General features: G+C 38.5%; 1 protein-coding gene across 2 annotated transcripts; it reads left to right on the forward strand.

Moving 5' to 3' along the window:
- Window positions 1–1,333: 1,333 nt before the first annotated feature.
- On the forward strand, window positions 1,334–22,089 carry LOC145978385 (mitochondrial glycine transporter A-like). 2 transcript variants are annotated; one of them, XM_083110997.1, is made up of 9 exons: window positions 1,334–1,443; window positions 8,693–8,980; window positions 9,641–9,765; window positions 10,550–10,634; window positions 13,974–14,150; window positions 14,779–14,947; window positions 15,300–15,466; window positions 15,612–15,704; window positions 20,732–22,089. In XM_083110997.1, exons 2-9 carry the CDS (start codon window positions 8,963–8,965, stop codon window positions 20,756–20,758), a joined length of 861 nt encoding a protein of 286 aa, XP_082967123.1. In that variant the 5' UTR covers window positions 1,334–1,443; window positions 8,693–8,962; the 3' UTR covers window positions 20,759–22,089. The 2 variants fall into 2 exon arrangements, with proteins under 2 accessions (XP_082967123.1, XP_082967122.1); XM_083110996.1 differs by lacking the exon at window positions 1,334–1,443 and having other exon boundaries at window positions 8,349–8,980.
- Window positions 22,090–70,353: the final 48,264 nt, after the last annotated feature.

Consider the following 70,353-nt stretch of genomic DNA (forward strand, 5'->3'; position numbering starts at 1 on the left):
TCATCTTCTGCTGCTAAATTTGGCCGTAAAAGTTTCTCCCCAGATAAAAATTGCGCAAAGAATCTTGACTTTCATTTCTTCAAACTGCGGATGACGTCATTGCGTTAGGAATTGACGACACTGGCGATAAAACGAGTCGTGTGGGCAATTTCCACACAGCATTTTTGGCCTTTGCTCCAAAATCCTAAAAACAGAGAAAAAAGAGCAAGGAAGATTGGTGACAAGGCAGACAAAAAGGAGACGTTTTCTGATGTAATGTTCCGTTCTGTCTGTGCGACCTTCGGGGTGCATGCGCTAGGAACGGGTTGCTACATGCATTTATACGTATATATATATATATATATATATATATATATATATATATATATATATATATTGAGGTCACAGTGTAAAGTCCATCACCATATCGAAACGAAGCGAGCTATATAAGGAAATATGTAGTTAAGAATGCGGAAGTTTTGACTAAACAGAACTTGCCAAAACAACCTAGTGTGTCAGCTTAAGCTATTAGAATTACAATAATTGAAACTGTTAGAAAGTTTATACTCGTCGTTTATAGGTCGAAGGCTAGGCTATATAGATGACAATAGCCATGTGGTATCGAATTCAAAATCAGACAGATGCAGTGCCGTGCCGAGGAATGCAGGAAAATATATCAAAATTTAGGAGTGACTCGCAAACAAGACAAATCCCCTTTGCGGTCATATCCATAAGGAAACTCCTAGTAGGTGCAACACTGCTTAGATGAGATTTGGGTTTGATTTGAGATTATAAGATCGCACAATAACTCTTTCCGTTATGATTGTACAACTATTTTATGAAGAGTCTCTACAAATGAAGCCAGCTGAGTGGTCAAGAAGAGGTAAGCGCAACTCAGCATTCACCTATATAGTCCTTGTTAGCCTAAATGAATAAATTAGGTTAACTGTCAGGAGTAGGCAAGGGGAGCAGCAAACAAGGAGAAATGTCCTTCGTTCAAGGTACTATCCCACCATTCACCTTGAGCGACTAAGTAAACCGATGAAATATCTTGAAAGCTAATATCCAGTGACCCGGAAAAATTGAGAAGTCAATGCACAACGAAGCAGATCGAGGGGATAGCAACAACTACGTTTCATCAAGAAAGTTAGTTACACTGCTCCCCTCCCTAGCCCTCCAATCACATGTATTACGCCACCTTCAAATTCTTAAACTAACTCGTGTACGTACGTCTCCCAGTGACTCGATATTCTCTGTGAGCAAGCGAGTTAATGGCTTACGTAATACCCTTCCATGGCGTCACAGGGCACATCATATAAAGGAGACTTCAGACAGTTCATTTCCAAACAGTTGTGTCCGATGCCAGGGATTGAAAGGATTACACATTACGCATCTAGTACTACATACACGTTCCTTGCTCTGATAATAGAAGGATGATAGAAATTACATTACAATATGCTCTAGGTAACGTATTAAATGAACCTTTTAATTCATACACGATTTACAACTTAAGTGAAATGATGCATTTTCTCTCACTCGTAGATTACTTGCAACAAACTGGAATATATTGTAGCTTCACTGAATTTCACAGGTATTATTGAAGACAGACTTGATTTAGGCTCATGAAACTGTATCTGGAAACTGAAAACATTGCGAATATTGTCTTCAATCAGTCATTAACAACACTTCTTCTGCCCCATACAGATAAAGTGTTTGTCTCGAATTTTTCCTTTGGAGGGTCGATTTTTGGGGGTGGGGGTATAGTCATACATAGCGCCTTATCGTCCATAAATTGATGAAAAAAATTAGGAGGGGTGTTCGGAAAATGTATAGTCTGTGTGTGTAAATCACTGATACAGGTGAATAGTTGTGAATGCTTATATACCGTATGTGTACACGAACGTAGGTTCATGTATAGATATGGCTCAGTATTTTTTTTTTTTTTTGTATATTATGGTTACCTTGAAATGAATATCGCGTATGTCGCAATAACAAGCGGCTATAAAGGGTACCGGGACATTCTTTTTAGTAGATATAAAATCATTGAACATGTGCGGGACAATTTGCGTACTGTTATCTAGAAATAAAATATTTTGGACAAGTAATTGTAATTTTTTTACAAGTAATTTCTGTTTCAAAGCAATCATGTAAATAGGTTAACATCGAAATCTCATTTTGTGTGCGTGTGTTAGCAGAGCCATCTAGCTGTGAGACTGAAGTCTTGGTGAGGAAAATCCCAGCAGAAATTCGCTTACATAGTCAGATTCAGCTTTCCCTCTGAAATTAGTGAGTTCGAGGCTAATTATTAAACACAACCATGCTTGTTGCTATGGAGTCGTTTCAAGCTCTAGTATCCCTCTCTCGCAATAACTCGGAATTCCACAGAGAATTAAATATTGAACTTTAGAGATACGAGAATCAGAGTGCGGTCTTACACATCAGCAAATGTCAAAGTTCAGAAGTTTTTATCAGACCCCCAGCAGCTTTAATAGATAATAGAATGGAAGTGACACGAAACGACCTTCAAGATTCTTGCTCCATCCCTGTAAAAAAGAAAACAAAAAAACTTGTCGTGCAGCCAAGTCGTCAAGTGTTCTCTTGTTAACACCCCCTACCCCTTTCATCTTCTAGCATGGCTAGAATTCTCGCGTTTGTGTAAGACTTCTCTTCTCCTGTACAGTGGGATGCACAAATATTTCACGGCAAATTCTCCATGACTATTTTAATTAATTCTTCTCTTTGCACCTTATATGTGTTTTTAAGGCATTTTGTTAATCTCCTGGTATCTGAGGAGTACAGAAAGAAAGAGTAATTTCTATAATTTTATGCTTTCTGGGAGAGCAGAAACGTTTAGTATACACCTAAATACCATCCAAAAATGAGCATTTGTGCGACAAAAGCATTTATGTATATCTAGTTTTACTTGTTTGCGGGGGGCAGTGAATGGGGGCGGACTGGTTGACGGGAGGAGCATTGCCCCTTCTGCCCTTCTCTGAACCGTCGCTGGTAACATGCAAGAATATAAAAATCGTCGAGGAAAACTCAGCTACGCTAAGAACCTTGTACGTTTTTCCACTTGAAGTGTCTCCTCCCCTAGCAGAAAACCAACCTTATCTGCAAGTATAGCATTCTCTAGTCACGAGCGATGAAGGTCCATAACTGGGGATGCAGTCACATTTCTTTCACGTGGCGAGCACAGTTGGCTTCGATAAAATGCTGAACTCCGGATGTTTGATGTTTCTTTCTCTACTTTTTCTTGTGGTCACCAGCAAAGTAAGTTATCAACTTAGGGCAGCACAAAAAATCAGCAACTGTTACGGGTCATTTTAATGAGTTTATAGGTCATGGAAATGCAATTAAACACACACACATCCATACATACACACACACACACACACACACACACACACACACACACACACACACAATTCATGAATGCACCAGTTCGGGGCCTCCCCAAAGGCGTAGTGAGAACGTTGTAGTATTTTTATCAAGGGGTCCCGGGTTCGACTTGAAACAAACTTAGTTTTTTTTTGTTTCTATGTAAAAGGAAACTGCTTTGTAGGTATTTTTGTTTCACAACTTGTAGCTACGTACATCGAATTCCGTAAAAAAAAAAAACATAGTACATTATTGTAGTGATAATCATTATCGTAGTACAGGGTGATTCACATAAAACTAACACATTTCTTTCCTAATTTATTTCAACAAGAATGTTGCAAAATACAATTTGTTATGTCACAAATATAGAGTAAGTTTGGGAGATTATTAACCTCTACAGCAACTGCTGAAAATATCCTTCCTGCTGCTCCAAGCACAACGCAACACGTCGTTCCATGTTACTGGCCGCTCGTTGGAGAACGCTGATGTCAATACCATTGATCTCGTGTACAATGTTCTGCTTCAAATCGTCCAAAGTCTGGAGGCGTGTGGCTAAAACTCTGTCTTTTAAGTAACCTCATAGGAAGATGTCCGGTGTTGTCAAATCCGAAGATCTCGGTGGTCACAGGTTCTTGGAAATTATCCTGTCGTCAAAAAACTTCCAATGAGCTCCATGGATTTGTTCGATGTATGGCATGTGGCGCCGTCTTGTTGAAAATATCCTTGACTCAGCTCTAGCCTTTATGCAGCTCGTGTCATTCAGTTGCTCAACAAACACCATGAAAATATGATACAACGTACTGTATCCTTGCAATGACTGAGCCAGTTTCAGCCACGAAAGCTCCCAAATTCTGCACAGCTGCGTACTCTCTTGAGCAGGGCCGGATTAAGGTGGGTGCTATTGATGATGCAGCAGGCCCATTCCTGAAATACGCCCAGATGAAAACAGACGAGAATTTTCCGAAAGCTGAACATTTTTCTTTTGCTATATTAACCTGAAAATAAATCTTAGAATGAAATTTGGAGCCCCAATTTCGGAGGCCTAGACACAGCATTACTTATTATACAGTTACTATTATTCTTTGCGCTGTGACATAACTATAACGCCGTTGTGTTTATTGTTCACCGAAGATTTCAAGCATCAGGCCCAATTTCGTCTTAATCCGGCCCTGCTCTTGAGGATGTATGAATCTCCCAGATGTCATGTGAAACTAACTCGGAGAATTTCGAGGTATTCTTGTTTCAATAAAACGGCAAAGAAATGTGTTAGTTTTATATTAATCACCCTCAGTGGCGGCGAGGGGGGCAGTTGCCCCCCAATTTTCGCCACTTTTGCCCCCGCACTATGCTAAATCTTATCTACAAAGAGAAATATACTGTCTTTGCCCCCCTAGTTTTGGCACCTTGCCCCCCTCCCAAGTTTTGGGACCCAATCGCCGCCACTGATCACCCTTTATTATTGACTGTGGGAGTTCATAGAGAACTATCTAAAAAGAGAAGAAAACAGTTGACAGTTTTCACGCCTTTCTCGTCGTTGAGGTCAACCCGAAGTGTGAATAAACTAACCAAGCGTATCATATTCAGTTTCCAAGTGCTTGGGGGTCGAATGCTGTTTCTTCTATCGTTGTTCTACAAATCAACAACGCATATCAACGTTAGCAGTGAAAGAAGTTTACACTTGCCACACTTTTCTACGATAAACCATGACCTTTCCCTTGTACGATCCCCACACATAGTGGAGTTTTGTTTGAGTTTGTTTCTTAAGTCCAAGTGGGATCCGAACCACTATATGCCTCCACCGGGCAGAGCCGTAGCTGGGGGGGGGGGGGTCGCCCCGGGCGCTGATAGAAGGGTGCGCCGAACGGAAAACGTTGAAAATTACTTGTAATAAAGGATGCATGCGAACCCCTCGAAAGTATTGGCGCCCTATTGAAACAACATCATTGCCAGTTTGCAAAGATATTGATTTTTTTTGCTCTCTGCGCTCGAATTACAAGCTTTTCTTTTAAACAAGTAAAAGAAAATAAATAAATATCAATTTTATATATATATATATATATATATATATATATATATATATATATATATATACCTAGGTATATATTATTTGTTTGTTAGTTAATTTGATACAGGAAAGTTTACTGATGAAAGAATTAAGAAAGATTACCAAATTAAACTGTCATTAGATTTGATGTTTTGCAGGATTTAAATGATGATGAAAATATAACTGAGACAGACGTAAATACGAATTGGGAGCACATACGTAATGCAATAGAATCAGCAGCTAAAGAAAGTATAGGATACCATAAACCAAGAAAAAGTAAGCCATGGTTTGATATTGAATGTCATAATCTAATAGAAATAAGAGATCAGGCTAGACTTAGGTGGTTAAATAACTCTGATGATACAAATCTAAACAATTATAATAGGTAGAATAAAGCGAGAAGTTAACCGCACATTTAGAAGTAAAAAAAGAGATTACTTGAAAAGCAAAATTAACGAAATTGAAACAAACAGCAAAAATAAAAATATCAGAGATTTATATAAAGGTGTAAATGAATTTAGAAAGGGGTGGCAACCTAAAGTAAACTTGATAAAAGATAAAGACGGTGATTTTCTAGCTGACCCAAGCGATATTCTAAATAGATGGAAGAACTACTTTAATGACCTTTTAAATGTCCATGTAGGAGATAAATCAGAAGTAAATGAAGTCCACACAGCAGAACCTTTAGTTTCAGAACCCAACTTGACTGAAGTTCAAGATGCAATTAAAAGGCTAAAGAATAACAAAGCACCGGGCATTGATTTAATACCAGCTGAGTTAATTAAATATGGTGGAAATTCATTAATATGTCAAATTCATAAATTAATTTGTTTAATATGGATTAAAGAAGAAATCCCTCAACAGTGGAAAGAATCCATAATTGTTCCTGTGTTTAAAAAAGGTGATAAAATGAACTGCAATAATTACCGTGGAATTTCTCTACTCTCAACAACATACAAAATATTGTCTAACATTCTTTTAACAAGACTAACACCATATGCTAATGAAATTATAGGTGATTATCAATGTGAATTTAAACGTAACAGATCAACTACAGATCAAATTTTTCACATCAGACAGACACTTGAAAAAAAGTGGGAATATAATCAAAATGTCCATCAGCTATTCATTGATTTCAAAAAAGCATATGATTCGGTCAAAAGAGATAAATTATATAATATATTAGTAGAGTTTGGAATACCTAAGAAGCTTGTTAGTATGATAAAAATATGCACCAGTGAAACAGAAAGTAAAATTCGTGCGGGTATTAATATGTCTGACAAATTTACAATTCATGATGGGTTAAAACAAGGAGATGCATTGTCTCCAAATTCAAATACTTAGGAGTAATATTAACAAATGAAAATTATATTAAAGAGGAAATAAAAAGTAGGCTTAATTCAGGAAATGCATGTTACTTCTCTCTTTATAAACTTTTGTCTTCTCGTTTAATATCTAAGAAACTAAAAGTTAAAATATACAAAACAGTAATTTTGCCTGTAGTATTATATGGATGTGAAACTTGGTCCCTTACATTGAAAGAGGAACATAAATTGAGAGTATTTGAAAATAAGATCCTTAGGAAAATCTTTGGACCTAAAAGGGATGAGGAGACAGGTGAGTGAGGAAGGTTACATAATTTAGAACTACATAATTTGTATTCATGTCCAGATATTATTAGAATAATTAAATCAAGAAGACTTAGGTGGGCAGGTCATGTGGCACGAATGGGAGAGGAAAGAGGAGTTTACAGGATTCTTGTTGGGAAACCTGATGGTAAGAGACCTGTAGGAAGGTCAAGACGAAGATGGAGGGACAACGTTGAGATGGACCTAAGGGAAATCGGTAGGGATGGAAAAGAGTATATAGATCTTGCTCAAGATAGGGAAAGATGGAAGGCCTGTGTTGCTGCAGCCATGAACCTTCGGGTTTAAGAAGGCTAGAGAGTTAGTTAGTTTGTTAGTGAGGATGTGTTTTACAACTTCTTAGTGAATTGTTCCAGTAGTATACGCAGCTGTAAAAATACTATTGGTGTAAACTGCAGTCTGCATGTGGTGACAACTCTATTAAATTTTCCTTTAAAACAAAAGCATTTTTGCGAAATTTGACGGAAAACAATATCTCCTCAGAAAAGCTATTAATCGGGACTGGACCTACAGTTTAAAGTGGGATCCGAACCACTATATGCCTCCACCGGCAACGGGTATCGTACCCAGTACCTCTTGATTATTGGTGGATTGGCTACTGTAGTAGCCACGCTCACGTTGCGATCAATCAATCAATCTCTTTATGTTTTAAGAGCTCAGCTTTGTTGTGACTAAGCTAAATGGGCAATCTGTGATTCAGAGCTGCTGAAAGAAAATGAAAATATCAGTAAAGAAATATGCATGGATGTTCTGGGCGTGTGTTCTAATTTATTTCAAGAATTCATTAGTATCCTTTCTTATCGTCGTAAATTAGAAATCTAAGGACAAACTGACGAAAAATAACCATAAATTACAAATAAGTAAAGTTCAAACAAACATATGAAATAAATCAGGTTTGTAGATCGGAGATTTCGAATCAGCACAGATGAAAAACAGAATCCATAAAAACAAGAGGAACTGCGTGTTTAAATTACTGTTTATCATCGAGTTCTAATGAGATTGCGTATTACTCCCCTGACGTGCTGTTTTCGATTTTCTGAGAAATAAAGAAATATGTGGAAAACAATAATCCATCCAGTCATGTTAGTCAGCAAACAGTCAGTAGACCAATTGCAACGTGATATTTTTAGCTGTCTCAAATCGAAAGTGATTTTGGTGCATGGCAATAGCTATGGACCGCTGCCTCAGCTTCACGATGATGTCATGCAGCCAGACTGCTCATTTTTCAGCTCTTATCAGTAGTTGCAGCACTTTGACCTTGATAACGTGTCCATGACACGGATCTGTGGGTATTTCTAGTCGACGGAAGAAAGAACACAGCATTCGGGCTGGTATTTTCTTCGCAGGTGGTGGACAGTAATTTGCAGTAGAGATTGTGTACTTCACTGCCCTCTGGTGCTGACAATTGGCATATTTTGCTAGTGACTTCTGTTTTAAGGTTCGCAGTTTCTCTTTCCATATGGAGCTCGTCTTCGTTGAAACGACAACTGGCTAAGAAAAGGACTTAACCGTGTGTGTTTTAAAACCCATTAACATTGTGTTTTCATTTAAATAGCTTGCCAAAATAGGAGTGTGTGCGAGAAAATCAATCATCCTTGTTGTGTATTTAGTTGAAATTCAAAAACTGACTTCGTTGTTGCAGCCTACGCTAGTCTTCATGTTATCAAGAGGAGGAGATTGGAAGATGTGCTTGCTGCTCTGCAGAGAGAATCCCATATACTATTCTGACTACTCTGATACGTAAGAAGAACATTTGAGAGAAGATTTATCTTCTGCCGTTTTTGAGCTGTTTACTTACTATTGCTGGAGTGCGTTTTCGCAAACTGCCCGACGCATTCAACTACTCACTTGGAGATTTTTGCATCTAGCCACATTGCCAGTTTGCACGTGGAAGGAAAAACAAAACGTCAAGATGGATATTGTTGCTAACGTGAGTAAATAATTTGATATATTTGTACGTCATATAAGTGCTTGGTTGGTAGAATTGCATAAATGGAAAATGCAATGTTTTCTTTCAAAACAAATTCCTTGAAATTTCGAATCTATGGCTTTTCTAGGTATATATTCATTAATGGGGCATAGGGTACTTCTTTGTAATCTAGTTTGGTGGAATAAAACTGAGGCTGTTAATATGGTGTGTTTCAGACAGACAGGGCACAAATTTCCCAGGCCCACAGGTGGCAAAAATGTTGGCGCCAGATAAGAAGGGGGTTGAGGCGGGAATATTTTCTAGGGGGTAATCACATTTAGTATACACCTAAATACCATACATAAATGCATATTTGGACTTGAAAAAATTATTTATCTAGTTTTTATTATTGCTGGAGGTGAATATTTCGACCAGTGGGAGAGGAAGGCTTCGCCAAAGCAACAGTAGTAAAATGTATCTTGTGACATTGCTCCGAAAGATTTTGTTTGGTTTATGCCCTTGGTCTGTAATTGCCTAGGAATGCATATCTAGGCATATCTGGTTTCTTTCATCAATTACATAATTATATTGATTCATTCTTATTACAGTAGCACAGTAGTTTGTTAGCTTTGATGCGAGTCCCATACAATATATTGATAGATGAATTTCTTTTTTTTCCAGTATCCAATTGTGAAGTCATTCCTTGCTGGTTCCTTCTCTGGAACATGTTCAACCATTCTGTTCCAACCTTTGGACTTGGTCAAAACAAGACTTCAAACACCACCAGCCGCAGCAGCAACATTAGGGTATGTCTATGTCTTTGAAATCTATCTAATGAAATGGCATTGCCCAATCTGTATTAAAATATAAACTTTTTAATATTTTTTTAGTTTTTTTTTTTGTTATATACAACAAAGTAGGAGAGACAACAAAATAAAATATCAAATGTAAATAAACTCAATTGCGATTAATCTTTTGTAAGTGCGCAATTTCCAATTACTTACACTAAAAGTTTTAGAAATCACAAATTTGGTTTGGCCTACAAGAAAAAAATATAGGTTTTTCTTATTTGTCCTGTGCATATTAATACACACACAATATAATGGCGATATTTGGTATGACTTGATGACACACTGATTTTCTTCATATTTGACATAGTCACTAATTGAGAGGCCTCCTAATCACGAATCTGAAGTTAAAATTTGTCGGAAACTTCTAGAAATTGCGAACCATTGACGCTAGCCTCACGAACCATTGGCACCAGCCCCACGAACCTTTGGCACGTGGTTAGGTTAGGCAAACATAGTTAAAATTTGGTGTCGTGGTAGTATCAAGAATATATATATTTGCTTGTGAAACAAAAAAAAAATGCGAAAATCTACGGTTTCCATTCCGAAAACTAACACCTTATTTTCACTCATTTTGCAATTTCTAGAAGTTTCCGACAAATTTTAACTTCAGATTCGTGATTAGGAGGCCTCAATTAGTGAGTATGCCAAATATGAAGATAATCGGAGAGGGGTTCGGTCATCTCAAGTCGTTCCCGATATTTTTTCTGTGTGATAATTGTGTATTTTTTTCCCCTTTCAGACCAAGAGCATGTGGAATGACCACAATCGTATCCCACATCCTTCGCCATGAACACATTTTTGCCTTGTGGAAGGGCATGACCCCTGTAAGTATTCTTTGGTCATATTGGGATAAAACATATTTAACTTCACCTTGGTACAGCTTGCTTCAGGGAATATTAACACCTTGATGTTTGTTGGAAGCAGAAAACGACTCGGTTGCAAGGATGTGATATTTTAAGAGAGATTCAAGTGTAAAGAATGATTTCCCCCCCCCCCCCCTTATAGTTTCGTGCATTGATCAATCCTTTGTTCATCAGGGTCTATACACTGGCCAAGTTCAGATTAAATCAATATTGGCTCTTAATTTGATTGTTCTATTCAGTCAGTATGTTGATTGATTGTTCTAGTTTGGAACATGACTTTTCTTTTTTGGTATTTTTATTTCTGTGTATTTATTTGTCCTTGCTGACCTAGGGTTGTATAGTTGGTTTGATTTGGACATTGTTGTTTTTGAAATTTCCAATATATTGTACATTCAAGTATGAAAATAGTCCATTCATATTGAAGAGAATTATAACATTGACTTGTCAGAAACTACAAAAATGGTTTAGTTTGGTCATATTCTTATTGCAGTTCAACATTTAGCCAGAAAAAGAAATCTTGTGCTTTGACACACCATACTGAATAGCTTGATGTGTTTTACTTGTCTCCAATAATTTGGTTAGTATTGAATTGTTACCTTTCAACAGAGAAATAGGATTTAAATCTTTTTTTTTTTTTTTTAGTCTCAATTATTTTATTTCCCTTTTTTACCTCTGCTTAATCATGATAGTGAGAATCAGTGACGAAATGGATCCATGCTTCAACCTGGGGTCGAACCTAGGGCTTCTGGCTTCGTAGCATGTTGCACCGACTATTCTCCCATGTAGACCAACAAGTTTGTAAAAGAGTTCGTGAACTGCACACAATTTACGCTCGAAGGGAAAACATATTATTGTCGGGAACATAAAATATGCCTCTGCTGCTTTGCCAAGGTGACGTTCATTTTTATTATTAAGAATTTGGAATTTGATATAATTTCTTCCTTATCTGACTGAGTTTTCCACTTATTTGATTAGGGTAAGTCCACACTGTTCTTGTTCTACTTCTGGAGCTCCGAAAGCCATACCTGATGGCCACGAGGCTGCCACTACGACAAATGTGAATGAAAGGTATATAAGCAAGAACAAAGTGCCAACTCTGTGCTTAAAAATTCCTTGTTGGGTCTAAAGCTTGAAATGGCATGTTAGCTTCTTTGCATGCTTATGACTTTGCACTATGCTTAGCATTGTTCGCTATGTATTTTCTAATTGTAATGTTCACGTTGGAGAGGTCAAGGGCTGGACTGTTGTACCAAGGATTAAGTAATGTTTGCCTTATTTTGTTTTAATAACAAGTTTAACTAGTGCTTTTTACTTATACTTATTCTAACAATACATTTATTTGGAGTATCTCTTCCTTCATCTTCCGGAAACAAATTTCTTTTTACCGGTGGTGGAGATTGAGCCTAAGGCACTCCGAAATGTGTGCTCACCAAGTACTCCTCCCCCCTCCCCCTATAGTGCCGCGAAATGTTCCAATATTTTCACTGAAATGACACTTTCTTGTTAGCCTGCTCATAGTTTTAGTACTTTTTACGTGTAAATTGTTTCTGAATTTGAAATAGGTGTTTATATTTTAACTTAAGGCAAGCAACCTAACCGCACTTAAGTGAACATTGAAGCATTAGATAGGCCTACATGTGTCGTGGAAAAATATTGAAACACTAAGGGTGCCACGGTGGCTCAGTCGGTAATGCGTCTGACTACCATGCTAGAGGTCCCGGGTTCGATCCCCGGCCGGTTCAAATCCGGGAACTTTTCTAACGGTGAAAGCAGCCCCGGCGCCCACCGAGCGTCGAATAACATGGGTACCTGGGGGAAACCCTGGGGGGTAAAGGCGGTCAGGGGCGTGATGCTGATCACATCACCCCCACTCACGACCGGATCAAGAAAGTGAGGGGCGTTACCCCCACACCCCCTATACGCCTTCATGGCGTAGTGCTAAGCACAGGGGAACACTTTACCTTTTTTTGACCTTTACCTAAGGGTGCCGTGAAATGAAAAAGTTTGGAAATTCCTGCCATATCTGGAACATGGACTTGTCTAGCTTCTGTTTTGCTACCTTGCATGCGAGATGATTGTTGTATTTTGTGTGGGTTGTTTAATCCCCCCCCCCCTTCTCACAGGATTGATGAACATGGGAGATGACCTACAAAATGATACAGTATATGTTACTATTAAAGTGGTGTTTATTTGTGGGAACATTTCATCCAGGTTTTCCAGAACCTTTCAAGCTTACACTACAAAGATACGCACAAGAATAGAGAAACCTGCTTTAATAGTAACATTTACTGTATTTTTTAATAATATCCAACTGTGATTACGCTAACTTTTAAGAAGAGCATTGATAAACAAAGCAGATTGGAGAACAAACACCTAGTACTAATGAGAGAGCAAACTTGTTCTTTTTACTTGTCAAATAAAAACTATTGTTCCAAATTTTAATTTAATTTTGATGTGCATTAAATATTGCATGTTGGATTTACCCTGCTTACAACCTGTTTGCCTGCGCTTTATGCTTATCCATTACGATTTCTGACATGTATTTAATTCATTCTTCATAGATTTATGGTGCCTTAATCGAAGAATTAACAATTAGATTGTAGCATGAATATTCTCTATTTCATATGTTGGAGATGGAGTTCATTCTTTTATGTGTTAAGCGAAATTAATACAGCATGTCTTTTGTCAGGATAAAACAATTTTTTAGTTTTCCATGTGTCTAGCTGCATGACCACTTAAGTCATCATTTAGTTTAAATTAATAGTCAAAGGCAGTTCTTTTGTTTAAAATTGCAGTGTTGCATGTATGTTTCTCTTTACATAGAAGAGCACTATAGTGAACTTTATCTTGTGACACAATTCAGTAAATGAGAGTAAGTTATTGTGTTTGAAAGGACTAAAAGTGAAAACATATTCAGGTACTTTTTTGGTTTTGATTATTTTTTTTTAGAATTAGGAGTTAATGAAATGAACTTTATTGAAATGTATTTTGAAAATAGATCAATTGGTTAATGTACACTCCTGTTCACATAAAGTGGCACACTTTACAGGATTAGACTGTTGAATGATGTGCCACTTTATCTAAACAAGAGTGTACAAATTTGCAACATAGAGAGCAGCAGTAATTAAAAGCTTTATTCTATAGCAAAAGGTGTTCAGAAAATGTAGAACATAAAACTGATAAGGAACCATATCTATTGGTCTACAGACAATGACAAAATCATTATTTTGTCAGTTCGATGCATAATAATTGAAAGTGTACAAAGATGAATTCCAACAGTTGCATTTTCTCTCCTCTTAGTCGCTCACGAGGTGTGTTCCCGGAGTTGGCCTGTACTTTTCGTCTCTTCATTATCTGAAGTCCCGTTACACATCTGGAGACCCAGGACCATTTGCAGCAATTGGCTTGGGAATGCTGGCACGCTCCATGAGCGGAGTGTGCATGATTCCAATTACAGTCATCAAGACCAGATATGAGGTAAATACGTCACTTCTTAATCTGTCACTTCTAATTGTAAGATCGTTTCAACTTCAAATTTTAATGTGAATCGCTTTTATTGCTTGAAACTTAAAAAGGTTACCCTGCATATAAAGAATAGTTGCATACAAGGCATAATTTTCTATTTTGGTTTTATTTTTTGTATGTAAGCATGTGTGATAGGCACTTACATATATTTAATGCTGTGTTGAGCCAATGTCTATGACAGTGGTTAGCACAGTGTTGCCAGGGGGTCCCATGTTCAAATCCCAGTGTGGGCATGGGTGTTCTTTGCGAGTTTCATCATTTCATCACTCATCCTGAGCTTGGCGATTAGCCAAAAGTGGCAGAAAAAAACTCATTAAAATAGCAAATCAATAATTTACGTTACAGCAGGCAAACTTTAGCATGATGAATCCATAGTTAGATGGCAGAGTAGCGTAAGATTTAACCTTGCTCCATAGTAAATGAAGATTTCTATTCTATAGCTACCAACGAAGAAAATTTATAAATAGATTTACATTCCTAACCAAGAGTGCATAATTACAATGTTACTAATTATGAAATGAAAGTGATATTTGAATGATTCCTGAAGTGCTTGTGCTTAAAGGTTGAACTTTATTTGCAGAGCGGGATGTACCAGTACCATGGAGTGATGAAAGCACTACAGATCATCTACCAGACAGAAGGCGTCCGTGGCCTGTCTTGTGGCTTGGTACCCACCCTCATTCGAGATGCTCCTTTCTCTGGCCTGTACTTCATGTTCTACACCCAGACAAAGAAATATGTACCTAAAGGTTAGTATTTTTACATAAAGGGATGTTTAAAGTTTATTCTAATTTAAGTTGTGATGTGATAAATAAATCACTCATTGTGATCATTAAATCATTTGATCCAGTAAATCACCTGGGTGATATCTCGAGAAAACATCATCCTTCATCACCAGGAGAGCTTCAAGAAATAAATTATTTGATTCATTTATGTTTGGAGCACAAACTCCCGTCTAAAAGAATTACATTACATTCAAAATTTGTATTATTTCTCAGTATGTATTTCCAAAGTTCAAGGTTTTGTACAAAGGTTGTGATAACTTAATTTGATAGAAATATGTTTACTAAATACTAATGATTTTTTCTCCTTTGTCTTTAGAATGGCTGAACTCGGACTTTGCTGCACCAGTACATTTTTCATGTGGGTTGGTGGCTGGGCTCCTGGCCTCAGCAGTCACTCAACCTGCAGATGTCATCAAAACGAAAATGCAGCTCTTTCCTAACAAGTTTGCCAACCTCTGCAGCGTGGTGGTTCATGTTCGTGAGGTAAGGGCTTCATTCATGCGCACTATCATTACGAGACCTGTTTTCAGGCCTCTTATTTTGAATCTGGTCAATTTTTAACCTTGTGTGCATAATTACATTGTTACTAAAGGTGAAATTTTAAATCGTTCTTTTTTTCTTCCTTCAGGAGCATGGAGTCCAAGGCTATTTCAAGGGCCTGGTTCCCAGGATGCTTCGAAGAACCATGATGGCAGCAATGGCATGGACTGTATATGAGCAGGTAATGGTCATTTCCTACATTTCTTTCCAAGAAATGGGTGAAATAATTCATGTTCATGCAATTCAATATTAAAATATTTTTTTTACCAACTCTCACTTCTGTTTTATCTGAGCTGCTGGTATGTTTGTGCAACAGCATTTAATGGAAATCTTCTTTTCACTCAATCTCTCTCTCTCCTCTCCTTCTCCCAAACTTTTGGTATTATTAATTATAATTTGAAGTATACAAATGAACGAGTTATTTGTTCCTTAATTTAAAGCAACTAAGTTTTTATTATTCTGTTGTATAATAAATACTAGGATGAACCAATATGAAATTTTGGACAATACTGATGAAAAACTCAATATGCTGACCAAGGCAGAAATTTATTTTATTATAAAACATAAAATAAACTTAAAGTTTGAACCTTCTAGCAAGGTCGTATTCAGACTCTGCACCAAGTACAAATGTAACAAGTTACAACAACAGAAGAGGAGGAGGATAGACTGGACATAAACAGAAGGAAGAGCAGGGGCAGGGGAGAAAGAAAAAGAGAGGAGGTTTGGAATAAGGAGTATGGGGAACACCACAGAAAATATATGCAAAGTGCTTAGAAAAGCGGGCATTAAAACTTACACGAAGGGAGGGCGAAGCATCTTAAGAATAGCAAAGAATGCAAACAAGAAAAAGGAAAACAGAGAAGAGGACTGAATTATCTACGAAGTGAAATGTAAAGAATGTCAGTGTGTGTACATAGGAGAAATGAAAAAGAGGCTGAAAGACAGGTTGAAACAACATAGGGATGATGTAAGACTTAAAGAGAGAGAAATGCGATATTTAAACACACGAGAGAAACAGGACATGACATAGAGTGGGATGAGGCTAAGCAGATAGGGAGAAGAGAATACTAGTGAGAAAATGGAAGGAGGCCAAGGAAATAGAGAAGTAAGGTGAAGAAGACAATGAACTGGAATGGGGGCTGAAGTTAAACAAGGAATGTAAGAAGGTGTTAGAAAGAGTGGAAAGGACAAGAGAGAAAGAGGAGAGAAGGAAGAAAAATGAAGGAAAGAGCGTGAGATCGAGTCCAACCACATTCTCTTTCAGGTGAAAGTACAGTTGACAAGGGAAAGCCACCTGCTAGATTGTTCCAGAACTACTTTCTAATAGTCTGGAGGGGAGTATTTTTGTATATATATATCGTCATGTTCTTGTACCTTGTTACATTTGTACTTGGTACACAGTGGCGTCGCGTGCTGTTCACATACGGGTGTTCACAATACATTTTTTATACTGATTGGAGATTTACTACTCTCCCTTGTAACTTTATTTTCAATATTGAACAAGTAAGAGTAACAGTTCAACTTATTTTCAACAATTTCCCCCCAAAATCACGCTATATCTGAAGTAATACAATACTATTTTATTCAATTAACACCCTTTTAATTACGTTATTTACAATTAGTGATGGCTAGTGCAACCAAATTAGTATAACATGCAATCTCAGGTATGTATAACACAAGATTATCATACTTCGCAATCTACTTTCTATTACAGCGACCATCATATGTTAACCGACGACATTCATTCGTCATTGAAAGCATGAGCATCGTTAGCGGGACAGAGAGGAGGACGCGTCCAGTCCAGAAAAAAAATTGTATATAGTATACTAAGATATTTGGGTATTGTACAGAATGTCCCCTCGCCCCGCCCACAATAACTCGGTTGTGATGCTTGTGATTGAAGTATCAGTCAATGTGACATTGCTTGTACTCCTTCTTTCCTAGTGTTTCGTATTTTTCCTCCTAGCTATGGTTAAAGAAAGGATTCCCAAACTTGTTTGCTTCACGGCTCCCTTAGTTTTTTCAATACTTTACCGCGGCGCCCAGAATGTATCCCTCTCTAACACTTGCAACGCTCAGTTACTTGTAAGATTGCTTGTCTTAAGTTAAAAATTAAACACGTATTTCAAATTCAGAAACATTTTATATGTAAAAAAAAAGTACTAAATAAGCAGATATTTGAAACATTCATAGCATTGACTAACGATTCAGTGAAAATATCGAAACATTTCATTGCGCCCCTGTAAGCTAATCACGGTGCCCCAGGGCGCCGCGGCACACACTTTGGGAACCACCAATTTAAAGCGTACAGTAACATCTGTTTGTCGTTGTCATTAACATATTTACTCGTCGCCTTGTAAGCGAGGGGTTCCGTTTCGAAACCCGGTGGAGGCACACAGTGGTTCTGATCCCACTTGAAACTGAAGGTCCAGTCCCGATTAGCCTTACTGTGCATAAAGTGGACTTAAAGCACCAAATCAATCAATTAAACATATTTACCATCCTTGATCTTATACATTGCACGAAACGAATCGTTCCAATTCAGATGCAGTCTCTTTTTAAGCGAGTCGCATGTGCAAATGGTAACAAACGCCAAGGTTGTGTCCTGTGTTTGTCCATGAATTGCCGCCTCCAAACAATAAACAAGGAAAACAAAATTCCGCGTTCACAACGTTGCACCCACATAACCAATTGTACTTCGTGTACCAGTAATTTTTTAATGTTCTTTTAATAACGCATTTGGGAGTACTTACCTCTTGTACAATGTAGAGGTCGGCTGGTGAGGGCCCATCCTTTTTACTTGAGTTCGTTCTGCTTCGCTCAATCGCGAAAATTACTTTTCTTTCAAACTCCTAACAGTATTCATAGTGTACAAAACACAACACAACACTACACTACATACACACGGCACAACACACACGTACGTCTGAAAGCCAGTGCAAATAAATTCACCCAACCCCTTGTCAATAGATATCTTGCTCTCGACATCGACACTAATCGCCCTTTACCCGTTGCCGCCAAAGAGCATAGGCTTTTTTGTTGCCCCGAAAAACTAACGGTACTTGATCTTTCCAAAACAAACGTTCCCCCTCGAAGTTCTTTTACATCAGCAGTGTTGCCAACAATTGAAACGCAGAAGTTTCTAAATCTTCATCATGCGCTAATTAAAAATCGCTGAATCAAATTTGCTGGTGAAAAATACAAAATGTATTTTTAAAAAATGCTGTGCGGAACAACTTACACCAGGTTTATTGAATGTATGTGCGTTTATATGCACATTAAAAATGCATTTAATTTCAATTGTGATAATTTAAATGCATATATTATTTCAACTTTCAAACTTCAAAAAAGAAAATGTATGTGCAGCAAAAATACAGATCTACTTTTCTGAAAGTTATATTTTATTCTTTACAATAAGCATATTCTAATAACGTAGAGAATAGTAAAAATGATTTACTAATATCAATTGATAACTTTTTTCGGTAACAACTATTTAGGCCATACGATCCCATACTATTATGAGTATAGTTACCAGAAAAATGCGCGTTGAATTGATGTGAATGTAGTCAGCACTTTCCTTTGCAATTTAAGTTGGTAAGAGTTATTTCCTTGGCATGAAAAACGTCGATTACTAAAGGAAGTTGCACAGTCTGAATTGCCCTTAGACGCACATGCGCAAATCATACATAATATCTTTCAAAGTTTATAACTCCTGCAGACTAGTTTCTAAAGAAAAGTCGCTCGTCACTATTCCGTGAATTTTAGCGCCCACTGGAATTTAAAATCCGCCAGGTTTAGAGACTTCTCACTAAAGATTGCAACTATGTAGGGCCGATCTTTTCGAGTCCTCCTAGACGTGCCTGTATATGCTGCGCCCTGGTGCCGAATGTAAGAAGTATTGCCGCTTGGATCAGGGTTCGCACCACAATGTTCGCACAGGGCAGTGAACACTTTCGGGGTATAGTGGCCAACAGCTCCTTAGCTGCCAGTTCACAACACACAACACAGCCATTGTGTTCATCGCAACCGTGGAACACAATGGGAGTCAGTGTTACCAACTATCTAAAAAAGTTATCAGACTTGAAAGTTGTCGTATCAGACTAAATTGTGTGTGTATACTCGAACATCAAAAAAGTATTATTTCGAATAAATATATGTGTGTGCATTTAATATGTACGTAATTTAGAACATATACATGAGTGTTCACGTGCTCATGCGAACATTATCAGGCGACGCGCCTGTTGGTACAGTGTCTGGAGAACACCTTGCTAGAAGGTTGAAACGTTAAGTTTAGTTTGCTTTATAATAAAATAAATTACTGCCTTTCCAGCATTTTGAGTTTTTCATATTATGGAAACAAGGCTTAATGGTGTTATAACCAATACTGATCTAAAATTTAATGTTAATGCAAAAAAAAAGCTGCATTTTTAGAAATTTCCTAAAAAAAAAAAGTAGAGAATTAATTAAAATTAAAACAAAATTGTCTACTATTGAGCTGAATTACAAGATTTTTTTATTGATATATTGGATCAGTAAACTTATCCTTAATTTTACTGATACGGCTATATCAACCTATACCAATAAGTACAGATTAATCTGTCCCATGCTTATTGTGTCCAGAAGTCGAAATTACACTTTGCCTTTCCAACTTGGAAGGTATGATATTCTTTCTATTTATGAAAATAGGGGAACAAATTAGAGATTGTATGCTTTCATTCTTTGCTCGAAGCGGACATTGCCGGCCCCTGTGGTGGAGTGGTTAGCACATCGCACTATGATGCCAGGGGTCTCGGGTTCGAATTCCAGCCTGGGCATTTCATGTCATCACTCATCCCAATCTTCGCAACTTAGCCAAAAGTGGCACAAAAAGTAGAGTAAAATAAAGCAAATCAATCAATTGAAGCAGACATTCTTAGGTGAGGGTTAAATTTGCTCCAGCCCTAGGCAGTCAAAGGGGGTTGGGAGTGTTTTGCATAAATTTTCCTTCCGTAAGCCCCCTTCCAGTTCACACAATGCTTTGACTATTATTGTAATTGGGTTTTAAACAAAAAGCTTTACCATTCCTTGCAGCATGGATACTATTCTGGACACAGATCAAGACTTCCAGCTTTTTATTTCAATGTCTTCCTTAGCGTACTAGTATTCTTGTAAGTATTTATATTTATGTGGATGTCTCTAATTGTAGTTTTCTGTACTTATTGCTTTCAGATAATGAGGAGCTGCGGTCTGAAGTGAAAAATGCCATCAAAGATGCATCTGAAGTTTTAGCACCTCTGGAATCACATTGTGGTACTTGTACCAAGAGGAGTTTTGCATGAACTCCAGAATTACGCAATATAATCACCAAGTTTTAACATTCATGGAGATGGAAAATAATTTTTGGTAAGAGTTCAATGATTGATAATGCAGAGGAGAAAATTATAAATGTGCATCGTAAGTCAGTTTTAATTATATATTGGAATCTCATTATTCTTATCTGAATGATATTGTATTGTGAGGTGATGTGAAATTGATTGATTTATGTGGTGATGGCAAATGTATTGTGTAATCTTGTTGTACTGAAGTAATAAGTCCTTGCTTTTTATTGGATTTGATTGATGTGTTTTAAATGAATTGACTTAAGAAAATATGGAATGGTTTATGTTGTAGATGACAGCTTTGTCATCTACTATGTCTTAAGATGTTGTGATATCGTTTGGAGCAGGACTGTTAAGGTCTTTTGACCTTGTACATAAAGTCATATTCTGAACTTTACAGATTTTGGTTATACAACCATTATATGAATACCTCTTTTACTGATGGAAACATGACTTTCCCAAATAAGAATTTAAACTTCCATTGTTGTGAGAAGGGTAGTCTTTTATGTTAGTGTACTGTGTTGTGTATCTCATTTCTGTATATTTTAGTAACAATAATTCTGGCTACATAACAGCGTCAAACATGATAAATTCTGTTTGATGAAATATTTTCATAGAAAACATTCAATACCTGTGTATCTTGCAAATGTGATGGGATGCATAAAAATATATGTGGTCACAATTTGAATTACATGTATAAAGAACCTCAAATCATCTCTCTACTTTTATTGGCTACAAATTTTCTGGCTCTAGGTTTGTTCTTGTATTAAGAACATTTCTGTAGAGTGTGAACATTTTCTTGTGACCATGTTTCATTAAATTATTAATGCTCTTCCTCAGATCTGTTGTTTTTTGCATTTTTGTAGTGCATATGTGTTTACAAGTAGCAATGAATCTCTAATAAGCATTAGATTTAGTTATGTGCTGAAACAACAACATACTCGCAACAATCATATATATTTTATTTTATAAACTGTTTGCTAGGAGCCGAGAGAAAGACAAAAATGTAGTATGTTAGTGTCTGTATAGTTCGAAAAACAGTGTTTGTAAGTCAGTTTCTTGTAATAGTGTATGTTAAAAGATTTTTGGCTAGTAATTTTTCCAAATATTGAGAATGGAAAAGAAATATTATGATTACGTTGATCTGATATTGCAACATGCTATAAAAATTAAGCCAATAACTTAGTTTAATAAAAATATACTATTTAATTTTGCTTGTATTCTTGATGAATGTGTACTGGAGACATTTTTTAAAAAATGTTGCTAAAGTTGATTGCATGCATCTTTCCTCGAATATTACTAAAACTTTAAATGGGCAATGGCACTTTCTCTATCACTTGCAGTGCAAAATAGAATGAGCTTACAAGTACTTTTCATGCGAACTACTGTACTTTTATTTATTTATTGATAACAGAGCCCTAACGTTATCGCCTTATAATCAAGGGGTCCCTGATTCGATGCCAAGTGGAGGCGTATAGTTGTTCAGATCCCACTTTAACCTGTAGGTCCAGTTGCGATTAGCCTATCTGTGCATAAACTAGATTTGAAACAGGAGCTCAAATCCCAAAACAAATGAACGGATTGTTTCATATTTTTTAAAATTTTTATTGTTTTAACATCGCTTTTCTTCTGCTTTTAGCTAATCGTAACAATGAGGATGAGTGATGCTATGATGAAGATACTTGGAACCAACAGAATGCAATTTTCTACCATATGAAGGGACAAGAGAATTGTTAATTCCAAAAGGCAACTACGTTATACAGTGCCTTTCATGGCAGAGTTGCCCACAGAGCGGCAGCTAGCATGTTGGGCAACGAGAGTGCATCTGCCGGTAAACTGGACGCAACATCCGCGTAACTGGAACCACTAGCAATGTAATGAAATAAGCTCGTACAATTACATTAACAGTTACAATTAAAATGAGCATGTACCTTGTTACAAAAGGTGTTGGAAATGTTGTCCTCCTGCTTGCTTACATTTACAGCATTTTTAAAGAAAATTTTCACTAATTCATATCAGTTCCCCTTCTGATATTGTTTTAATTTCTCTCCTGATGTTTTTTTTTTAAATTCTTCTAATGTATGGCTTCTGGTTTAAAAGCTTAGTACATCCCCACACAGACGTTATAGAGACGTCTGTTTCTTGTGCAAGGCACCAGTGGGATTTTTGAGGAGTTTGTTCCAATCCAATCGTGCTCCAACATCGTCTAGTTTCTCTTCAGTGACGCCTTTTCACCCTTCGCTTCTTATCAAGAACAGGCCCTCTTTCCCTAAATTTGTTCACAAGTTTTCGAACACTGTCTCCAAACGCCTTCTAACTTCTCTACAAGAATTCATAATGACATAAGAGTTGTACATAAAAATTTGTTATTTTCACCAGTAATATGTAAAATAAAACAATTTAAGACTTAACAAACACATGGAAACTGGACACCAGCTATCTGGATACTGATGCACTGACGCTTCCGTCCAGTGCCAAGGTCAGCTTACAGCTGTGTGTCTAAATGCCGGCAGATGCTCATTTACTTCCAGGCATGCTAGTTGTTGCTCCACAGCCAACTCTACTATTTACAATTCAAACCCATTTTTTAAAGTAACACTTTTGTTATATGTAGTTACTCCAAAGAGTTTACATGAGCCTGTGGCCATTATAAATCGGATTAACCATGAAGTTAGTTTAATATATGGCACAAACTCTCAATACAATTCTAAATGAATCCATATATTAATTGAATGCAAAACTTTCCAAGGCAATTGCTAGAGATCAATAATGTTTTGTGCAAAAATAGCATTTAACAGTTTTAAACTTTCAATAAAACATTCAATATTCACCATTCTTCAGTTGGTATCCGTTGAGTACCGGTTATTAATCAAAACATGCAAAATTTTCCAATTTGCACAATCTTTACAAGTTTCCCATTCACAAACTAGGGTGCGTATATATTCTAGGCCCACCGAAGCCCAAACTAAATTACAGGAAACAATATACTATCAAATGTGACTGATGCTTCACGCTCGCATAACGTAAGAACTGCGGAAGAAAATGATAGTTTGTGGGTGTGTCTAGGTTAAACATAGAGACTTCCTCATGAAGGTTCTTCTGACGCATGGCATATTTGGTGGCAACTTTTAGCATAAGTATGCTGGACAAAGTGGTCTTCATTCTCCCACGCTAGAACCTCAGTGTTGCCAATGATTGGAATGTAAAATTTGTTAAAACACTAAAATCACACACAAACAGCACGATAAAAATCACTTCGGCGTTCTTCCAAGTAAAGTAACACAAGTTCTTCAGTCGGCCGACGAACACAGGAAGTGACGCCAGTGTAACAACTGCGTCTACTCAGTCTTTCCTCGACCAGCCCTGAAGATTACTCCGTGAAGGAGTCGAAAGCTTGGAAGAACTCCGAAGTGTTTTTTATCGTGGTATTTGTGTGTGATTTTAGTGTTTTAACAAATATGTTGCTGGCACGTGACGTAAGAAGTTTTGTACAGTCATATGGAATGTAAAACTCGCTAACCAACATGGAATTTTCCAAAGAACGGATAATTTTGGAACCAAACTATTACAGGAAAAGGTGGCCTATGGCAGGGAAATTCCACTCTCCATCAAGAACGTCACTGTTTCGATGAACACTTCCAGATGAGTAGGACAAGAGGTCATCGACCTCTTCAAGCAACAAAGTACATGCATTAGCAAAAGTATTACTAAAACCCAATGCAGTTATTATCGATCACAGAAAGTTAACCCTGCTTACAAGTAAAGAACAATTGGATAAGCTAAAGACAGACAAATATAACTAAAAATAAATGGTGACTACAAGCTTTTGTTTTGAAGTTGGGGGAGATTTGTTGGCTCACCAGGGGTGGTTGCAGCAGCTGCAGTGGTGTATTCCGTAGGGCATCTGGCTGCCACGTAGGAGACCCGGGTTCCAATTCCTGGGGGTGGGTGATCTAAGGTCGGAGACCTAAAACACAACTCAAACTTGTCTACTATAAGGCGTACGCTTTTAGAAGGAACATGAGTTCAGCCAATACGCAGCCAGTGCTGCGGCACTGTTGCCAAACCAACTGCTGGCGGAAGGGAAACACAAGATAATTCGCTGTGTCCAATATTCAGCTTTTTATGGGTATAATGCATGCACGTGATATTTGAGTACAGTGAAATATATAGTGAAGAATTCTACACAGGATTATATCACTGCAGCATATAAGAGAAACTCGTACCTGATAGAAGTTTGAAGGTACGTATTTATTGTAGGTGAACTGCATGCAAGGTCATCATCATCACTCTCGTTTCTGTTTTCTGGCACGTTTCCCAGGAGATTTGAATAGGGGTTCGCCGATCTCTGTGGTAAATACTTTACCCTGTTTTATAATGCGCAACACAGTATGCACACATGCATCACACGCTTTAGCCGTAAGTTCTAGACTCTGAGAAAACACTGTTTCAGCATGCACGTCTTGCGAACGCCAATTCCTTGAAGTAAGAATAAGCTTTAAAACTACTATTTCTGTCTTGTGAACGCAATAAGAGTATTTACCCATGGTGCCTGTACAAACGGGATCAAATGAAATGTACTTCCTTTTCCTACCAACTCGGAAGGGAGTTGGAAACTCTTCATTGCTCCTGTATAGATAAGAAAGTGGAGGAGGGCAGTAGCAGACAAGGCCATCACACAAACTTATTTCCGGCAAGTTTTCTGTTGGAGTCTTGGCAGTTTGTGGAAGGATTTTGTGTTCCTACCCCCGCCTATCGCTCTTGAAAAACAGGGTGGGACGATCATGCGATGAAATGCGGTAATATATAAAGATAAAGCTTGATTTGAAGATGGTAATAATAATAATAATAACCCATGGCGCAACAGTCCATGAGGGCCAGGTCCTACCTACCGACTGCCGGCCTCACTTCCACCTGCGGTGGAAATTATGGGGTGACGTGTGGTTAACAAGACAAGTCTTCAGTCTTTGTAGGTTTCCTTGGCTGCGTCACGCTACTAATTTGTACCTCCTCAATTTCCTAACGACGGTGGATGGCCCCTGGCCCCATACACAGGCCGAAATCTGAGGACCAGGTGTTCCGGGTTCGAATCCCAATCTGGGCATGGATGTTTGCGAGTGTCCATTCATCATATCATCACTTATCCCCATCTTCAAAAATTAGCCAAAAGTGGCACAAAAAGCGAAGTAAAATAAAAGCAAATCAATCCATCAATTCTTAAGGCAGAACCAGATATCACACAATACAGGTGAAATTGTTGTTGTTGACGTAAATTGTTAATATGCCTAAACTCTTAAAATAATCTAATATCAGGTTTTCTGTTGCAATTATTATTTCAATTTTGAGGGCCTCCATGACGAAGTGCTTTGCATACTGCTCTATGAAACCGGAGACCCCATGATCGATTGATTGATTGATTTGCTTTATTTTAATTCGCTTCTTGTGCCACTTTTGGCTAAACGCGACGATGAAGATGGTCGATGAAATTAAATTAATGAAGGGACACTCACAATAAACACAATGCCAAGGCCGATGTTTAAGGAAGCTGTGCTAACCACTCTACCACGGAGGCCGGAATCCTTTTTAATGTATAGGAGAAATCGTTCTTTGACATCGAAGTAAGAACAGTTATTATGCGTCACCTCGAAGTTATTATATTTTAAATTTCGAACAATCAATTGAGATTTATTCTTTATCATTCTTTTGCCTACATCAAAACTTCCACACAATAAGATCAATTACACTAAGGACAACAGCATTAGAGTCTATGCTTTAAGGAATGATTAAGCACACTATGATGACGGAAAATAATTCACATGATTATAGTGATGCATTACATCAGTGAAACATAAATTTTCGGTCATGAAGAAAAATTGAAAGACTCAGGGACACAATAACCGATTGATTGATTTATTTTATTTCGGTTTTCTTCCACTTTTGGGTAATCACAAAGATAAGGATCAAAGGTGTGTTACGATGAAATTTGTTAAAGAACAACTACAAACGTAAATGGATAGGACACAGACCATTATACTGACCTTATGTCTAGACGCCAGATCCTCGTTAGTGTGCAAAATGCACTCCATGGTCACAATGACGTAAGCATTCGTAGAATTGATTTGTATATCATTTTTTTTTTTTTTTTTCAGAAAAACGCGAGCTAAACTATTGCGCATTATGTGATATGCTCATTACTTCTCAGGAACACTCGCGGCCTTCAACCAGTTTTATCCTTAAACAAAACTGCGGGTTAGGATGTTAACAGACACTTCCAAGACAATATCCAAAGAATACTGTCACATACGCGAAATGTAAAACATTTTTATTTTCTCGTTTCTACTACATCCCTGGGGAGTAAAAACGGTCGGAGCGTGGTGCTGATCATTTGACCTCCAAAACGGCCGAACTCGAGAATATGTGGTGCTCTACTGCCACATCCAATAAATGTGCCTTCACGGCGAACTTTACCTTACCTTTAACTACTACTAACTACTCATGCCATGAATTTTTGTATTTTTGATCCTTCATTATGTCTTCATTGCTAACCTGGTTCATTTCCAGTCATGACAGCAATTAGTCGATGCAATAAAAATACGTCAAACTTAAAATGAAACAGGTGTCGGCGCGCGAGCACACACACATTCAAACTCAAGGAGAGAGAGAAAGGCGGGGGGGGGGGGGGGAGGAGGAACACAAAATCCTTCCACAAACTGCTAAGACTCCAACAAAAAGCTTGCCGGAAACAAGTTTGCATGATGGCCTTGTCTGCTACTGCCCTCCCCCACTTTCTTATCTATACAGGAGCAATGCAGAGTTTCCAACTCGCTTCTGAGTTGGTAGGAAAAGGGAAGTACATTTCATTTGATCCCGTCTGTACGTACTAGGTTTCGAGAGCGACATTATTAATTTCGATTTGATTTGCTTTATTTTACTTTGCTTTTCTGTCACTTTTAGCTAATTGCAAAAATTGGAATGAGTGATGATATAATGAATTGATGAAGGGACGTTCATAAACATCCATGTCCAGGCCAGGATTCGAACCCGGGACTCCTGGCGTCGTAGAGCGATATGCTAACCACTCCACAATGGCGCCGGTGCGACATTATTAAATAACACTCACGCAACAAACACACACACTATTGCACAACTATCGAGCATAAGGACTGTATTGCACATCGCGCTACGGCGCCAGGGGTCCCGGGTTCGAATCCAGACTTGGGCATGGATATTTGTGAGTGTCCATTCATCAATTTCATCATATCTTAACTCATCCCCATCTTCGTAAATTAGCCAAAAGTGGCAGAGAAAGCGAAGTAAAATAAATCAATCAATAAGGTCTGTATTGAATCCTCTCACAACTGTTCTTCATGCCGTACGAGTAAATTTATCTTACACCGCCCTTGTTATGAAAAAGCTGAACTCAAAACTGACCCAGACTCGCAACGTTCGTGAACGCCCACAACAATAAAGGGTCATTGTGTATATTCAACGGAATTTGACACTCATAGCTTTACCAAGACACAACTCAGCGGTGTCAACACCGCGGCAAGAAAAAAAAAAACAGACGGAACACGGATGGAAAACGAAAGGATCATTGTGTGTGTGTGTGTAGAGACGTGTTGTTTCCCGTGTTTCTTCGAGAAGCGATAATTCCGGCTGTAGGCGACGGAAATTCATGGGACTTGGACGGTCATATTCAAAATGTCGTGCCCCATCTTATGATTAACCTTAAAGTGGCGACTTTTATGCAAACTTCTTGCGCGCAAGAAAAAATACAGATCACGGCGTTTAACTTTAACGCCGCAATATATATATATGTTAATCATAGTGTGTAAGTGCATCAGGCCCAATTTCGTCTTAATCCGACCCTGGGTATAAGCATTTGCAATAGTTACCTTTAGAAAACGTGCGAACAATTTTTGCTATTCCGATATGTCACAATTTTGAATTTAAAATTTTGTACATACCGTTAATATCAATACCGTTAATAAAATCGCAACAGAAATGTGTGTATAGTAAACGTGAATATGTTGTAAGCATGTTTATCTGGGGACCTCTCAATTCCTTATTTTTTAAAACATTTCTTGTCACTTCTATTGTTGCATCCGAAAGCAGCGCACAGAGCCTCCCCGATGGCGCAGTGGTAGCGTCGTCGCCTTGAAATCAAGGGGTCCCGGGTTCGATACCTGGTGGAGGCACATAGTGGTTCGGATTCCACTTTAAACTGTAGGTCCAGTCCCGATTAGCCTTACTGTGCATAAAGTGGACTTCAAACACTAAATCAACCAACCAACCAGCAGCGCACAGAGGCATAACTTCTTATTTATTCTCTACTCGCAGTGCCCCGGAAATGTACAGATAGTATGCACCTTAGGCGCCGACTCCATGGGGCTTGGGGGGCTCGAGCCCCCCCCCCCAATGTTAACGATGTGGGGGCAGAGCCCCCCAAATAATTTTGCTTAAGAGGATCTAATGTATTATTTTGCTTCTCTTGTAAAGTTTACTCTGAATTGTGCCACATGAACTTAACTTTAAATACACATTTGATATGTTCTAGACCATCAACTTTTGGAGGGGCTGAGTCCGTTAAACCATCAGCTTTGGGGGGCTATGACCAGAGACAGCAAAATTTTGAGTATTGTTAACATTTTTACTAGAAAGAGTTTCAAAAGACAATGTGCATGAACTAGGGTAGTGGATGGGACTTTTGGGCAACAAATGGCTCTCACATGACATTCAGAACGAGATCATTGATATATTAGGGAGATCTGTTTTGCGCTCCGTGGTAGCAGATATTAAAAGTCGGGAATATTTTGCTATTATGGTTGACGAAACTTGTGACATATCCAACCGTGGACAATTAATATTCTGCATTTGAACTGTGAATAAAAATTTTGATATTTTTGAGGAATTCATGGGCTGTATGAGATTCCGAACACTGAGGCAAAAACTTTAAAAAGGGAGAGGGTGTCATTCATTAATTTATTTCAGTGATCAGAGCCCCGCCATGCACTATAAACGAACATTCCACGCTCAAATCCCTACCTCCACCACTGTATCAGCTGTAACTGTGGCACATCCCAAGATGGCGGTTTTACCTCACTCTTTCCCCTCACGGCTTCATTCCCCTCGCCTGGAAAACACGCTTGCGAGATCAACACACAGTGGCGTCGCTAGGCCCATTTGGGGGGCTTCAGCCCCCCAATCCGTCGATAAGCCCCCACCCCAATCCCTCGATAAGCCCCCCCCCATTTTTAGCTATTATTACATACAGTATTTCGAGAAAACATATTTGAACAATTGTTAATGCAGGAACATACCTCTAGATACATATTCTGGGAAAGAATCGTTTCGTTGTGATATAGTTTTTTTTTAAACCACGATCTTACATCTGACACGCCATGTCTAGCTGGCAAGTGCAAACGATCGCCGTCATTTGTTCTATTTTCACAAAGGTTGCTACGCGAGGAAACGGTAGTGGTGCGTTTTGTGTTACGGAGTTTGTGATATTGTGTGTTTCTTATCAAAGCTTTTTGTGACATTTACTGTTGTTCGTACAACAATGGACACATTTATTATTCGAAGTAAGCGCCTGAAATCGGAAGCTTTAAGCAGCACAGCCACAGATTGTCTCGATGAAGATAAGGCACCTGCTTCAACTGCACCAGCTGAATCGGAAACATGTCCTCCCACTCCAAGTTCATCTACAAAACAAGTCGAGAGTCTCCTCATCACTTCAGATTTAGGCAGTAAAAGCGAAGGGCCTAAACAACCGTTTCTTTCCAGATTTCCAGGTAGTGTTTTCGGTAACCAGAATTAGAATAGGCATTTTAATGAAGTATGGTACAAAAGTTTCCGGTGGATTGAGTACAGTGTTAATCACGATGCAGCCTTTTGTTTTCCCTGTAGACATTTCGTAGGCCAGACAGGTAAGGCAGATCCTGCATTTACAAGTTTCGGTGTTCGTAACTGGAAAAAGGATATAGGAAATTTAAAGATCACGAGAAATGTGCTTCTCATGCAGGCGCGACTCGTGCATTATTTTCCTGGGGGTTCACCGAAGTCATGACACATACTCAGTTTCCGCAAATAGATTTTTTTCGGGAAACAAAGGGATGGGGAGGGGGCTTAAAAGATTGGTACATAATATTTTCATAGAATGAGGTTTCATAGTAGAGGTGTGCGTATAAATTTAGGGCTAAAACTAAGTACAATAAATTGTACATCTATGACAGAAATTTCGGGTTTTACGGACGTCATAGACGTCCTCAGGATTTGTTCCAGGGATTGTGTTATTGATAATTTTGCAAGAAATTCGGGTACTATTATCGTATGGGTGAAACACCTACGAATCATATATTTCGGACTTCTTTACATTGCTAACGCGTTGCGGAACATTTCTTAAGGCGAAATAATGCATTTCTAACTAAGATAATGTTTATTTTCTCTATTTACGAGTACTTACTGTTACTTGTTGTTTCGAATCTGTAACACATTATGGCCGTGATAGCATACTGGTTTAGGGGGCGTTCTGAGAGTGTTTTGTCGATTTATGCAGTGGTGCAACCTCGTTCACCGGAAAATATCTACTTTCGTGCCCCTATTTGAAATTATGCTAATACGTCGCATTTACGTGTAGAACTTGTAAAATAACCTTGCGATTTACCGCGTTCATTGTCCATACACAGCAATTCGGAACCATCTTTCTTTCGCAATTCGTTAATGCTCTTCCTTTACGCGCAACCATCTTGCAACCTTGAATATTGACGTCAGACGAGGAATGCCTACGTGGTTAGGTTAGGCCTGTTGGGTTAGGTTCCATTAGCATAGATACAAAGAAAAATTATTATTTTCGCTAAGAGACGCGTTAGCTTGTATTGCCTAACATGAAAAAGTTCTTTCCTGTTACGTCAGAACACAATGTTGCTACAGTGTTGTGCGATAAGTGACACCCATTCGGGTCGGAACCATCTTTCTTTCGTAATTCGTTAATTCTCTTCCTTGCAACCTTGAATATTGACGTCAGACGAGGAATGCCTACGTGGTTAGGTTAGGCCTGTTAGGTTAGGTTCCATTAGCATAAATACAAAGAAAAATTGTAAAAACAGCTCTCTCCTGTGACGTCGGAACACAATGTTGCTACAATGTTGTGCGATAAGTGACACCCATTCGGGAAAAATGGCTTGTTCCGAACTCGACAGGTGGTTCTAGTGAAAACACGGCGAGGCTGAAACACTGGCTACGGGGTTGCATCGTCTTAACACACGGAACATTGCACTCTCATGCAAAAAGCAAATGGCGTGAGCAGAAACAGCGTGTCGGACAGAGATTTTCGCAGAAAACAACACGCATTCACATTAAAATGGATCAAATCTACATTCAGGAACTTCCAAAACGCTCAAGAAAATGATTTCCGTAAGTACTTTCTCCTGTAAATTTGAAGGAAATTTGAAGGAATCCGTTTTACCCATACGATAATGTTACCGAAATTCGAACCGCAGAGTACAGCTGATACATAAAGATATAGTTCACCAGCATTAGAAAAACAGGACAAGAATATCCATCTGTTTTCATAAAAAATAATGCAGTAAGTCTATGTTAGTTTTAATTCCTTATGTTTGTTATATGTTAGTGTCTTATTAAACACTTTGCTATTATCAAACATTAAAAATATTTACAATAGTAGTAATATCTGGTTGCAGCCCCCCCAAAGCAGATGGCCTAGCGACGCCACTGTCAACACACTAGCCGCATTCGGCGAGCCAGACATCTGCAAGCTGCATCTGAGAGGAAACACGTGACTACTAACTTCCGGCTTAAGATCATCTTAGCTGAATCGCCGGCTGCAAGATGGCTGTAAGCCGTCTGAATGGCCGGACGCTTTCACTCCCTAAGACGTGACGTCAACTTCCGCCCGCCGAACGGGGCTACTGTGTTGGAAAATCACAGGTGTATGGTCATGTGGTGCGTGCTAACTAATCAAATGACCGTTTAAAGCAGCAGACAGGTATTTATTGAATTTTCTGAACTTGAACACCGCTTTCCGTTTAGTTGGTGGAACGTAATTTCCTAGCACCACTCTGACACTGAATACACCTGCACTGCACCGAGTGTCAAAAAGTGCAGCCAACTAGACGGGGCTATTGGGAACTTGGCCAAACCGGAAGTTCCATCCCCGCCTTCGACAATCAAATTGCCAGATCGATTTTTGGAAGCATTTACATATCATTTATGCTAGGTTGCTAGCAAGAATGTTATTGGAAGTGATTTCGTCTAAAGCCAGCCTAACCAGAGAGTGGCCTAACCTAACCACCACAGATTATTTACTACCCCCAAAACTAGGAGTGTGAGGGATCCCGAAAAGTTGGGACCGGGATCGGAAAATAAAAATCCCGATCCCGACTTCGGTAAATGACTTCCCGACTGTTCGGGAACCCAAGCAGTCGGGAAATGCCTAATGGTCATTTTAAAAAGTAGTTAATTCTCGACGTTTTGTGCATTGCAAGGGTCTGAAACTTATCGGAATTTGTTAGTTTCTATTCCAGAAATGCAAAAGCAATCACTCAAGGTGAAAATGACGTGTAGAATTCGAGTTTTGTAGAGCTTCAGGAAATTTCGCACATTTCCCGTCCCGAAAATTTCCCGACTTAGTCGGGAAATGGCGATTTTTTTCCGTCCCGAATGTCTGGATTTTAAAATAAAATCCGTCCCGCACACCCCTACCAGAAACCAACCATACATTCATTCCCACTAATCATAAACTTTCATTTCTCTCGTCAATATGTTCTTAAGGGCATGCGATACAATTTCCACGGGAGTCTTCCCAAGCCCTTCTGTCCATGGCAGTGTGCCAACTTAGCTCTCTCGGAGCCAGATCTGGCTGGCTCTTTCGTGCACTCTAGCCGGACCCTGTGGCCGAGTGGTTAGCACATCGCGCTGCGACGCAAAGGGTCCCGGGTTCGAATCCCGCTCGTGCTTGGTTGTTTGCGAATGTCCATTCATCAATTTCATCACTCATCCCCATCTTCACAAATTAGCCAAGAGGCACAAAACGCGAAGTAAAATAAAGTAAATCAATCAATCAATCTTTCGTGCACTCGTTCGGCTGTGAACTGGGACCCCCCCCCTCCCCGTGCCCCAATATGATGCCATTTCTGGTTCCGACCCACATAGACCACCTTTCGTCATAACAGAGGCGTGGCGTGCATGTAACCGGTGTTGCCGCAGGTAACAGCAAAAGATAAAGAAATTAAAAAGTTTTTTTTCTCAATAAAAAAAAAACAACATTGTTAAATAAGTTAACCGACAGCGTTGCAGTTGAGTGTATATTGCAGAAGATTTTTTTTCTGCAGCCGACAAAAGCGAAGAGACAGGCCGTTCCGCTACCCTCAAGAGGCAACAGGAGGAAAGGGCGCTAATGCAAGGGAACAGCGGGGAAAGACTTGGAGGCAAGTGTGCTAGGGGTTATTCATATGCCTGTTTAGGGGCCCTGTTTCCGCTGCGTCGTACAGGATCAGCAAGTGTTGTCACATTGGATTTCCAGAAAAGAGCTAAATCCCGCCTAAAACGGGGATACTATTTCTCTGAAGCAACAAGAGCTAGACTGCAAAGCCAAAGCTGGATTTAACTACAACTGAGACCGTTTACGTAATAGACGAAAAGATAAGTACTTGGTGCGATTCGTGATTTGGACAAACCTTGCTCCAAAAAACTAAGTTGGCAACAGTAGAACGTACATCTGGACTTCCCTTCCAACGCTAGAGGAGGGGAATTCTGTCGTCTGCTCACCGCAGAAACGTCAAACTGACCCGAATGTGTGGTTCTTCTTCTCCTTTCCACCTCTTTGCAAAGAAACAGAGATGGTTGACAAGGCTCGACTTCTATTCACGGGATTTTCGCGGTAACTCTCTCATGAGTGGTAGTTCTTTCTAGGAGTGATTGTGGCTAAATAAATAATTGCAAGAAAAAAGAACGAAATGAACAAAAATGCAGATTAAAGGCATGTTGGTTTTTTTTGGGGGGGTAGGGTCAGTGATGTGCGTCTACGTGTAAACAACGATAGTCTACATTCTACACGTAGACTATTTTATACACGTAGATAACGTAATCTATGTAAACAACATGACGAAAGGTGAAAACTTAGCTAAGGGCGCTGTAGAAGTAAAGCAAAATTATACTGCGTATCAGTTGCTAATGTGTGAGAAAAACCTTTCATACTCTTCCTTTCAATTTCAACAATATTTCACTTTAAAAAAACCTAACATAGAAATATTTTAGTGTTTTGTGGGAAAAGGACTACTTTTGCCTCACAACTGCCATCTGTTTTCTTTTTTTGCATAAGATTTATTTTCTTTCGGGAGGAGAGAAATCTTGTTGTACGTAAATAGGAGTCTTGTCAGTTCGTTAGGAACATAGTTGAAAATGTCGCTTTCTTTTCATGAAAGCCTTCAAAATTATTTTTAATGTACTTTAGAGTGTCTACGTGGTCTATGTAAACTACAACCAAATGTAATCTACGAGTAGATTACGTGTATACAACGCATGTAGACGTAAACTTATAGTGTACGGCACATCACTGGGTAGGGTGGAGATGATAACGTCTGATGACCGGCAACACTTTTGAAAAAGTCACGCCACGCCACTGTGTCATAATTATACATTTTGCACCTGACGTGATATTATTATCTTGGATGCGTCGCCCCACTCTCTCTTATCTCCCTAGCTACTTCTTTATAGCGCAATGTTAGACGTGAAATTGACATAATATTGTCGTCAGGGAATTCTTTACTTTCGATTTCATACCACCATCGGTGGATTATTGAGATGGGCGATGCCGCCGGATCTAGATGTTGAAAACTAAGAATAAATTGTCATCAATTTAGAGTTAAAGATAATAGCAGTGCCCCACCCCTTTGACAACTAACATTACCCTAGAAGGCACTTTATCCAGCCATCGTAAATCTAGCTCCATGAGAGTCAGTTTTAACTCCATTTAAGGTGAAATTTAGTTAATTTATGCCCATCAGGTTTGGCAACACTGCCAGGAGGCAAGGAAAAAAGCATTGATCATATGGGAGTATGATTTGATTCATTCTCTTGTGAATATAAAACTTTCGATGGAATAGAAAGAGATGTCAGCGGGAAGAGGGCAGTTTGAAGATGAATTTCATCAGCGGAAAAGTCGAAACTTCCATTTGATTAGCCGTAACTTGATGTTGAAGTTCATTCCCCATAAGGAATACATGGGATTCCGAAAATTATTATTCATCATATTTTTCAAACATCGTGTCCAGCTTAAGAATCAACATAACAAAATGTTTGCACTTGTAACATGGAGAGAAATTCATACTCTTGGATACACCCAGGGTTTGTTTTAGTAGCAGTGCCCATTCGGGCGATACTGAAATAAATGCACAATTGGTGCGTAATTGTATCTCCTCGCCTTAAGAGCCCGTATCACCGCTGGTGACGATACCTAAAAAATAGGTTCTTGCGTCGACGTTCTGTGCTCGAACAGTCAAGTGTGTGGCATTTAAATTTTACTGAGTTAAAGATCAAATATGAAGTTAGTTATGTCGCGCAGCCTTTTTTTAAATATATTATTTATTACGTAGTTTTCCTTATCTCAATTTCGTAAAATTCACTTGCTCGCCAATTGTATTTAATAACTTAAATCAACATTTTAAAGCACAAGAAAGCTTCAACTGTTCTTCTACAGCAAAGAAATGAAACTGATCTTACATAATTTTCTTTAGAATGTCTGTAGTTCGTCGACGTACAGAGCAATGTATGTAAATTTTAACTTTGACGTTTCTAAGCTGGTCGCGCTAGCCGTTTCCCCCTCTGTACCGCTCGCGCACAACCCCCCCCCCCCTTCCACGGCCCTTTTTTCTTTCACAATCGGCCGGTCTTCCAAGAAAACCGCATGCTGAGAGCTAGGAAAAGAAAAAAAGAATTCAGGGAAAGGTTTTGGGGGAGAATAAATGGTTTGGGCGATGCTTGTAAACAGTTCTTCACTACGCTATATCCTAATACTAAATCACGATGGGGTTGTAGTGCAATGACAACAGTGAATAAGGAGGATTTCTCCAGTATATTGTTCACAAATGGGAAGGGCTGGTTGCACAGACTCAAGTACACCTTTACAAAAGGTTTGCCTGCAAGAGAAAAATTGTGCCAAATTATAACTTTTTTTTGTGAGAACACGAAAGTCCATTACCAAGGGATTTTTTTAGGGGGAAGGTGACTTTACTCAAAGTTTTTAGGTAAATATTGTGTAAATTCTATCTGGTGGTGGATTATCAACCAGTCACGCAAATGAATGACTTTTTAGCTGTCGATCATAAATAAGTTCAATGAACGTTCATTGTCAGTTTGAGATATTTCTGAGGGTCAATGGTAAAAAATACTTGATGGAAATAGTGCTATTTTTAAACATTTTGAACGTCCGTTCAACTTAATTTCGAATTTGGCTCCTTTCATGATTTGTAAGTAGGGGGATAAAATATATTTACTTAATACTTTACTGCGTTATTTTATCACCAATTACATATATATATATATATATATATATATATATATATATATAGGGTAAAGACCCCGAATATGAGGATAGGCACCTAAAATGAGACCCCCATGTATCTCGTAAACAAAGAGTTGCACCCTAGCGGAAAGAAGCTGAATCACAAGGAGGAATCGGGCCATAGCACTGGAAGTCAAGTGAGCTCTTTGTGTGTAGAGTTGGTGACGCAGCGAATGTGAAAAAGAAAGCGTGCTCGTGGAAATTTTGCAGCCGTTTGGAAATTAGCTGCTGAAAATGGATAAGGTGGGTTCTTACCGATCCCCTTTTTACTGTGTTTCGTAGTGGTGAGTGTGTGTGTTGTACCATGTAATTAGTTGCTAGTTTTCGTCCACTTGTAAGAGATATAGCGTTGTTCATTTGTTTACCCTGCGAAGGTCCTATTATGAGACCTGGAAGAGGTTCAATATATGAGACCGGTCTCATAATAGGACTACCATAATAATGAAGGGTCTCATAGATATTAGGAGTCACAAAATATATCTAATATTTTACGTTGATTTTCATCATTGCTTTTCCTAATTTGGGAGTTACGTTGCAATTATGTTAGCAAGAACCTGTGCTTCTGGTTTTAGATGGTCACTACTCCCAGGTAAGAAATATAGCAGTGATTGAAAAAGCGAAAGAACACAATGTTTCTATTATCTGTTTACCGCCACACTCGACGCATAAAATGCACCCTCTAGACATAGGTTTCATGTTTCCCTTCAAAACATTTTACGCGCAAGAACTTGAAACATGGTTGCGTCAGAATTCAGGAAAACCACTAAAAATAACTAAAGTTGCCAGAATATTGTCAGGTGCATACAACAGAGCTGCTACTATGGAAACATCTGTTAATGCATTTCGAAAGACTGGATTATTCCCTTGTAATAGATACATTTTTCGTGATGAAGATTTTGCAATACACTCTGTCAGCTCTAAAAAAAAAAGAAAAGAAGAATGTGACAGGTCCGTCAGTTGAACTACCCAAAAATGACGTGGATCCCCAACCAAGCTGCAGCATGTTAGGCCAACTTGAACAGGAAGAGGAGCCTGAAAGCAGTCCTATTCAGGCTACGCAGTCTTCAAACAGTACCACCCCTGATGACGATGAAATTGTAATGCCAGAAGACATTGAGCCACTGTCCACAGTAGACAGCCCATCTCTTACCAAATCCGGGAAATCTCGCGTAGTGAATCAACCAGTAGTTATAACAACACCATACAAAAAAAGACTTGCAGATAAATCGAAGAAATGTAAGAAGGAAGTGAAGAAGAACCTGTTTCGTAGGGGTGTTACAGGCACTCACAGTAGGAAGCCTACTGAGGTCAAGAAAAAGCAGCAATCAGATTACTCGCGTTCTACTTCACGTAAGAAGAGGAAGGTTGTATCAAAGAAATGTGAAGAATCCACAGATGAGCCGGAAGAATCTTTCTCATTAGCAGAATCGTCTGGTAGTTTAGAATTAGATGAAGATGAATATGATACAGAATGTGTATTTTGTGGTCCATCGTATTCCAAAAATCAATGTGGTGAAGAGTGGGTAAAGTGCACACGTTGTTACAAGTGGGCTCATGCTCATTGTGGTGCAGATGACACATTTGTGTGTCCGATGTGCAAAAATCAAAAGCAAACGCATTATGAACTTCGTTTCTACCAGGTAGCTACTTCGTGTGTAACACAGTTTCATTTGAAGTGAACCAATTTTGGTGACAACAGAACAGCTACTAGGATAGCATAGAAGGAACATTTTGTTTTGTATTTTTAGCATGGTAAAAATAGTCAGTTTCCTTTTTAGAATAGCCTAATCTTTTTAAACATGGTGTAAAAATTATTTCGTGTCACTTATAGTTGGGTAAGAAAATAATTTAGTTCATTTAGTTAAAAAAAAAATTAGTTCAAAGATTCAAATGATTTATATAAACCAAATAAGGTCGGGGTCTCTTATTCGGTACCCCCTATAAAAATAGCTCAGTAACACTTGTGTTCATTTTTTTGTTTATAATTAATGATTGTTACTTTTTTTTATATTCGAATACCTTGTATCATAAAATAGACTCCCTACAAAATATATTTTTAAAAAAACATAAATTGTTTATGCTTTAATTAACAAGTAAATCGAATTCTACCAAAAGGGTCTCATATTCGGGGTCTTTACCCTATATATATATTACAGTCTTTCTTTTCCAAAGACATTATTTAGTTGAATAATATGACAGACTTACTATTGATAATGACCATACAAAACACACCATAGAAATTTCATTCACTTTCAACTTTCTGGGGCCGGCCACCGTGGGGGAGTGGTTAGCACATCGCGCTACGACGCCAGGGGTCCCGGGTTCGAATTCCGGCTTGGCCGCGGATGTTTGTGAGTGTCCATTCATCAATTTCATCATATCATCACTTATTCCCTTCTTCGCAAATTGGCTAAAAGTGGCACAAAAAGCGAAGTAAAATAAAGCAAATCAATCAACTTTCTGGATATACGACAAATAACACTATTTCTGTATAAGGAATTTTAGGCGTGCTCAGATCCTCCGATTGTGGGGAGCAAGGGCCTTGATAAGAGTTCAGCTGACGAAATAAAGCCTTCATTCCATCTCACTGTTTTTATTACATTGATGGGAACAAAACAGGGTCGTGTGTGTCCCGACGCATCTAAAATCACTTTATTAGATGAATTTCAACTTCAGTGGCACCATTGTTCTCTGCTGGCGCTTTATTTTCCATCTCTGCCGTTCAAAGACTATTGTACGTATAAACGTGGTTTAGTACCGCAAATTCAAAAGAACTACACATAATTTATTCATGTGCAATATATGGGCAATTTATTCTGCAGACACATACAGATAATACAACTAAAGGATAAAATATGTGGAGGTGTTAATAAGAAATTTGCTAGTGGGAGAGTCCAATTACATAGGAAGTAATACACTACCCTTTCCTTACGTAGTTACTTGGAACTTTCGTAGGTTTGAAAATAGTATTTACTTTTATTTCTATAAAAGCATAATGTTGTTTAAGAACTGTTATTAGATTCTTCTGCACTAAATTTCTAAGTGAGGCTATTAAGGGGCAACTTCTCCCTTCCCCCCCATTTACTCACCGTATGCAAAGAGTGTGAATACTTTTTTGCTGAAATGGGAAAGTGAACCACAGCAAGAAACTAATAATATACGTCTGTTTTTATGAACAGCTGCAGAATTACCTACAAACTTGTTGAAATTCACATTTTTGCTAGCTTGTACTCATTGGACGAAATACATACAGCCAGGGACGGAGCTACAAGGAGGTCAGGAGGGATGAAACCCCAACAACATATCTAAGCTCCCTGTAGCCCCCAGATTTTTATAGTACGGTAGACGCCTTTCGATCGAAAATTAAAGAAGTAGAAGCTATCTTACGTAATATTTTCCATTATAAAACTTCCCTTAGGGCAAGGCCATTGCTAACTTCAAGTACATTTCCTGCTTTTATAACACCGCAAGATTATTGCAACGTGTTGTACGTAAAATCGTGGTTGGAGGTGGCAGCTGCAGATCTGCATGGATCAACAACGGACATCGATTATTTAATACGTACTAAGTAATTGTTAAATCACAAGTCTCCAAACTTGCCAAAAAAATTTACAGATACTCTGCTGCCTATCTGGTAGGTGGATGTGTTCAGAGGCTGTGGGATTGCTGTTTGGTTGTTGGAGGGTCAAACGATGATAATACGATGCCTACGAAGTTAAATGATAACAATTATTATCCTATGTAAATCATGTCACTATTTTTGGAGCGAGTGTTAAAAATTAATTTTTATAAGTTGGAGGATGTTACCAATTGCATTGTGAAGGTAACACTGAGAGAACAAACATATTTTCAGTGCAAATTCACCTACACTAGGAGACAAAAGCATTGACTATCAATATCATTGACATAAATCAATAGATACAGTTGCAGCTCTCGCACTGGGCAGATGTGATTAGTAGTGAAAATAACTACCAATAGTTTTATATATGTTTCACATCTGATTCTTCTCCATGGAATAGAAATTGGCCACTCGGCATAAATTATTTTCCAACGTCATAAATAATAATTTATTAACATGAAGACCTAGGCTTACAAGGAATAAAACTGCCCAAGCTTGCTGATTTTTGCACTAAATTGCAATGTTTAGTTGCACAGAGGCTAACCGGGACAAAACCTACAGCCTATAGTGGAATCCGAGCCACTTAATTAAATGTCCCTAACCGTGGATCGAACTCTTGACCCGTCGATTACAAAGCATCATTATTACCGCTAACCGAGGCGGGAAGGTTCACTTATAATCTTTCTAATTATTAACATTTAAGAGTTAGTTTCTTTAGTCTTTTAATTCCTTAATGTCGTATTTTTGCCTCTCGGATATTTTCAATAACGATGTAACGATGAAAGGATTGAGAAAACATCGCTGACAATTATGTTCATTGCAAATACTCGAATGACAAACTACAATCAGAAAAGCTGCCCCCCGTGGCGGAGTGATTCAGTTCTTTTTCACATGCATACTCGGATCCGGAGAGAGAGTTCGCAACTATGAATAAGAGGAGTGTACAGTTAACAGAATCAAGCATATCTGGAAACTAGTAAGCTGCGTGAAAACTGACATACGTGTATTTCAGGATAACTATGATAGATATGAACAAGAAACTGTATTAGCCTTATCTGCGGATGTTTGAAAAGTCCTGTAGTAAATTCACAAATTCGTCGTTCCGGTTCAATATGAGTAATATGCATTGGCTGTAAATAGTTTTAATTGTATCAAAAATGCTAAAAGTACACATTTTACTAACTACACGACTTTCCCAATGATCCCAAATGGCTAACTTGGATTGATATTCATGTGCATTAGCACTGGCCTCCGTGGTGAAGTGGTTAGCACATCCGGGAGTTCGAATCCCGGCATGGATGCTCTTTGTGAGTGTCCTTTCATCAGTTTCATCATACAATTCATCCTCAGGCGGAGCACAAAGCATGACGCCTTAGGTTGTAAGACACGTTTTTATTACGTTAAGAAAAGAAAGAACATCAAAATCATCTCACTTAGGATAATTCACCAACTGCAGAAAACACAATAGAATGTCTTCCGCCTGTTCTGCACATGTGTCGTAACAGGGTGAATAGCTATGCACTACTACAAAACATCGTCATTATTTCCCTAGTTTACAGCACCATACAGGAGAGATATCCTGCTACTCGATGTTATAAACTATTCCATATATGTTGGTCAGAGGCGTGCGCACGGGCGGGGGGGGGGGGGGTTGATTGCCCCCTAATCACGGACGTTCGCAGATTTTTCCACAAAGGGACAAGAAAGGTATTTTTTCATTGGGCATATTACCCCGATACTAGTACTGTCCTCTCAAAAAACACCACTTGAATTTGAAATTATCGCATTCCTGCGTCCCCATTACATAATAATTAATGTAAATTACTATGACTGAAATCTAATTATACTTGTGAAATATATACTTTTAGGTTGACCTTCGTTTTCAAGGTGTGGTCATCCTTGCCCCCCTTCCAGACGTTCCATGCCCCTATATTATTATACTTTCACCTAGAAATTTAGTGGAGAGCAATATTGTCGATGTTATTAAACAATATTATACTCTAAAAGGAAATGGCGCAACCACAATGGGACAGGGGGCATTGCTTATGCCTTTTTCCAACCTTGGACGGAAATCATTGAATTAAAAGAAAGCAAGACTAGCAGAATCTACTAGTAGCAGGACAAAAGGATACTCAAGACGGAATTAGTTTTCACGTCCATCTTCATTATTTCTTCCAGACGGTCAGGATCACTTGCAGAGGGTTACAGAGGGACAATTGTCCCCTCGACTTTAAATTTTATACAAATAAAAATACATTTCTTAAAATTTTCTTTCTCGCTTCGCTCGGGGTACCTGCTTTTCTTGCAGTCTTGTCAACTTCCGAGCCGTAGCTAGGAAGTAGCGGGAGTTGGCACTGGGCGCCGAACATTCTGATTGAGAAAAATTGTAAAAAAGAATGCCATGCCGTCCCATGAATTTTTTTGCGCCCTATTAAATCAATACTGTTTTCAACTTTCAAAAATTTGGATCGAAAATTTTTCTTGCTCGCTTCGCTCGCAGTTTCTTTTCTCCAATACATTGTAAATTACCAGAAAGAAAGTAAGAACGAATAAGTAATTCATACAGTTGCTGCTATAACAGTTTGGTTTGGAGGAAAACGAGCGCTCACATTTCAGAGACAATCTATATAAATTTGGCTGTTGGTTTGTTAAGGGGCGGATGAATAGATTACGTAATGTATTTAAATAATATGTTAATACCTAGGTATATATATATATATATATATATATATATATATATATATATATATATATATAATATACACACTCGCGCGCGCAAACACACACACATATATATATCACATCAATGCAAAAAACTAAAACAGTGAGATAAAATGAGGTTTTTCTTTGCCGATCTGACTTAATTTTCAAGGTTTTTGCTCCCCCCCTTATCAGAGGGTCTGCGCACGCCTATGATGTTGGTACCTTCTTCTAATAATAAAAACAAGTTAAAATAACAGTAATATTAAATTAATAATATTAAAATATTAATTAATATTGTTATCACATGAATGGGAAAAGATGGCATAAGAATAGGAATATAACAGCACGTATTCATTATCTAGCTCATGAATAGTTAAGATCGCTTCAATTTGTATAAAAACAACTGACCTGGCAAGGTGATTGTGAAACAGATAAGGAATTGAATATTTATTGAATAACGAAAAAGGATGTTAGATCCATTTGACGAAAAGTAAAGCTCTTCATTTAATATTTAAGCATATTACTTAGGTAGTGGTGTGTATAAATCTTCTTTGATACAGTCATCCAAAGTTGTATGACCCCAATGTAATCCTTCCCTTACAATAAGTTTGACGGAAATACACCTATCTCGATTATACCATAGAAAAGTTAGGGAATAGAAGTGGAAGCTACATTTAAACCTCGCTGCGCTTTGAAATTGCATTTCCATCGGTGGCCAGTAGATGGCGCGGCCGTCTTCTTTTGCTGCTCGCAGTAAATAGGGGGGGAGATTCATTGTCCCACTGGAGTGTCCTTCACCACAGAAAGGACAGGGGTGGGTTGTGAAACAGGTTTTCTGAAAACGAGGGGGAATATATGTCTTTTTCTGATGTCATGCAGTTCGTGAATTTACGGAATGAGGACTTTGCCAGGCAGCTACATACCCTACCATGGCGCGAAATCATTGAAGATTGATTTTTTTTTCAGGGGGGGGGGCGCAAGAAGATTGTGGTCTACACAGACATACACAAACTATACATATATATTATGTATGTGCATGAAACTTTTCAAATTTTCTACCAAGCATCTGAGAAGAAAGAGCCTATATGATTAATATTTATAATGTTATTAAATATAAATTTAAATTACTAAACATGTAAAAATACATTAGTATTTAATACATATAAGGGAATTTATTTGATATTTTTTATGTATCAGATATTTATAACTGCCTTCTCGATTGCGCCGTGAATACGTTTTCGCCTTGCAATCAAGGAGTCCCGGGTTCGATACCTGGTGGACAGGCACGTATCCAAGGAGGGGGCTTAGGGGGCTCGAGCCCCCCCCGAAAGTTTTCAGTTTACCCTAGATAAAATGAGGTTTTTGGTTCCTTGTGGTGTGAAATAAAATAAAATAAGGATAATTTAAGAAGATAATTAATTATGGAAGAAAGACGGAGAATGTTCTGTAACTATATTATTGATAATAGCTCGTATCCAAGTTGGGAATCAGGGGGATCGAGCCTCCTTCCCCAGGAAATTTTCAGTTTACACTAGATAAAATTAGGTTTTTGGCTTCTTGAATAATGTGACAATTATTTAAGGAGAGAAATAATTATCGAGGCAAGACGGGGAATGTTCTATAACCCTGTTAATAGCGTGTATCCAAGGTGGGGATCATGGGCTCGAGCCCCCTTCCCAGGAAATTTTTTAGTTTACACTAGATAAAATTAGGCTATTGGCTTCTTGGATAATGTGACGATAATTTGAGGAGAAAAATAATTATCGAGGCAAGACTGAGAACGTTCTATAACATTGTTATTGTTAATAGCACGTATCCAAGATGGGGATCAGCGGGCTCGAGCCCCCGTCAGTAAAATTTTTCACATTTCGTTAGGTTATTGGAGATTTAATAATATGATGATAATTTAAGAGTAATAATTATAGAGGCAAGACGGAGAATGTTCTATAACCTTATTATTGTTAATATCATGTATCCAAGGTGGGGATCAGAGGGCTCGAGCCGGCCCTTAAGGAAATTTTTCAGTTTACACTGCATAAAATTATGTTTTTGTCTTCTTGAATAATGTGACGATTCAAGGAGATACATAATTATAAAGACAAGACGGAGAATGTTCTATAACCCTGTTATTGTCAATTGCATGTATCCAAGGTGGGGATCAGGGTACTTGAGCCCCCCTCCCACACACATACACACAAACAGGAAATGTTCAGTTTACACTACATAAAATTATGTTTTTGTATTCTTGAATACTGTGACGATAATTGAAGGAGATTCTTAATTATAAAGACGGAGAATGTTCTATATAACCCTTTTGTTGATAATATTGCACGTAAACCATTCTTGTGCTTTTGGTGTTGTCGCAGCAAACTTTTTGGAAGCTGCACAACAAAGGTAGCGCAACTAGTAGGACGATTCGTTGTAATTTTTAATCTCTGGAAAGCACGAGAGGGAACGTTCTTGAATAAGAGGAGTCGAACTACTGGCCATATTAACGAATCGTTTTATCTGCGGAACGTTCTAGAATATAATGAGGATATAAATATGCTGCTTCAATTTACCAGTTGATTTGTACAACAGAATCGGTTAATGAGACTTCAGAATTTCCAGAGTATGGCAATTCATACAGTCGATTAGTGATCTGTGAGTGTCCATTGCTTGCTTTGTAAGATCTAGTGATTCTAAAATATAATGGACTGAATATCGTAAAGTAACGAAGTCTACTAGTTCGGGTCCAAAGCTGAAGACATTGACGACAGCGGAACTTCCGGAGCCTCAGTGTAGTGCAGCTAGTTCAGGTCGAGGGCCGAAGAGATCGAAGGTCTCTCTCTCTAAAGTGAATATTTCAGAGGTTTATTAAAACAGAAATATGCTTCACAGATCAACTGAAAATCAAAGTTTTGAGTGATGATTTAGTTGTGCCCGAACAAAATTTCATGTATGCAGTCCGAGAATTTCATGGCATAAAAGAAATAAATTTGTTTAAGCCTACTGGGTTCACACACACACAAATACTTAACTACCATGAAGGGACAGCCGAAAATTTCATGAATGTCGAGAAGAGAAACAAGAAGATGTTGCATATGTAGTTATTTTAACGGAAATTACAGGCTCTACCAGGACCTGAATCAGGGCTCTGGCACACCATGCCATTGCTCTACCAACTGATCCACGAGCCACCCTTGACTTCGACTGAGCTTGCGCTAAAATGTATAGGCTACATAGTACATGTTCTGTGTATGTCAAATTGTAAGATGTTACCTGTTTTATTAACAAGCACAGAAAATAAAGGAGAAAGAAGAAAACTGATGGGCATTCCCACCGGTTGAGGAGACATTTTTCTTCGGTGGTCAACACGAGCTGCTGCTCGTGGCCTATTGATGGAGTTTTCACACTGTGTTGCCCGAGGATTTCACAAGTCGAACGTTGGTTTGTGAGGCCTTTTGTGTCGCTACGGTGTGAAACGTTTTGTTCATTGTCTCATTCCATACGTCATGTATCGCGTATCACTTCGGTCTGAAATCTACTTAAGTTTTGAAGATCCAAGTCACAAGGGTGGAAAATTAGGGCTTTGTTAAGGTTAGGTGCGAAGGCAGGCGAAAGCACTCTAAAGGATAAAATCCAAACCTGCAGGAAGACTTTACTTAAGTCTCGAATACGAAATGATAAAAACTTCTGGTGAGTTGATTTAAAAAAAAAAATGTGTCCGAGATAAAGAATGGCGTTCCCAGGATTATCGGTAGGGAGAAGGGTTACGAATACTATTTTTGGTAGTCAGTCCTCATTTTGCCATCCTTTCCTGTCTTTGAAGTTTTTTTTTTTTTGTTTTAAGGAATACTGGATCAAATGGAGTTATGACCCCACCAATGCTCCCTTCGGCACATCAATAGAAATAAATAAGTAAGCATTTGATCATATTGGGAGACGAAACATTAGATGTGTTGGGAACGGAAGGTTTTTTAGAGACCTGAATATGAACAATTTAGTGGGGTTCGGCTTTTATAAGAGCTGCAAACATGGGAGGACAAGACACAGTAGTGGTGTTCAGGCTCGAATCAGAGAGAAATATTCGAGAACTGTCTGCGTCCAACTCGCAGCCCACAGTTTCAATCTTGCATTGTCGAGTGGATTGTCCATCCCGTGCATGTGTAACGGCTTCTTAAAAACACTCAGGCACCATAGATGTGTTGATGCCTGATGAGAAGAACTGGACAAACACACACACTCAGATGGTACTGGTACACAATGTTAATGCATGGAAAGAGGGGAGTCGAGTGATAAAAAACGTTCCGATTTCACGTTGATTAAAATGGCAGCCTTAAACAGTGGCAACAATTTACTTTATAGTTGCTCCCCATTTTTTTGCCTCTTATTCCTAGGCCTTGTCTACCAAGAGAAAGTAAACTTTCCTTGCACCCCCCCCCCCCTCCGTTTTGGAACCCAATCGCCACCACAGGCCTTAAACATACAATTGTGAGGTTCTATCTATATATCTTAAAGAGATGATGTTCAGCCCCCCCCCCCCCCCCCGAAAGGAATTCCTGGATACGTGCCTGCTGGTGGAGGCACATAGTGATTCGGATCCCACTTTAAACTATCGTTTGATTGACTTGTTATTGATTTTTAGTTTTGGTTATTATGTATAGTTTTTCTACCTACCTGTGGGTGATCGCGGCGATAGGGTTGAAATAAAACATTATCTCTTATGCCTTTAGAATCGGTTTGGATGGAAGGGGGAAGGGTGCGTGGTATTTGCATTAACACAAGGTTAGTCGAGCAACTGTGCAGAATAAGGTTGACTAACAATGGCAGTGAGCCTAAAGTATCCAAAGTAAACATATATTGCTTAAATATGTCTGCATTATACAGTGACTCAACTACAGGGGGGACAGGGGCTAATGCGAGCAATTACCCCTTCGATTTCAAATTTTATGCAAATAAAAATTCATTTTGTAAAATTTTCTTCCTTGTTTCGCTCGCAATATCTGCTATTATTGTTTTCATCAAGTTCAGAGGGGCGGCGGGAGCCAGCCATTGGGCACGAATGATCTAAAAAAAGTTGTAAAAGAGAGAATGCCATGGCGTCCAGGGAAATTAATTGCGCACTAATAAATCAATATTGTTTTCAATTGCACAAATTGGATCTAAAAATTTTTGAGGTATCTATCTGCATTTTTCCGGACCTTCTCATCGGACTAAAATGTATGATATAAAGTAATCCCCTCACATTAGCCTTCTAATACTAATAGTAACTAATGTATTCAACAATGTGCTCATTTCTGTTTTGGGGGTTGAACTGGACCTCTAGATTTCTAGTGTTAACCCAGCATCACAAGTTCAATTGAAATCTAGTAGAAGGAAATATGGCGGAACTCCAGCCTTGAAAGACGGGTAATAGGGCGGTGATGGGACTTCATTCACTGAAAATTCGTCACTCAATGAAAGTCGATCGGAAAGACTGAATTCCGAAAAGGATTTCAATTTTAATAATAGTGGACATTATTAATAATAATTTCAACAATAGCATTTCTTTTCGATATATTTCATGAAACAAGACCTTTTTATATTAATAATAGATCATCAGTGCTGGAGTTGTGGGTGTGGAGAAGGAGTGCAGAGGGGTGCTTTTCCCCCAGTTATGTACATTTCCATTAACCATCGCCTCCTGCTAGGATAATTTGCATAAGCATCCCCCACTTCTTCATTGTCTCCATGCTGATCTACACAAAGACCCTCCTCGACCAAGAGGTCTCCCTGATGGCGCAGTGGTAGCGTCGTCGCCTTGTAATCAAGGGGTCCCGGGTTCGATACCAGGTGGAGGCACAAGTGGTTCGGATCCCACTTTAAACTGTAGGTCCACTCCCGATTAGCCTTACTGTGCATAAAGTGGACTTAAAACACCAAATCAATCCAATCCTCCTCGACCAAGCATACCAGCTATAGGAGTATCCACTTCGAGCACTGTAGATCATAAAATAAAAACACACTGGAAAGAAGGAAATGTCCACAGAATTTCAATATGGAAGAAAAATGAACTTCACAAAATGCCCCCAAATAATGGTAACATTTAACCCATACGCTGTGAACCCTTAGGGCAAAGGGATAATTCGACTCCACATCAAACTGAGTTTTGGGACCACTTTGAAGTAACATGGAACAGGTGTAAACTATTTTAGAGTTTTTTTCAGCTCTTATTTGAATATAAAAAGGCTTAGAGCCATCTTGAAAATATTTGATGTGAAGTTACATTCAAATACCACACGTAAAATTAAAATTAGTGATAAAACTTCATGATTTATCAAATTTAATTCTTTATATTGTGCAGCAACAAAGCAACGACTGGTTGAGTAACTGGATCTTTCTATACTGGATTCATGCAAGAAATAATAAGTTATGTCAGCGTTTCGTTAAAAAACGCAACAAAAGTTTTTTAGTGCCTAAAAACCTATTTTGCTTGTTAGAACCTATTTTAGGTTACACTGTGACCTGTGCAATACAAAGTGGTCTGATCTGTGTGGTCTTGCTCACTTTGGCGTCACTTCCATGCTTTGTGGCATTCACGGCTTGCAAACTAACATTTCAGCATTGAAGTTTGTACCACTCACTATATTTTTGTTGTAAGATTTTCAGAATATAAGATGATCTTCACAGACAAAATTGCGGAGTTTTACTGTGGATAACATGAAAACAGATTGGTGCCTAACTATACGGCGATGAGTGGATTTTAATAGCAAATTTCCAATGTTGAGTTCTGCCATCGCCGTAGGGTTAGGCAACACACATAACGTTATGCAAGATAGTTCATATTTCAGGATATATGTGTCCCATTTTCATTGCCGGTGACTATACCTAATCAGCAGTATTCAGAAATTTTGAACTATTTTAAGTTTTTTTTTTAACCTACTTCAGGATTTTTCGAGTCTAACTTAAGATTTTTAGGACCTATTTCAGGATTTTTAGCAGTGACGTGCACTGAGGAGTAGCTAGTCTAGCAGAGATAGATCAATCAATCTCAAATCTCTAATTATTTTCAAATCACAATATTTATTGTTTTGTTGAAGCCACAGTTTATATGCAACACTTTTTTCACGCGCTTCTCGTCCCTCGGTGCGTTCAGCGGCCTAGCTCGCTCTTTTTCCGCCTCACAGTTCCAGGTAGAAACGGGTTTTCGAAAGGGAAGATTTCTGCCTCTACCTCCCTTGCCCCCTCGCCCCCGCTGCAATGGTTGAAAGCCTGTGCTTTCAGGTCCTCCAGTCTATCTCCTATAGGACAGATAGGGGATTGGTTTCCCTTCGATTTCTTTGAAATCCTCTAAAGAACTAAGGGGAATTTTTCCTGCAGTACTTCTGTCTTCTGTATTTACACTACTTTTTACACGTTGTACAATATGTATGTATACTATGGGATGTGCTTTTATCATTTATGCAATTGGAACGTCTTCTGTGCAGACAAAATTTTATGCTTTTTTTTAAAATATGGAATATATAATGGTTAAATAACAAATATGTGCTCACACTCTCTCTTGATCTCGTTTTAGTAGTGTTTTATTAAAATATACAAATCTCTTGGCCTCCAATAAAAAAATGGATAAGCTAAACAATCATAAATACGGATTTATTTATTTGGGAAAGTGAACGCTCGTTCTAATTCTTGTTGTTGGTTTATTTTACTTCGCTTTTCTGTCACATTTGGTTATAGCGAAAATGAGGATGAGTGATGATATAATGAAATTGATGAAGGGACCTCGCAAAGAACAATTCAGGCCGGGATTCGTGACGAGCGTGCATTCTTGTTCTAATGTGTTGTACTCTGCCTGCAGTGGATAATGAGAAAATTAGAAATGAAAAATGTATCCCAGAACTCAAAAAGCCAAATGAATATCATTGAAGAAAGTAGAAAAATGGTTTGTTTAAAGTTGTGTTTTGTTACCCATCGCTTTTTCTAGCTGTATAGATTTAATCGGAATAAGTAGCTAAGAGCTTGGAAAGTCGTGAGGGACAATCATAAACAGAGAATTCTAGGCTCCGGATTTCACAGTACCCTGCAGATGCACTGGGAGGAAATTATTTGTATTTTCTTCTCTCTTCCATTGCTTTTCCTAATTTCTGCCATGACGATGAACGTTGATTAAATTAAACGAGTGAAGAGTGGTTGCAAATAAACACTCATGCACAGGCCAGGGCTCGAGCCCGGATCCTTCAGTAACGAGATCGTGAGAAATTATGGAAATCAAGCAATGCAAATTTTTTTAAAAAACGAAAGATGGTATTTCAAAAATTCAACTGAAAATTACTACTCAGGAAAAATGCAGTTTGCTTTACCGATACCCACGTATCCGAATGGTTAGCGCCTTCCTCACATGTTTGTTGTCGGCCGACCGGATCTGTACCCGATGGAGGCCTATAGTGGTTCGTATCCCACATTAAACTATAGTTCTAGTCCCGATTAGCCTTTCTGTGTGTAAAATGGACTTAAAACGTCAAATCAACCATCAAATCAACCAACCGTGGGGGAGTGGTTACCACAGCGCGCTACAACACCAGGAGTTCCTGGTTCGAACCCCTACCTGGACATGGGTGTCATTAATTTTGTCGCATCATCTTCGCGATTAAACAAATGTATAAAAAAGCGAATCAAATCAAATCATTGATTGATTGATTGTTTGATTTAGTTTATTTTACTTCGCTTTCCGTCATATTTGGCTAATCGCGAAGACGATATGATAAAATTGATGAAGGGCAAGGGACACACAAAGATCACCCATTGCCAAGCCAAGATTCAAACCCGGCATCTCTGGCTCAGTAGTCAAATCAAATCGTTTTTGATTTTCGAAAGTGGGTGGAAGTTATGTGTACAATTTTTTGTAGTCATTCCTAACTTTGCAATTTTTCCTGTATTTGACGTTCTTCTTTTAGGAATACCGGGCCCTAAAAAAGGGGGGGGGGATTATGACCCGTTGGGCACGCCACTCATTGCTACCCCAAGTGTCGACGTCACTGCACGTCACTGATTTTTAGAACCTATTTTAGGATTTTTCGAACCTATTTTAGGATTTTTCGAGTCTAACTTAAGATTTTTAGGACCTATTTCAGGATTTTTAGAATCTAAAAATCCGAGGTCTAGTTATGAGATATGGGATTTTTCCTATAGATGTCCACCTGCGAGCAAGGAAGTTAATTCTGCATTTCGGAGGAGGACATATGTTAAGTTAGCCGGGCCCCTTTGGCCGAACCAGAACGCCCCTGCTTATTATCGAAGATGTCGTATCATATGTTACTGGAAACCAGATTTCTGTCTTGTAAATTAAATTATTTCATAAGCGACACTTCCTGTTGAATTTCTAAGCTATATAAAATTTCAGAAGCAGAGAGAGAGAAAGAATATTGCGGGGCTGGTTCTACACCTCGCCACACCCTGCATTGCCGCTAATTATCATGATCAATTGAGCTTTCGTGGCTGCCTTCAGTAGCTGTTATGTCAATCTTCGCAGGTTTCAGATTCAAATCTTCTGTGGAAAAATAGCGACGCATTGGCTTCGAGGAGGAGAGGGGGGGGGGGTAACCTTGAGTTAGGACTCACTCACTGTCGTAATGTTCCCAAGTTTACGACCGCAACCATTACCCCCCCGATGCCCAAACTGCTCGCGGATCTGATTCAGGTTTGGCCCGCTTTTGAAGGTCCTACAGGCATTTCCTTCCCCCAACTCTCGTGTTTACAATCCCGCCAGAGCCAGTTTCTCTGTGACGCAGGCCCGTAGCCAGGAATTTTTAGTAGGGGGGCGAAGTCAATCCTAGAGGGAGCAAATTTTTAATATATTGTGTTGCATTGGAAGATGCCCCCCTCCCCCTCCTCCAAAAGTGATAAGTAACAGGAAAGGGATGATATCTTGAAACTCCAACGAACAAAAAAAGTTCGAGCAACATCAAATAACAATATTTCGATAATGACATTTTCGGACTACCAAAGAATACAAAGATAAAGTTTAACATAAATAGGCTAATCGGGACTGTATCTACGTTACATTTACAGGTCAATAATGTTAATACACGATTAATATGTACCAACAGCTTTGGGCTTCTCTGCAGAACTGATTAAGGAAGACGTTTATAAATCGTGCTTCATAATGCTTTCCTCTAGTTTCCAGTATGCAAGATTTTTACGCTCATAGGAATCTAACGAGAATCCAAGAACACCATTGTGTTGTGTTAGGCAAGAAAAATAGAATTAATTAAATAATAATGGTTACATATTATCTACACTTAGATGAATTGTTTAAACATTTACATTTTTTTAAGGCCTACTTGCTAAAACATTAAAATGGGTCCCTTAGTCCACCATGGATTCTATTTGCTTCAAATGAAAGACTCTTGCATCACTTCAGACAATCTTTGCCTACGTTAACCATTTTGCAAAATATTGTGTTGACACCTGACAAACAAATAGGAATCCCTTGATTGATCAGCGACTTCTTGGATTACACTGTCATCATTAATATTTCATATTTTTATCAAGTTTTATCGAGGGAAATGCTGTATCCTCTTTACATTTTGAAAAATACCTTCCTTAATGACTATGGTACGAAACCGAAAGATATAAGGGGCCTCCTTCGCTTTACCCCATTTCCGCGGCACGAAGTCTCTGAGCAGCTTATCGTCACCACTTTTTGAGCAGAAGAGTACAAACCCCAAATATCAGGGATTTTTATTCTGATACTAATTTTTACCAGTCACACAATGGCTTAAGATATATGAATAAAATTAGGAGAATCCACTACATAGCAGAAGAGTTGACATAATTATTTGTCAAAAAATTAGGTTGTGCCTGAGGTAGGTTTAACAGACAACTTCTGCTACAGACACAATTTATTATTATAAATATAAGAAAATAAATAGAATGTAATTTGAGAGATTTTCAATCGTATTTATTTCACTGCAGCTTTTTTCTACTTGTCATTTTCTTGAACCTATATTCATAAGGTGCCGCCTGATAACATCGACAACTTTCACAGTGTGTGCAGGACATCAATGCAAGCAACTTTTCTCAGTCACTATTTGCGCCTCTAATTCAACTTTCGATGTTACAAGGAATCAAAATAGGCATCTTCTGTCCTTAATGAATGCAATCCCATTGTAAGCTTCGTAGTTGCAAATGTCATTTATTTTTACTGCCGTTTAAAATTCTGAGAGCAATATATAACATGCTATTGAAACGATATCATGCAAACAGTCAGGGTTAAAACTTAACTTTTCCTTTATAAAATGGATATCATAACACACACCTATGTTGCTTACCATATTTGATGCGTTTGCATAGAGAAATGATTCATAAGATTTGAAATTGATATTTACACTCCATAAGATGCTTAGTGTAACCCTATCGAACTACAAATTTTATCGCTTTCTAACCGAAATAATAATTGTGAAACACTATCACATTTTCATCGTGTTTGATAATAATTTGAGCCAGTAAGCTGTCCTACATCTTTCACTAGCCGACCTACATGGTAGGATGGTTACATAACGCGCTGCGAAGCCAGGGGTTCCAGGTTCGAGCCTGGGCATGAGTCTTCTTTGTGAGCAGAGACGAAACCACAATTTTTTATCTGGAGAGGGGGGGTCAAGTACCAGGACAAACGTGCTAATAATAATAATAGTAATATAGTGGTGGTAATGGTAGTAATAATAGTAGCATTACGAGACGTTATTATCGTCGTAAATCATGCAAAAGGGGATAGAAATCGGTGTTAAAGCATTTGTGTTTGAACAAATTATTTGAAATATTTTTCCAACACGTTCAATTTCATATTAGCTAATAATGGAAAACAAGCACACAAACCGTATTTTTCAAGGACAGAATAATTACGAACATTATTATTTTGTACATATGACAAGTATAACTTTCATGTATACAACATATATTTTAAACATATGTAACATAGAGCGACATAAAATAAGAAAACACATATGCAACATGTTAACGCTAAATTGTGTACGTATTCAAAGTTTCCTTAATATATATATATATATATATAAAATTTAAATACATTACATTGTCAATTCATCCGCCAAATTATCTCTCAAATGTGAACGCTCCATTTCCTCAAAAGAATTGTTCATGCACTTAAGCAGCAACAGTCTGAAGTATATATATCTGGCCTTACCTCTCTCTCGGGTAATTTAGAATGCATTACAGAAAATAATCATATTGGGATCGAAGCGAGCAGGAAAATCTTTAGTATCAAATATTTGCAAACTGAAAACAATATTTATTTAATAGGGCGCAACAAATTTCACGGCGAACATGGCATTCTCTTTAACATTTTTTTATTTAGATCGTTTTCGCTCCCAGGGCTGACTCCCGCCGTCCCCTAGCTATAGCTCTGAACGTGGGACTATAAGAATAGTAGATATCGAAAATTTTTGCGAAATGTACTTTTATTTGTAAACAAAAATTGAAATCGAGGGAGCAATTGCCCCTCTTTGTCCCCTGCAAGTGCCCTTGGCCGTCTGGAGGAAAATAGCAAGAAACACTTGAAAACTAATTCCAACTTGAGTATCCATTTTGTTCTACTATACTTAGATTCTGCTAGTCATGTTTCTTTACTTCAATGTTTGCCCCCTCCCAGATTGGACTTCCGTTCAAGATTGGGGGGGGGACAATGCCCCTACCCCCTGTGGTTGCAGCACTGTTTGTGAGTGTCTCTTCATCAATTTCACGTCACTCCCTCTCTCTATCACATGAATCGATCGCTATTACCAAAAGGTAGACTTGGGAAACAAAAAATTATGCTGTTCAAACTTCTTAGCAACACATCCAAGAAAAACTTCCAAATACATTAGGCACTTTTAATACAAGACTACTCAAAATATCACAACTGTTCTACATACAGAAAATTGATAAATCATTTCCCGAAGTTTGAATCTGGAAGAGATTTTATTCCCCAAATCCTGATCCGACATTATACGGAATCCCACACACCTTCATAAATCACAAAATCAATAAATGTCTTTGTTATGTTGCTAGAGTAATACAGGATCAAATTGTAAAGATTAGTGAGAATTCCAGGTAGATATGTATTCTGTATTTTTTACAGGGGGGGCAGTTGCCCCTCTGCTCCGTATAGCTACAGGCCTGCTGTGACGTCACCTACGTAGGTGAAACTTCTTCCGAGGGTCGCCATTTCAGCAACGAAAACATGTTGATTTGAAGAAGATTTATGTCAGGCTCACACAAAGCATTTGTGGGGGGGAGATTCGAAAGTGTTGAATGCTCAATTGATTGAATTAGGTTATTTACGTCGTTTTCTGCCACTTTGGCTAATCACGGCGATGAGGATGAGTGATGATATGATGAAATTCATATGAGAAAGCTTATGAAAAGTCTGTATTGCGAAAGCGGGAACGGCTATGATAAAGGGCATTATTGCTAAAGCACGGCGTGCTATGTGTTTATTTATTCTTGCAAAATTAAATTTAAAAAGTAAAATACAAAAAAGTAAAACTATTTGCCTCCGATTTGTGTTAGCATTTATGTAAATAATTAAATAAAACTGTTAAATATTGTAAATATTCGCTATTTTTATGGGTACGTCAACACTAAGGTTCTTTGCACCCGTCACATGTCCTTTCTTTACAAGTCTGTTGCGGACATTAAAACACACCCATGCCCTCGCCGGGACTCGAATCCGACACCTCCGGATCAAAGCGAGTTGAGCCGACCACCCAACACGCTCGGCTACCGAGGCCGGCATAAAACTGTTATGTTGGCCTCTTAATTTAAATACATAGCCTACTTTTAAATAAAAATGTTAACTGTTATCTAAAAAACAAATGAGCAGACACACATTTTTCATGTTACATTTCATTTGCATGAGGAATATAATAGCTGCTTAAATGTGCTATACGAAGACGTAATTTTTATTTTTAAAAAAGGGAGGGAGTGAGTCATTCATTCATTTATTTCAGTGATCAGAGCCACCCCAATAATTTTGACAAGTCGGCGCCCCTGGGCACCCAGGGCACGGTGTTATATGCACGGAAAAATTTACATTACCTCTACCTATGGAACTCACCAGAATACATGTTGCTAAATTCCACTGAGTCTATTTTTGCGTTCAAAAGTAAATTTTAAAAAATTGCAACGCATTAATCACTTATAGGCTATTCAGAAAGCACTTCATCAACATTATTTACTGATGTAGATGTAGATTCAGTACCACTTGAGAGTTCACAAGGGGATACGTAATCAATACCGGGAAGAACGTTCGCAATAACGACGACCCAATGCGACGAGGCAAGGAATTTTCACAATTCTGGCAAGAGTCACCGCGTGACTTTTTTGGGGGGGCGGGGAGCGGGAATGCAAAATTGAATTTTGCGGTGGCGGTAGCTTACATGGTTTAGACATATCAAAAGTTCTCAAACGACACTGTAAAGATTTGTGATAAACCTCCAATACCGCTCTCCAAATTTTCCATTATATAATCAAAGCTCAAGAATGGGTTTAAACTAGGGATGGCCAAACGGATCCGGATCCGAAAAATCCGGATCCATTCGGATCCGGATCCAAAAGTTACGGATCTGAATCCGGATCTGAAAATTCCGGATCCGGGTCTGAAAGTTTCGGATCTGGATCCGGATCCGAGGGTTTCGTATCTCAATCCCATTATAATATTACCACACCTTAAAAGGTATTATGATCTTCGATTACAAAGAAATTTTTCATTAGTCCTACAAGAATTTTTTTCAAGTGTTGTTCCTAAAATACTTTGCTACGCATCGGCTAACACACTCGTGCAGAAAAATAATCTTACTTGTTTAACATAAAATGTCAGAGGTGATTTTGTAAATGCCATTGAAACGAATATGTATTCATTCGAATGTATTGGAAATGAAAACACACATAAATGTGAGACATTCCATTCCAGGATGAAACCTTTAATACATATAACAAGATAGAAATGTTATACAAAAATTATACAATTGTTCTACAGTTACAGTTTTACAAATTAAAATAAAACATTATAATATCTACAGTGTTATATAATTACGAAGTGTAAGACTAACAAGGGAGGTTATCTAAGTGTCCCCCTCCGATTTCCATGAAACTAGGCAGGCGTATAGTGGGGCCCAAATGAAGAAATACGTGTTTTTTTGTATCGGCTAAAAATCTGTTCTAGGGGGCAACCTCACCTCAAATGTCAAGATGAGGACAAATTGAAGTGGGGATATGACCCCTGTGTTCCCCTCCGATTTCCATGAAACGTGGTAGGTGTATAGAGGTTCCCAAAGGAAGAAATACGTGTTTTTTTTTGTTTCAGCTAAAAACTGTTTTAGGGGGCAAAATCCCCTCAAATGTCAATTGATTGATTTATTTTTTTATTTTACTTCAAGTTTTGTGCCTCTTGGCGTTTTTGCGAAGATGGGGATGAGTGATGATATGATGAAAGTGATGAATGGACATTCACAAACAACCGTGCCCGAGCGGGATTCGAACCCGGGGCGCCTGAGGTTGCAGCGCGATTTGCTAACCACTCAGCCACAGGGTCCGGCCCTCAAATGTCAAGATGAGGACAAATTGACGTGGGGATCATCTGACCCGTGTGTTCCCCTCCGATTTCCATGAAATTTGGCAGGTGTATAGAGAGGCCCTATGCACCCTGTTTCTTCCTATGTCATATTTACGTGGTTTCAGGGTCAGATCCCCACTTCAATTTCTCCTCATCTTGACATTTGAGGGTGGGTGCCTCTATACACCTGCCAAGTTTCATGGAAATCGGAGGGAGATACTTAGACCTCCCTTGTAAGTGTATTAATTAATTACAAATCGCGCACGCGCGCACACACACTATATATATGTGTATGTATGTATATTATATATATATGTATATTAGCAGGTAACAATATGTTATAAGCACAATCTTACTTTCCAAAGAAGCGCATGTGGGATGGCAAAACGGATCCGGATCCGGATCCGAAAAATTTTAAGATCCGGATCCTTAGGATCCGGAACCAACCGGATCCGGATTTCGGATCCGCCAGGATCCGGATCTGGCCATCCCTAGTTTAAACTCGGTACACTCAGTACACTCCACTGATGTTTTTATTTCTATACTCTTCCACGTGAACACATCACAGGAAGGCAAGTTCTTCAAGCCGATGTGACGATGACGTCACAGAATTTTCAGACCGCGAGGGTTGACAAAATCCCATTCATTCTCTTTGCAAAAGGGGATGAGGCCTTGCTCGAAAAAGGTTTTATATCCCTGCAAAAGGAGACCTTCAGGCAGTGGGCAGAGAACACAACGTAACTTGACTGCGGGACAGAAGGGATGCCTTCTTGCGAGGCATAGAGGACCAGTCGTCCTTGAGCGAGGGAAGGTTGGGGGAGAGACGGATCCATTGACCATAGTTTGATGTCGTGCGTCAACGATTTCTTTAAAAACAACCCGCAAACTCCGTGCTGTGACTTCCTGCGTGATGTAGGCTTTGTCTTGGTTGGGACCAGAGGCGCAAACACGAATTTTTGTCTGGGGGGGAGGCAAGTACCAGGATAATCGTACCAATAATAATAATAATAATGTTAATAAAATAATGTTAATAATAATGTTGCTAATAATGTTATTGTAACATTATTATTATTATTATTATTATTATTATTGATTTACTTTATTTTACTTCTCTTCTTGTGCCGATCACCACTACTAGTTAGCAGTCTTAAAAATATTCCCGAATCAAACGATAGTATTATATATATTGTAATATTGGGCAATGTTTGTTAGAAGTTTTAATTTAAATTTTAGATTAACTGAATACTTAAGAAGAAATGATGCCTCTCGCTCAGGGTTGGCAATTTTTTTTTTTTAAAGAACAAAACAAACTGTTTTTTTTGTTTAAAATATGTTTTTTTTGTTTTAAACATAGTTTTAAACATGAGTTTTAAAAAACAAGTTTTAAACATGTGTTTTAAACAAAAGAAAGTCAACTTTTTCCAGTAAATTATAGTTAAAGTCGTTAAAGAAAAAATAGGGGTGTGCGGAATCCCGAAGAGTCGGGACCAGGATCTGGAAAAAAATTTCCCGACTTTTCGGGTTCCCGAGCAGTTAGTTTTTGTACCAGAAGTGCAAAACAAGTACTTAAGATGAAAATTACGTGTAGAATTCGAGATTTTTAGAGCTTCGGGAAATTTCGATCATTTCCCGTCCCGAAAATTTCCTGACTTTGTCGGGAAATGGCAAATATTTCCCGTCCCGAATGTCGGGATTTAAAAAAAATTTCCTGTCCCGATCCCGTCCCGACCAAAAACATTCTGTCTCGCACACCTATAGAAAAAATACTCATTTTTATGAATCTATATTACTGAAGTACAGTGGCTGCAAGGACAGTTTATATCCCTTTGCAGATAAGGTTTACCATACTGTAGGATAGGGGTGTGCGGGACAGAATTTTTAGGTCGGGACGGGAAATTCTTTAAATCCCGACATTCGGGACGGGATATGTTCGAAATTTCCCGAAGCTCTTGTAATCGCGAATTCTACACGTAATTTTCATCTTAAGTGTTTGTTTTTGCACTTCTGGAACAAAAACTAACAATTTCCGATACGTTCCAGACATACATTTACATTGAAGAAAATGTTCAGAATTGGCGACTTTTTAAAATGACCATTCTGTATTTCCCTACTGCTTGGAACCTCAAAAAGTGGGGATTCGGACGGGAATTTCTTTTCCCGATCCCGGTGCCGACTCTTCGGGATCACGCACACCTCTACTGAGGGACAAAAGTAGGGAGTAATACCCCCATTTTCCGCCACTGCTGAAGTAGATTAGGATTCATATTCATCTAAATCTCAAGAAACTAAATATTATAGAATTACTATCTTCGTCGTGGAAAAATCAGTGTGAAATAGTTCCTGCTGCCTGAACAGTTTATATAGGAGAAAACAACCTGCAGTGTCATAATAGATTCTCCAGGTCAATTTATCTATCCAAAGTACAAAATTGTGTTACCAAAAGTAAGCGTCTGCGCTTTATTCAGTTATACAAACGAATGAATCCTATCGCAAGAGAAAAAAGTCACATCATCATCAAAATCACGCATTGTGTATTCAGATACTTCCACCAGTCTCAAACTTACAGGACGGTACGAAACAAAGAACTGAGAAGTTTCCATTTCTACAGTAAAGTACGGGCCCTTCTTGTCGCAAAACAGTTTTTCTACCTTGTGCATACATAGCTAGCCTGCCTAACCAACGTAGCCCGTGATGTCAGAACATGAGGTTGGTCAAGTGTTGTGCGATAAGTGAGACCCGTAAAGCACGGATTAATTGACACTGATTCAATGAAAAGACAGGGTTGCCAAACAAAAAAATTATCACAGACTATAAAATATCAAGTACCAAAATGTGTTTTAAACACTTCTAAAAAAACATGTTTAAAACACATTGTTTTAAACGTTTAAAACATTTGTAAAAAACAAAGCCGTGTGTTTTAAACGTTTAAAACAAAGTGTTTTAAACACTTTTGTTTTAAACATGCCAACCCTGCTCTCGCTCGAGCGCGTTCGTCTCCCGAGTTTTCCCCGTTTACTTCTGAAAGAAGTAATCAATTCCACTTCTCCGTAACTATTGGACTTATGACCTTCAAATTTTTATGGGACACTTTTCAAAGGTTTATTTCATAATCCATTCATTCAAATTTTCATTCTCACAAATGGTTTGATATTTGGTTTTATTTACATTAAATTTGGCAATGTTCATTCCAAATGCCATAAACAGGCGAAGTCAAAATCGACCCTTTACACGGAACGGGGTCTTTCCCGGCGGTTGGAGTTTTTTCCCCCTCATTTCGGCAGGACCGCGAAGGAAGGGAGGGGTGCTGCTAATGAGTGCCAAACCTTCGTTGGAAGAGTAAACCTTCAAGAAATAGAAGATCGAAGAGAGAAAAGGCGCAGAATACCACATTCAAAGGTTCCAAAGAAGAAATCTCGGCAGGGTGCTCTTCTTCGGAATTAATGGAAAAATCACAATTAATCTCTTTTCATTTAGATCGTTCGGCGCCCAAGGCCGACTCTCGCCACCCCCAGCTACGGTTCGGAACTTGATAATACTAAGAAAATCAGGTACTGCTAGCGAAGCGAGGAAGAAAATTTTACGAAAAGTATTTTTATTTACATAAAATTTCACAATATTTTTTATTAGCTTTATTTTTACTTCAACTTTTGTTCACTTTTTGGCTAATTTGCGAAGACGGGGATGAGTGATTATATGACGAAATTGATGAATGGACACTCACAAATATCCATGCCCAGGCCGGGAACCCGAGACCCCTGGCGTTGGAATGCAATGTGCTAACCACTCCGCCACGGGAGCCGGCTGAGTTCACAATGAAAATTGTTTGCATGTCCGGGTAAAAACAAATATTTAATTTCGATTTTGTGGTTTGATTGAATTGGTTTATTTTATTTGCTTTTCTGCCACTTTTAGCTAATCGTGAAGATGAGGATGATTGATGTTCTGATGAACCGACACTCACAAAGAACAACCATGCAAAGCCCTGGCTTCGAACCTTGAATCCCTGGCATTGTTGCGCACAGTGCTAACCACAGCGTCACGTAGGTCGGCGATTTGGTGTATTAAAAATAAACAGAGAATCCTTGTGTATTAAATCATTCTTAAGCGAAGTGATAGCAAGGGACACCAGATCACCAAAAATAAAAAAAAAATAAAGACAAAATGAAATAAAAATAAAGAATACTGCTTCGGTAGTCTACTCGGTAGGGCGTCTGACTGCCACGTGGGAGACACAGTTTCGATTCTGGAGGTGGGCCTTGTCCCCTCATAAAGCGGCTCTGAGGCTCACCTAGCCTCTAATCAATGTGTATCTGGGGGCAACCCTTGGGATAAAGGCGGCCGGATCGTGGTGCTGATCACATGACCGAGACCGAGAATGTGTGGGGCCCTACCTCACATCCCCTAAATGTGTGTTATGGCACGGTGAACTTTGCTTTACCTTACCTGTGAAAATAATGACGTCCTATACAGAAATTTATCCACGCACCCCTAACGACTACAAAATTTCTCAACTCTCACCAAAAATTTTTCACTGAAGTCAAATTTATGATTATTTCGGCTCTAAATTTACCCTTACACTTCTGTAAAATTCTAGGTTGACCCCTGGTCATATAAAATCAGTATCGTTCGGCTTGCAATTGCAAAACAGTGATAGACTTTTTGCTAGCTTCCTAGTAATACAAACTTTCTAGTAGAACCATATCAAATTCTTACTTATTATACTTGGAAAATATTTCTACTTAGTAACAACTTTTCTCCCGAAAATTTTGGCCAGGGTATGAGGCCGGAGGGCACTCACCATCATGAGCAAATTGGGGAGCTACGAACGATTAGTGTAATCAGGTCGTGGAAACCTATAACAACAACTGAGGGTTCGTCGTGCTAATCACACGTCATCCCGTAACTGGTAGCATGACAGAGGCGGAACCACGAATTTTTTAAATTTTTGTCTTGGGGCCGGGCAAGTACCATAATAAACGTACCAATAATAATAATAATAATAATGTTATTATTATTGATTTTCTTTATTTTACTTTGCTTCTTGTGCCACTTTTGACTTATTTGCGAAGATGGGGATGAATGATATGATGAAATTGATGAATTGACACTCAAGCCGGGATTCGAACCCGGGACCAACATTATTATTATTATTATTATTGGTAGTAGTAGTAGTAGCGGTAGTAGTAGTAGTATCAAAGACGTTATTACCCTCGTAAATTATGCAAAAAGGGGTAGAAGTTGGTGCTAAAGTATTTGTTTTCGAACAAACGATCTAAATTATTTTTCAAGACGTTCAATTTCACATTAATAACGGAAAACAAGTACTCAAACTATTTTTGAAAGATAGTAATGCTTGATAAATGCATTCCAAATATAATTCCCTTTTACATTAACATGTATAACTCATGCACGATATATGTTTCGCACATATGCAACACTAAATTGTGTACGTATTCAAAGTTTCTTTAATGCATATTATATACAATATAATATATTATTTAAATACATTACACAATAAATCCATCCATCTCACAATAAACCAACAGCAAAAATTACATAAATTGTGCACGCTCCTTTTCCTCAACAATTGCTCATACATTTAAAACAAAATCAATTAATAAAAGTGTTACTCTCTCTCTGGTAATTTACAATGCATTACAGAAAACAACCTGCGAGCAAGAATATTTTTAGATCCATTTTTTTTTTAATTTAATAGGGGGCAAATAATTTCACGGGACGCCAACGCATTCTCTCTTTTACAACTTTTTAGCTTCCCCGATGGCGTAGTGGTAACGTCGTCACCTTTTGATGGAGTCCCGGGCTCGATACCCGGCGGAGGCACATGACAGTGCTTCTGATCCCACTTTAAACTGTATGTCCAGTCCCTATTAGCCTTTCTGTGCATAAAGTGGACTTAAAACCACAATTCATCTCTTTTCATTTAGATCGTTCGGCGCCCAAGGCCGACTTTCGCCATTCCCAGATATGTTTCGGGACTTGATAATACTAAGAAAAGCAGGTACTGCAAGCGAACCGAGGAAGAAAATTTTACGAAAAGCATTTTTATTTACATAAAATTTGAAGTTGTGGGCGGTAATTGCCCCTTGCAGATGCACTTGGCCGTCAATGTTCCCCCCCCCCAGAACTCATTTCCGTCCAAGGTTGGGGTGGGGGGCAATGCCCCCCTGTAGTTGCGCCACTGTTGCATGATCTCCCTCTGCTGAGGCATGTGGGAGTGATGCCGGCAGTATCTTGACCTGCTTGGACCTTTGCGCCATGGGTTATAATTATAATTATTGTTTACACGGAGAGAGAAATTGTATTGTATACGCTTCATCATCCTCATACTCGCGATTAAGCTAAGAATTATAAAAGCAACGAAAATAATAAATACAGTCAGTTTATGTGAATTATAAGACTGTGTTTTCCATAAAGACCTCGTATGCTTTCTTTCAATTTTCTTTATCTTGAAACTTTTTCCCATCAAAGTTGATCTAACGGTGAGGTGAATATAAGTGTAATAAACTTAAATATATTGCTCTTTATATCATTAGATTAAGAAAGACGAAATGGAGGAATAAAAATATGAAACTGGGAGGAAGAGCCTCCATTATGGTTGCATCTTAGAATTTATCCGGAGTGATTAAGTACAAACTGATACACGTACCTATATTTTCTACATTTAATGGACAGCCTCAGTGGCCAAATGATTTGAGTTATCGACTCAAAATCTCACCGCCGAAGATTCCAGGTTCGAACTTCGCCCTGGGTAATGTACACGTTTTCTTGAAAATTCTATTAATGTTTGAATTAGTAAGATTTTCGGACAGATTTCATTAGTGTATATCACACGATATATATTGATCGCTGATCATATAAATTAGAAACTATCTGTTGAAAATATAAATTACAAATTTGCGCTGTCTGGATGTCGTTCAATTTGTCTTTCAAACATGGATTCGTATAAATTGTACGCAATTGAGGCTTTTCAAATCTCATTTCACAGTGGATGTTTTTTTTATGTGGAAGCAATTCTGTGAAGACGGGACAAAATATAATTTAAAAACTAATTTCTGACATAAGCACAGAAATAAGCATAATATTTCTAATGACGCCTTCTTTGACGAGATCCCAAGGGAAGAAATGAAGGACCTCTTCAACCTGGACATTAACGATAGGTTAATTACCATCTCTTAAACATGTAATTCAATTTCTGTAACAGTGCATTAATTATTATAATAGGCCCGAACCCGAAGTGACATTGGAACATGCTCTTCACAGGAATATTAGAAAATGGAATCCAAGAAGTTAAATGAAGATAGAAGTGTATTAGTGTTCCAAGGTAAAAACCTGCAATTTTGTGACTGTCTTCGTTTGGATATCACTTTAATTCATTCCTGAATTAACAAACTTACGGACAGAAAACGGCAGCAAAAGTTTCACTAGAATAACTTACAAAAAAAGAAGCTCAGTTGTAATAAAATAAGCCAACTAATTTTTTCAGCGAGTTTGCAGATTCAAAATAAAATACCAGGCTGTCCCAGAAGACCTGCTCCATACTAGAACGAAAACGAAACACAGAATATCAGAAGCAAAGACAGACTTTATTCAGCAAAGTACAGGCCTCCATGTTCAATTACCTTCACCCACCTCTGCGACAACAGTTCAATCTGATGGCGATACCAGGTGGCAGGTTTAGAATTGAAAACCTCACGACAGGCAGAATTTACCTCATCATATGAACTGAAGTGCCGACCACACAGGAAATGAGAGAGAGCGAAACAAACCGTAATCCGATGGTGCAACTTCCAGACTATAGGCGGGATGAGGTAACAACTCAAATCCGTCAAGCTCAGCTAGTGTGTTGGTCACTCTTCGAGACCGGTGACTGGGAGCATTGTCATTTTGCAGCAGTAACCTCTTCCTCCTCGTTAATGCCGGGTATTTCCCGTCCAGAATGGCATACGCTCGGCGTAATTGTTCAGAATACATTTCACCTGTTACAGCATGGTCTTCTGGAACAAACTCATAATGGACAATCCCGTCAATATTCCACCACACACTCAGCATGAGCTTTTTCCCAAATCTGTCCTGTTTCACATGGGCGATGGCCTCCTGCCTTCTTTTCACCCACTGTTTACGTGTATCGGGGTTTTCAGAAACACATACTTCTCGTCTCCTGTCACAATTCTCCTCCTAAAACGAAGATCATGCGGATTTTGTAGCAATGTCTGGCAAATTGCAACTCTGCGCTGGGCCTGCACCTCTGTCAGCTCGTGTGGACTTTGTCGAGACTGTGTATTGGTGTAATCCATGTCATGGAAGCGAAGTTTTACTGTCGATTTGGATGCCCCAACCCCTCTGGCTAACACGTGTGCTGGATTGTGGTGTAGCATGCACAGCATCCTGCAGAGACTCGTTAATGTCCATCGGAGGTCACCCCGTGCGGGCCTTGTCCGCGAGGCGTACTTCACCCGAAGCGAATTTTTTAAACCAACGGGAAGCTGTCCATCGATTCACCACTTCTTCGTTCTCCACACGACAAATTTCCTCCGCTGCCGCTTTTGCTGTTAGACATTTTTTACATAAAAAAAAGCTAGCACTGCACGAAGTGCAATTTGGTCCTCACTCATCGTGCCCACTTTAATTTCAAAGGAACACTCGCTACACATGCTGCGCGTGCCTTCACTTGATCACACGAACCTGTCCTCTATGCCTGCCAACAGCCTTTCACCGGTGGCGCCACCCACCCTCGCAAACTTCATCTCTTAGGGCTCAGTGTGCTGATGGTGCAGGACTTCTGGGACAGCCTGGTATTAGTGTTGAACTAGTGTTTATTGACTAAATTATATATTTTACGCATGTACATATTTGTTGTGTGTATATGATAGGACAGGGTTTCGCCGATAAGCTGTCATTCTTCTGCTGGCTTCCTGCTTAATTGACTTCTATAGTGAGTACAGTTTTAATTAAAATTATTGATTTGATTTGCTTTCTTTTACTTCGCTTTTTGTGCCATTTTTGTCTAATTTGCGAGGATGGTGATGAGGAATGATATGATGAAATTGATGAATGGACAATCACAAACATCCATGCCCAGGCCGGAATTCGAGCCCAGGACCCCTGTCGTCGTAGCGCGATGTGCTAAGCACTCCGCCACGGGGGCCGGCAGTTTTAATTACACAATTAAAATCAATCAATTTAATAAAACAATAATCAATTTTATACGGAATAATATTATATATTTTTTATCAGAAAGGGGTTTGTCAATAATAATGAACAGAAATTAATTTAATGATGATGGCTTGAGGAACTTATATGCTATAATATTGCTTTGCTCCAGTGATTGGTAACTAATTTAAATTTATATTTGTCAGTCTTTATGATTATACCACACTTTCCAATTGTTAGTATAAACTATAAAAAAAATGAAAAGTATTTACGAATAAATTTGTTGGGATTGGGCATCGTCCTATAAAATAAAAAAATACTAGGCCGAGGTCTCGAAAAGATTGAGAACCACTGGGATAGAGTAACCAACCTACCATCTGCTCTGTGTTCCTATGGACACAAGCAAGTGGAGAATAGAAGCTGCTGCGAATTTTGTCACGCTGCCCCTGCCCATGGCTATAGTAAAAGACCGAGGCTATTTATTCTGGAGGAGGCAGTTCACTCCCCCCCCCCCTCTCTCAATCCCTCCCATCGGGCGAAACACTAGAAACCACTGCCCGCTCGGTCCCGTCGATTCTCGAAACCTGTTTTGTTTACCCTCGGAATCGGAAAGTGAGAAGCCGACCATTTAGTGAGGCAATTGTACGCTGTTACCAAACTCAATATAATTAAAATCAAGTATGAAATCATTATTGCTACAGAGAATTTGAGTGAATAGATTATGAAATAAACCTTTAAAAAGTGTCCCATAAAAATATGAAGGTCGTAAGTCCAATAGTTACCGAGGAGTGGAATTGATTACTTCTTTTACAAATAAACGGGGAAAACTCGTCTTTCTAGGAAAGGGAGGGGGAGACGGTCGCGCTCGGGCAAGGGGCATGATTTCCTCTTAAAATACTATTTTTATATTTATAAAGTTACTGGACAAATGACAGTTATACAAAATTTTATTGCTTGAGACCTCAATTCGAGATGTTGGAATGAGCTCTAATTTATATGACTGAAAATGTAAGAACATAACCATCAACAAAATTTTCAATATGCAGTTATTCTCACAGAATACTTTAAAAATGAGTATTTCACAAAATAATCGTTTATTTTTTAAAAATAGATTTATTGATTTAGTGTGAAAGTTTATACTATTTGGAGCACTTCTGAGAAAACCAGACATTCATAGGCGTCACCGTTCCCGAGAAATATCAAACCAAAATAAATCTAATACGGTGGACTATTTTGAACATGGGAGGCATCGGCACGCACATAGCGATTGGCTCCTCGACTGAAAATTCCTTAAATGGCATAACAATTATACTACCAAGTCTCTTGCTTTTATCAAAAAGTGTAACAATTCGTCAATCATTAGGGACTTAGCCGCTGGACAGTGATCAAGATGGTGGGTACGAGTCCTCTATTTGGAGACACATCTTATGGCGATTCTTTGATTAAATACATTAAAACTTATATCAGTTTAACGCTTATAAATTAGGCTATAATTTTTATTGCAAATAATTTTCTGTCGCATAATTTATTTGATAGTTACAATGGAGAAAATTCTAAAAGTACAGGAAGACTTGTCTCTATTTTACAGGGGAAGACAAGACTTGTCTTTATTTTAAAAGATGATTTCTTACATAACGTGAAAACCACTTACATTCGTATCATTGCCTATCCTTCCAATTTTCATTTATTTCGAATTGAAATAAATGAATATCCCACATCTATCACCACGTGGGATCGTACTACGGGTAATGTAGCTCATTCATCATTCATCACCCCCAACTATTGGCATACTCGCTGTTCATGGCAAACCTGATGGTAAGGTGCAAGTGG

The sequence above is a fragment of the Lepisma saccharinum genome, chromosome 24, assembly GCF_977018435.1.
Source record: "Lepisma saccharinum chromosome 24, izLepSacc3.1, whole genome shotgun sequence".
In the NCBI taxonomy this organism is placed as follows: Eukaryota; Metazoa; Arthropoda; class Insecta; order Zygentoma; family Lepismatidae; genus Lepisma; species Lepisma saccharinum.

Coding starts and splice junctions, on each gene's coding strand:
- LOC145978385 (XM_083110997.1), top strand. Junction 15,467..15,611: donor TGGTGGTTCATGTTCGTGAG/GTAAGGGCTTCA, acceptor TTCTTCCTTCAG/GAGCATGGAGTCCAAGGCTA. Junction 15,705..20,731: donor CATGGACTGTATATGAGCAG/GTAATGGTCATT, acceptor TATTGCTTTCAG/ATAATGAGGAGCTGCGGTCT.